The sequence below is a fragment of the Helianthus annuus genome, chromosome 15 (assembly GCF_002127325.2).
Source record: "Helianthus annuus cultivar XRQ/B chromosome 15, HanXRQr2.0-SUNRISE, whole genome shotgun sequence".
Classification (NCBI taxonomy): domain Eukaryota; kingdom Viridiplantae; phylum Streptophyta; class Magnoliopsida; order Asterales; family Asteraceae; genus Helianthus; species Helianthus annuus.
Genome location: NC_035447.2, coordinates 50,720,717 through 50,792,805, shown reverse-complemented (window position 1 = coordinate 50,792,805; position 72,089 = coordinate 50,720,717). Strand labels below are relative to the sequence as shown.

Genomic DNA, 72,089 nt, shown 5'->3' with positions numbered 1-72,089 from the left:
TGTTCAAAGAGTAAACCCCACTTAAATTGCTCAGCCTGTTCAGCTGCTGACCCTGCTACAGCACCAGCAATCCCAGCTACTCGGATAAAACGCACCATATAAGCAGTAATAGTCTCATTAGGTTTCTGGCGTATATTAAGATACTCTCGGCGATATGCATCCCTTTCAGCCACAGGAAAATACTGGTCGTAAAACACATCTAGAAAGTCACGCCAAGCAAGATTTTCCACATACCCGTCTCCTTGAGCTTTCTTAAAAGCCTTCCACCAGCGTTGAGCATCACCTTCCAACTTATAAGTTGCCAAACGCACCTTCTGGTTATCGGTACTTTCAAGAACATCGAATATTTTTTCCAAATGAGCGATCCAATTTTCAGCATCTATAGGTGTCGGAGCATCACGAAAAGACTCTGGCTTCTGTTTCTGAAACCTCTCAAGTATGACATGAGCAGGTGTAGCTTCATTGTTGTTATTTCCTTGTTGATTGTTATTTTGTTGCTGATTGTTATTCTGATTATTATTATTATTATTTTGTTGCTGATTGTCTTGGAGAGCAATTGCAACAGCTTGCGGAACAGTTTGAGCGACGGCATTTGCAACGGCCTGATTAACTGCTGCTAGTAGAGCTGGATCGAGGTTTCCCAAGTTATCATTATTGTTTACCTGGTTATTACGTCTACCACGTGCCATCTATATTAAGGACATTAAACAACACGTATACGGAGATATCAGAATCAAAGAAAAGAAAAAAAAACGGTAGAGTACAAAATGCGGAATAAGAATCCTATCCCATGTTCTACCCAAACTCACAGGTCGAGTCTAAGACTTACTACAAAACCGAGCCTAAGCTCTGATACCATCCTCTGTAACACCCCCGTCCCAAACGTGGAACAAAAGGTTACATCAGAAGTTAACAGAAAACCTTAAGTCCAAAATAAAAACTTAAATTCTGGAGTCCGACATAGAAAACAACTATCCAAACAGTCCAACTTATAAGTTCTAAAACAACCTGAAGAAAAAGATACTAATTCAGAAGTCTAAAAGTTCATGAAATAAAAAAAATATCTTCAATCCATAGATTCAAATCCTAGTCGCTCTCTGCGCACAGCCCCGATCAACCCTGATTACCTGCCGCGAAAAGACAAAAATTGCGGCTGAGCTCATTGCCCAGTACTCGGATGCAGAACACAATAGACAAACATAATAATTCGAATAATAAGGATAGTAAAAAAAAATTATTTTTTTTATAAAGTTCCTCCGACTAATAGCTGCACCACGCCAGAATAAGACAAGAAATAAAGGCTGAATCAACAAGGGTTAGGAATATTTTATACCGAGTACCCTACAAATCAAAATATCCAAAACGCACCAAATTATATCTTATCTCACATTTAATCACGTATCAAAATGACACACTAGATTGGCCACTCTAGTGTATCCCAAATTCGGAAGGTGTGTATGGCACTACACTACTCAACCGCCCAAATAATCACATTATGTCAAATCGAATCCTAGGATGCATCCATACGCCTCCCAAATATTCCAAAGGCTCTCCCGCGAGCATAAGTAATCCACAAACATATAATCTCATAATAAGATGGAGACGCCGTGAACTGATCACACCGTCACGGAAAGTGTCATGCTATTGGCGCCACAACAACATGCCTATGGTACCTCCATAGGTAGTTGACTCGGTATCCCTATCTCCTGTCTACAAGTCTAGGGTTCTAAGGTCGCTCCAGTGAACACATAATCCAACCTCACACCCAAAGTATGTGCACTAAGCATAAAGAGCCTATGACAGATATAATCAAAGCGATAGCACGCAAACGAATTTAATAAGTTTTCAGAAGCACACAACAATTTAGCTCAAAAGCAAGGAAGCGGATCATACAAATGAGTCGTAGATCAGCGGGACGGATTTTATATAAAGAGATTAGCATGTATTTCGCACATAAATAGAATATCGCAGAACATCCGTACCTGAAACGAGTGTCAAGAACTTCTAAAGTCTCAAGTCAAAGGTCCACCGACGTGCTCAACAAAATCTACACGAGTAATTATACACCTAAATTAGGAGTATTAAATAACGATTCTGCTATTCTTTCTCAAAATTCCCCAACCTCGCTAATAGTTATTATTTATATATATTGCTGGTAAAGATATTACTACCTTTATTATTATTTTAATTTAATTTATTGTTATTGTGGTTAGTTCTATTACTTTAGGAAAACAATTTAGAGAACTTATGAACTCAGTATAGCTGACATACTTTGCTATAACTATATAAGTTACTAAACCAACCAAGGACCATATCAAAACCATTAAGGAGCTTTACAACTGAACTGTACTTGATACTTCCAAAAAGGGAACTTCATACTCATATCTTGAGTGACTTGGAAGAATTGGACCAGTAGACTAAACAAAGTGGACCCACCAGAGATTATAAATTAGTAAACGAAAAATGCGGACTCGGAATGGACTTGACTCGACCCAGTAGAGAAAAAGTGCAACAGGGCCGCCTGACCCGTTTATTCATTTATTGAAATCTTTTGACCCGTTCGCTTATTTAGTAAAATCTTTTGACCCATTAAATCGATCTGGTGTGAGCATCACCAGATAGTAATTTAGGAGATAAATAATAGTTCGACCTAGTTTCATCCTGTATAAACTTCAATTAGTGATTTATTGTTTCCCAGTTCCCTCGACCAATTACCATCGTCTAAGTTTCAACATCAACATCATGGGTGGGCTAATAATGGAAAAGTTCAGTAGTTTACCTTAAGATGAGATGAAAAAGCGAACAACAGCAGGGACGTGAATGTGATCGAGTAGAAGTAGTTGTGATGAAATTGAAGTCGGTTCTATTCTCATAAGACATAATTAACACAGGATAACAAGTTCCTCCGATTTTGTTTGCGAGGATTCCGGTAACAACCAGATGAGGGCTACGTGGAGTTAAGGGGAGGGGAATTGGGTTTGACTCTGTACACATGGTTATTATTTAAAAAGTATGTATTAATTAATTAATTTATATATCATTTTCTATTTTGTATAAAACTATTTGTTCAACTGATAGTTTGACTTGAAAGTTAACCTAAAGAGTTATTATTATTATTATTTTGTTATTTAGTACGGATATTTCATGTCCCCTTCCAAATGTTGGCAAAATTGTAAATTCCGTTATCCATCTAAGCTTTCTATACAATCATGAAATTAAAAACTTTGTTTAAATGTGCAAAGAGAATTTTTGTAAATATCATAGACATCACAACTTCACAACATTATATAAAACGAGATAAATAAAATACATTCAACCCTATGATGATTCAATCACATTGAGACACTTTATAGTACATAAATATGAGTTAAAACACCAACTAACATATTTGTTAAAAGAATAAGTATAAAATTCATTCAAATATTTCATATATGTTATTTTTTATTATTCTGATCTTTTCTTTTGTTTAAGTTGTTAGTCTTTATATCAGGTTGCAACTAATTGAGGGGCCTATTTGCAACTTTGGCTGATTTGTGGTTTTGGAGTTAGTTCCAGGGGCTTAGTGTAACATGGGATATTTCTAGTATAAAAGAGAAGTATAGCTGCTAGGGTTCATTTGATTATTCTCCCCAAAAGACACTCTCACAGTTTATATCAAGTGCACAGGCAATTTTCTCTCAAGTACATCGACGATTAGGGTTTCAAGACCCTTCTTTAATCATCGCAGCTCTCAGGCTCTCAGTATAATCTGTCTGTGGAGATCCGCTGTGATTTGCTATTCATACTGTTGATATTTATCGGTTCAGCTTGTTGTTAGTCTCACCTGTGAGATCTTGATCCTGTATAGGTCAGGTTGTATTCGTTCTTGTTATCTTTCTATCTTTGTATTCATAGATCAACTGATTTATTAAATCAGTCGATCTAAACTTGTGTTCATCAGATCTTAGTTCATGTAAGATCGAGGGTTTGGGGGGTGTTTTTGGTTTGGGTTAAATAATAAAGTTTTACGTCACGATTTGTCGCTTCTCGTGTGTTTTATGTTGTTCTTTGTGTTTTATATCGATCGATCATACTATTTTGACATGGTATCAGAGCAATAGGCTCTGATCGATTATCATCAATTAATAGATTATTGTTCTTCCGCTGCTTTGGTACGTTTTTCTACTTGGTTTTTTTGTTTTGAAAGCCAGAGATTTGGGCGTGTTTGGTTCATCACATATCTGGCATGATTTAAGGTGTTAGGGTTTTGATTAAAACCCTAACTGTCTTTGTTCTTGAACGGCAGTCTTTCTGCATACATGTTTGTAGAAGTCTTTACATCAGGAATAGGATTTGTAACCATGGATTGGTATTCTTGCGTCTATAAAGGCTGTAAGTCTTTCTGTCTTAATTTTGTATTTTTTATTACGCGATTATTGGTTCTGTTAGGCTTTCTATGACCAGGTTAGGAGTATTGGTGATTTATACTCTGCACTTTGTTTTGTTCTTGCGCTTGCTTTGTTCACCGTAGATAATGTCTTGATTAATTGCTTCTGTTTTAGGAGTCTATTATCATGTTGTTGGAAAACACATATAGTTTCATAAATATAAAAAAAAAAAAAAAAAACACAACCTATGTCTAGATGTTCAGTTAAGGTTTTCCCAGAGAACATCATTTGAATGGTTAACTAGCATATTCTTGTTTTGATTGTTCTGTATGTTTAGTGGGTTGCTTAGTGTGGTAGTTCAGTGCTATCATGGTTAACTAACATGATCTCGATGTTGTTATTGATGGAGGATTGGTGTGTCAAGAAGATACCCTAGTTTTGTTCATTTTTATTGTCACACATAAATCGTTGTTTAGGCATTATTTTGTACTGAGTTAGATGGATCAGTGTGTATTGCTTTGTTGTGTGATAATTTGCTTGTTGTATATCGCATTAGTATGATGTTTTGAGTATTTCTTCATTCTGTCACATGATTGTTCGATCTCATATGATTGGGTATTGTGTTCTTGAATCTGTAATGTGCTATGTGATATTATTGATTTAACTGTATAAGTTTTGTATGGTTATCAACTTATCATTTGGCTTGCAAGATTGTTGGTTATTGTCATCATTGTGGTATAGTGTTCTGGTCATTGTCTTTGCATTGTTTCCCTTGATAAATTACCTGTTGCTTGTGTTAATGATTACCACATAGCTATGTTACAATTCCTGATAGAACGACTAGTGGAATTTTTTAGACAATTTATGCCAACTATGGTTTGTTTGATTGTCTTTGCCAATATGTTATTTTAACTAGGTTCTTTGGTCTTTGCATATTTTTTGTTACTTTGTTAGTGTCTGTACTGCTTTGATCTTTTGTTGAAGAGCATACAGGTCAGATCTTGTGAAATCTGTTTAATTCTGATGTGGCACAAACCTAAAGTAGAGCTTGATGGAATTTGGTGGGAGATTGCTGACTTCTTTTTTGAAGACCTGTGTTAGTCTCTGTAACCCCAGAAGGTTCAGGGTAAACTAACCGGGTGTGCTTGATTGTGACGTGGCCAGATTGTGTAGTTCTTGAAAACTACAAATTTGGTCTCTCTAAGAGTTTTATGCACTCTCTGTAAGGTCTTTCTATTTTGTATCGTTTTATTTTTGTTGATTATATTAGTTGAAGTCTGGGTAGTGAGGACCAGAATCTCCTTGGTTGGTCATTTGTTCTATGTTCGTGTCTGTCTGTCATCTGTATTATTTCTGTGGTTTTTTGGTTGTGTTCGCAGTTGTTGTATTGGTTCTGTGTCTTAGATTGTGGCTCCTGAGTAAAGGCATGTCCAGGCACCTTAGAGTGATGAACCTGGAATCTTGTCCCTGACTCAGCTTCGCCTTAGGGTTGTTTTCTGTTTGTATTAGGGTTGTTTATCTGCTTCTTTTGTTGGTCTAATCTGTGATATTTCCGTCTGTTCTAGTACTTTCTTGAGTGTGATTGTATGGTATTAGACTAGTATAATAAAATCTTGTTATTCTTACGAAGTTTGAAATGTTTGTGTACTAATGGGCTTGTTTCTTGTAGATTATGTATTGATTATCGTGTGGTAATCTATAGGGTTGTCTTGTGGGTGTTTCATGTTGTATTTTGATTAGATATTTGTTGTATTTGAGTATCGGTTCTTGTTTCTTGAAGTTTAAAGTGGGTTGTTGTTGTTTGATACACATGATTACAAGTCTTGTCTTGTCTTAGAAGTCGTATGATGCTATGTTTATCAGATGTGTGGTCTAATAATGTTATGTTTTCATATGCTTTTATGATAATAAGTATTTGATCATTGAATCTTGTGATTCTGTATTTTGGTTGAGTTGTTCAAAAGTTGTATTCTGGTATGTGTATCGACTTGTTATCTAACTAGCGTCTTTGTCTAGAAGATTGCTTTTGTTTTTTATCTTCTTTGTAAAAGACTGTCTGTGTAGTATGTATGTTCATTGTTTGATTCACATGTAATATTCTAATTTTGTGGATATATAGTCTTGTGCTTTCGTTAAGTTTAGACCTGAAAAATGTTGTTGATTTGTGTAGTGTGAATCTTTGTCTTGGGTCATGTGATTCAACTCTGTTTTTGGACTGTAGAAGTGTCTTCTGGTTGTAGTCCGTATGTCTTAATGTCTTTTGCTGTATGATTAGTCAAACTGTGTGGTTTGAGTGTTCTCTAATCAATTGTTTCGCCAAGGTTGTCCTTGATGTCTATGTCTGTTTGTCTATAGTCTTATTTGTATGGTTAGCTGAACTGTGTGGTTCATGTTTAACCGATGTTTTTTTGTGAAGACTATTTTGTATATGTGTGACAGCTTAGTATATTGTCTCGTGTGAGATATATTGTTCTGGTTACAAATTGTGTAATTTTGTGGTTAATCAGGATTTGTTTGGCTGCATCTTATTGTCTTGCGTATGTCTCTTTATTCTTAGCCTTGTGTGTGGACATTAAATCATATGATTTTGTGTTTTTTTTGTTGAGGCTAGAATTGTTGTCTGTTATAGGAGTGTATACTTCTCATATATCAGTGTTGTATGAATCGTGTGATTCTTGCCTGTTGTGATGTTAGTCATGTATGTTTTTTCTCTTATGTAAGAGATGTGTTTTGATTGTATATTTAGCCAGAGTCTGTATTGGCTATCATTGTTGTCTGATATTTTTTATCGTAACATTTTGTCTGTGTTGTATAAATATTTGGCGTTACTACTGTTTATCTTGTTAAAGCTTGTAAAAATGCCATATGATCAGTTTGTATGAATCCTGGAAAAATGGCAGACTTGGTTACAAAAAAAAGGTTGAGTTATGTTCAGCATGGTCTGGTTTGTTTTGAGTTAGATCTAGTTGACATGTTTGCTGTTTAAATCAAGGGGGGATGTTAAAAATAATAGTGATCAAAACACAAACATGTCAAGTGGACTTGTTATTCAACATGGCTGAACTTATTACTGGGACTTTATAATAAACTGTGATACATATACATATATTGTGATTGGGCTCTTGAATGGGTTGGACTTGTTTGTTCAGTCAGTAGTAACTGGATTGAGACAAATATGTTCAGCTGTTATATTTGTAAGGGTTGGAATTGTAACTTCTCAGGGGGTGCGATCATAAGTGCTATTTCTTGTGGGTTTGAAGTGTAACTTAGACTTTTGCAGGATATAAGAGTATTTTTTGTAAGGGTTCTAGAACCTTCAGATGTATTGTTTCGCACTCTTTCATCTTCTTCGTTCCAGTTGTAAATCAGCCTGTTTCAATCAGCCTGTTTCAATCCTCGTTCAAGTTCTGATCTGATGTAGATCAGTTCTGAGACGTCTTCAGCTGATGTTGAAGATCGAAGACTGTTCGTTTTCAGCTGTGTTCCAGATCTTGCAGATCGTCTTTGTTCAGGTTGTGTCGTTTCATTCTAGTTGTTGTTATTTCGATTAGTCAACTGTTCGTTATCAGTTGATTAAGTACTCTGTATTGGTTGATTTTTGATCTTACAGTTAGTAAGATCTTGGGCGGTTTGGGAGATTTCTGAGTTGGTTTTAAGTTGTTACAGTTGTTAACAAACAGGTTGTTTAAGTGGGATTTGTTAAGCTGGTTTCATATTTGAATGAAGGGGGAATGTTAAAAGAATAAGTATAAAATTCATTCAAATATTTCATATATGTTATTTTTTATTATTCTGATCTTTTCTTTTGTTTAAGTTGTTAGTCTTTATATCAGGTTGCAACTAATTGAGGGGCCTATTTGCAACTTTGGCTGATTTGTGGTTTTGGAGTTAGTTCCAGGGGCTTAGTGTAACATGGGATATTTCTAGTATAAAAGAGAAGTATAGCTGCTAGGGTTCATTTGATTATTCTCCCCAAAAGACACTCTCACAGTTTATATCAAGTGCACAGGCAATTTTCTCTCAAGTACATCGACGATTAGGGTTTCAAGACCCTTCTTTAATCATCGCAGCTCTCAGGCTCTCAGTATAATCTGTCTGTGGAGATCCGCTGTGATTTGCTATTCATACTGTTGATATTTATTGGTTCAGCTTGTTGTTAGTCTCACCTGTGAGATCTTGATCCTGTATAGGTCAGGTTGTATTCGTTCTTGTTATCTTTCTATCTTTGTATTCATAGATCAACTGATTTATTAAATCAGTGATCTAAACTTGTGTTCATCAGATCTTAGTTCATGTAAGATCGAGGGTTTGGGGGGTGTTTTTGGTTTGGGTTAAATAATAAAGTTTTACGTCACGATTTGTCGCTTCTCGTGTGTTTTATGTTGTTCTTTGTGTTTTATATCGATCGATCATACTATTTTGACAATATTTAATCTAATACTCATGTTATGATCAAGACCAAAAGAATAAAACTTTGATTTACCAAAAAAGAAAATTATTTAGTGACTTTGAATAGTTAGGAACTACCAACATGATAATTTTTTTAACGGCGGATTAGCTGGTATCCAACTTACTCCAAAGGGTGAAAACAAACTCTTAAACCTTCTTCCCAAGCAGGGGCGGACCTACCCACAGTCGTGGATAGGCGGGCGCACCCAATTGAAAAAGAAATTAATGTATATTTTGGGAAAAAAACCCGACCTCACCCTTTGAAAATATGATTAAACTCCTCATCCACACATCTAATAAATAATTCCTAGGTCCGCCACTGTTCCCAAGTTCGAATCCTTTGTGTTCGCCCATATTTACCGAATTTACACTTAGTAGGAATCGAACTTAGAATCTCCCTAAAAAGAAACCACTTATTGAAAAATCAGGCTATACCATATTGACAATGAGATAATATGTGATGAAGAAAACTTCTTGAGTTAATTACTGTTTCCGTCCCTGTGGTTTATCAAAAATCACTATTTCAGTCCATTAGTTTAAAAATTGCGATTTCAGTCCCTATGGTTTCACTTTCGTAACCATTTCAGTCCCTGTGGTTTCACTTCGTAACCATTTCAATCCATTTATTCTGTTAGTACAGGGACTGAAATGGTTACGAGGTGGACTGAAATGGTTACGAAAGTAAAACCACAGGGACTGAAATCACAATTTTTAAACTAATGGACTGAAATAGTGATTTTTGACAAACCACATGGACGAAAACAGTAATTAACTCTAACTTCTTTTATGTGGAAGAACCAATATGTATCTCTCCAGACTACTACGTGCTTATGAAGATAACATAAAAATAAATGGTTAGGGTATATAAATACAAATCGAGAGGGTGTATTCGAGAAATATAGAAAGTAATGTTTCTTTCTTCTCCCTAATAAAAGTCGCATCGGATATCTATTAAAATCGTGACAGCCATTGTCATGATCGTGACACGAGTAACCAAAAAGAGACCTTTAGTGATGGGCAGTTCATGGGCATGACGTCCCTTAACACACTTTGTGAAAGCTCAAGTCTTTGCCTTCATTCAATATTATAGTATTTTGAAATTCACAATACATATTAGATTAAAAATAATTGAACTGTTGATCGGTTCTTTTTTTATAAACATGATGGAAAACATGTAAATAATACATGTTATAGCAGATAGTCCAGTCACTGACGCAGTCATGGAGTTCGACATGATAGTCAGTTCAATCTGGTTTTCGTTTAGGATGTATGTTCTTGATGGTATTACTGAATCTAGAGTTAAGAATTCGACAATTCGTGAATGTGGAGAGAGAGGGAAGGTCAATATGTGTTTCATGTTATGAGAGTCCAGCCCTAAACATTTCTAGTTATCTCCTTAAATACATTAAGAGGAAACCTAATTAATTGATAAGGTTAAATCGGTCCATCAACAATTACCAACTAATTATATTATAGGTATGATGTTTTTTGATCTATATTATATAAATATAATAATGATGACTACTAGATTAAATATATATAAATACATATTTAATTTTATATGAAGTATATTTGATGTATAACTCTCGCCTACTTATGCTTTGTGTGAGACCATAAATGTTATTTATGCTAATGTGTCATATGACATGGGTATTAACTAACCTCCCTCAGCTACACATGACATAACAACGTCAAAATGAAACATAACATGCTTAGCATCTAACGACTAACAATACAACATCGCCAAACCCACATGAATGTGTCTTCACCCATTAATTATCAAGCCTCTCATAGCTTCACGTTAATGCCATTTGCGAAGTGGTTAGCTGAACATACACGGATATATGTCAATAGTATTTGTGCTCAACTATTATGTTTCCCATAGAGATTCAACAAGATGTACAAAATGATTGAAAACATCAATTTTGTTTCAACCTTGGAAGCGACCATTTATAGCTTCATTTTTAACATTGGTATATGCTTATTTTCCATAATACAAATGAGTTAATTATAACTTATAAGCATTAAACTCCACATTAGAAGCATAAAACTTTGTAAAATTACAACCATATAATTTGCCAAGGGTCAATCACTTAAATTAGAACTAGATACTCAATTACAATCAAGATAGAATACATTAGAAGCCTAAAACCCGATCAATTAAAGTTATGAGTTTACAGTTTACCCTACACGAGTAGTTACAAGTGTAAAAATAAATATATTTATATGTATTAATTTATGGCCATCATTATCATTTATTTTATATATCTGATCAAAATATTATTATTATTATTTATTAGATTAGTTAAAAAGATTAGTCGGTAATTACTTGATGGAGATGATTAGTGATTACCCTTATTACCTAATCAAGGGTAATTAGAGAGTCTAAATGTTAGACAATTACTTAATATTATCAACATCAAACCCCCCACCCACTCTTTTTTTCAAAACCGGGTTCATTAATAACACCTACAACCATAAGAATTGCACATCCTAAACGGAAACTCGACCAAGATAATGAAAGATGTCATCCATTTCTTTCTTTGTTGTGCTTGTTGGGTTATCATGGACATCATTATATTTGTCTACCATTTCATGTTTACATAATTGGGGTAAAGTTCTTGTACAAATAATCTTAACATACTAAACATACAAATTGAAGGAAAACTCAAAAAGACAAGGTGGCATTTTTGTAATTATCAATAACTATCAAAGTTACTCTACAAATACCTCTAAAAAAACCTAACCACTCCCCCCACCCCCAAAAAAAAACCTAAACCCCCCACCCCCCAAAAACCTAAAAAAAAACCTAACCCCCCCCCTCAACCCCCAAAAACCTAAAAAAAACCTAACCCCCCCCCCACCCACCCACTCTTTTTCTCAAAACCGGGTTCATTAATAACACCTACAACCATAAGAATTGCACATCCTAAACGGAAACTCGACCAAGATAATGAAAGATGTCATCCATTTCTTTCTTTGTTGTGCTTGTTGGGTTATCATGGACATCATTATATTTGTCTACCATTTCATGTTTACATAATTGGGGTAAAGTTCTTGTACAAATAATCTTAACATACTAAACATACAAATTGAAGGAAAACTCAAAAAGACAAGGTGGCATTTTTGTAATTATCAATAACTATCAAAGTTACTCTACAAATACCTCTAAAAAAACCTAACCACTCCCCCCACCCCCAAAAAAAAACCTAAACCCCCCACCCCCCCCCCAAAAAAAACCTAAAAAAAAACCTAACCCCCCCCCCTCAACCCCCAAAAACCTAAAAAAAACCTAACCCCCCCACCCCCCCCCCCCACCCAAGCTAAAATGCTAAAAACTAAACCCCCCAAAAAACCTAAACCCCCCCTCCCCCCCCACCCCCCAAAAACCTAAAAAAACCTAACCCCCCCCCCCCACCCCCACCCAAGCTAAAATGCTAAAAACTAAACCCCCAAAAAACCTAAAAAATCTAAAAAAATAAAAAAACACACACAAATTATTTTATTTTTTTAACATTTTTTATTAAAAAAATCGCTACTTTTAGTAGCAGCAAAAAAAAAAAAAAAAAAAAAAAAAATTGCTAACGAAATGTAGCGATTTTTTAATAAAAAATGTTAAAAAAATTGTGTTTTTTTATGTATTTTTGGTTGTAACTTTGATAGTTGGTGGTAATTACAAAAATGCCACCTTGTCTTTTTGGGTTTTCCTTCAATTTGTATGTTTAGTATGTTAAGATTATTTGTATTTGATCTTTTGCCTACATAATTGATCAATAAAAAGGTCACACGTTTTAAATTTTAGACACGTGAAATTAAAGGGATGAAATTAGTTAAGAACCCTACAACTCAAATCTCAAGTGTGTAAAGACTTGAGCTTACAAAATGAAAGTATGTGACGCTAGTTATTGCGTCTCGTAAGGTTGTGGGCCGTTCATTAAGTCTATTTTAATTATGAGGTTGAGTAATTGGCTAACTAGACTACTTTTATTTGGTTAAAAATAAATAACTATAAATTAAAAAATTAAAAAACTTAAGTTGAAAAAGAATAGTAAATTGTAGCTCCCACGTTAATGAAATTAAGTACAAGCTCGTGCTACCTCATACTCTATACTAGTTTCACCCTCATCTGTGCAAACTATGTTTAGTTTAACCTTATTAACTCTGCCTCACCCATATTTTTTAATTATTTTAATATTAAATACAAAATTCTTTATATATTAAAATTAAAATTCAAACACAATGAATAGTAACATCATCAATGGTATAAGTAAATGGTATCGGTTACCGGTATCTTTATCAAACCTGGTATATTTTTGGTACCGATTCGGTACCAACTTTTGACATTTTCGGTATCGGTTCGGCACCGGCTTTTACCCTCATCAACGGTATAAGCAAATGGTATCGGGTACCGGTACCGGTATCAAATTTATCAAACTGGGTATATTTTCGGTACCGAATCGGTACCAACTTTTGACATTTTCGGTATCGGTTCGGCACCAGTATTCACCGGTTTTTACCCTCAAATACCGGTACCGACCGGTACCCAACCGTATCATACCAGGTATATTCGGGACCGGTACCCACTTTTGGGGATTTTCGGCAATGGTATTTTCGGTACCGGTTGGTACCAAGCTCATCAAATCCTATAGCAACGTAGCAACGCAAGTAATTGCACCGTTTAGATTGTGTGAGTAAACTGTATTTCGTTTGAATGAGGTTTTATATACATAACAACTTATTTTGTTTTCTTTTTTATCTTTTTCTATAATAAATGAATTGTAGCATGTAAAATTAACTTGGATATTTAGATTATTGATGAGCAAATCATATCAAATCCTGTAATCAAACCGGTATCGTATCGGTACCAAATTTACTATACCAATAATTTTCGGTACCAATTTGGTACCCACCTTTTGGCGTTTTCAGAACCGTTACTTTCGGTTCGACACTGGTCTAGCACCATACATGTATTTACTGATTTTTACCTTCAAATACCATAACATACCGTATCGTACCGAGCATTTTCGGTGCCGGTGCCTAATTTCGATGATTTTCCGGATCGGTACTTTCGGTGCCGTTACCGGTACCGAGCTCATCCATATTTTAACGTGTTAGCACCGTAATAACTAAATTGAAAACAACCGAATTTCCAACGTGTAGGACATGTGGTCTTATTATTATATATTAGATTATTTAAAATCGTTTTTTTAGGACGGAGTGACTATCGTTATCACGTCATTTTTATTTATGTTTTGATATTCGGTATCTGTTTGCCGTTGCCAACACGCGTTTTCCAGACATTAGATCACCACCGCAACGCGTAGACGGAAAATCAACTAGTTAATAATAATAATAATAATAATAATAATAATAATAATAATACATTTTTATTAACTTCTTAACTAAAATAAACATTGATAATAAATAACACTAACTTTTTTTATCTTGAAGTAAACTTAGTTAAAAGTGAAAAAAGGGTTAAAACTTATCTTATGTGTATTCACAAACTTGCAACCTCCTATCGTCTCATCTAAAACTGAATTTTACAATTTATTGTATAGCTTTTGAAAACACATTTCAATGTCTCATACATTAAATATATATAAAAAACTAGGCTAGAACCTCGTGTAATACACAGGTTGAATAAATATAATTTTATATACTAAATAATAAAAAATATATATCTTTAAAAACCTCGTTTATTACACGGGTTGAATAAATACCAAATAATAAACAATATATCTTTAAAAATCTCATTTATTACATGGGTTGAATAAATGTAATTTTATATATTAAATAATAAAAAAAATTTATATCTTTAAGAACCCCGTGTATTGTATGGGTTAAGTAAATTTAATTTTATATATTAAATAATGAAAATAGTTACATTTTTAAGAACCTCGTGTATTGTATGAGTTGAGCACATGTAATTTTATATACCAATCAATAAAAAGTTATATCTTGTTATATCTTTATAAACTCTGTGTATTATAAACCTTTGTAATAAACAGACAAAATGACCCAAACCACAGGGACTAAAATGACATTTAACTCTTTACATTATATTAATTTATATTTAGTGTATGTCTTTTGTTAATTTCAAGATAAATAATTTTGAAATCTAATAAATATTTCAAAAGACTATATTATCTCCTATACGAATTGTTTAAATTTATATTAAATTTTATTTTTTAATTATCTTTTAATTATAATTAAGTAGGAGATAGAGATAAGAAAACTAAAAAATAGATGACTCCAATGAATGACACGTGTCCTTCCATTGGTTTCTTTTATTATATAGTACTAGTAGTAAGACTCGTGTGCAAACACGGGTGGTTTTAGAAAATCATGAATACCACATATAAATGGTGAATGTGGTTGTAGTTATAAATAGACAAGTCGGTCAGCAAATACTTAAAGGTTAGAGTACAAAAAATATGGAAATATACGATTTATTAATCTTTGTGAACGAAATAACATTTGCATTCAAGCAACTGTTAACAATTACAAATCAAATCTTTAGACTGTAAAACACAGTAGACACAACTTCATGGTAGAAATCAAATAAATCCTATATCAGTAGCGTTCCAAAGAAACAAATTGTATTCACTTCAGAAGTGATGGACTCTAAATTTCCATTCTCCTTCAACCGGATCATACGACATAAACTCAACACCTTGCGCCATCACCTTCTTCTTTAGCATCTCTGTGTATTTATTGATCTTTGACCCATCCATGTGCTGCATTCTAATCTTTTCAACAAAAACATTAATATGTTATTTTTAAAGATTCCAAAATGTTGTTTAAAATTATTACAAGGATTGTTCAAAAATGACAAAAAAAAACCCTCTGTTTAAAAGACTAAACCACTCTTTTAGTGGTTCAAAAGTCTGTTTGACCAAAGTCAAACCACCGTTTTAACCCAACAATGGTTTTAAACATGTTCTTTCTCCACAAAACACTGTTTTAACTCAACAGTGGTTTTAAACCACCGTTTTAACCCAACAGTGGTTTCAACCACTGTTTTCTCCACAAAACTCTGTTTTAATCCAGCAGTGATTTGAAACATCTGTTTTCATCCATCAAGTCAACAGATGTATCAACCACTGTTTTATTTTCAAACATTTGTTCACAACAAAACAGAGGTTTCAAAACATAAACATACCTTTGCCACTGTTATAAGCTTTTAAACTCTCAACATAAACAGACCTTTGCCACTGTTATAAGCTTTTACTGTAGTAGCTGAGATAGCTAAAAAGATTTAGTTAATCTTTTTAATATACAAAACCTTTTAAGCACTTATGTCAACCAATATAAAGAGATTTAAAGAAAGAAAAAAACAATAATAAATAAGTGTAAAGTAAAACCATAAAGTTAACTTCAGCTGATTCATCCCAAAACAATTGTTTATGGTCCATGTTGCCAATTTAGTTTGTCTGAAAATAATCGTCCATATTTAAAAACAATTGTCATGGTTATTCGTTTTCCCATTCTACCTTTAGAAAAAAAATTGTTCAGTTTCTTTTATCAATCACTATTTTTTTTCAATTTTGAGATTAAATTTGAAGTTGAAACTTTTAGAATCTTAATATTTTTCAGATTAAATTTGAATTCATAAGTCTATTGTTCGTAAACAGATCTGATCTATAGTGCAAATCTAAATATCTAACGGATTCTTCATAAAATCGGAATTAAATCATCAAAACTCAACAAAAAGAGTGAGAGGAAGAGATAGCATGCATCATAAGCTTCGTTGATTTGATGAAACAGAACTCCATAGTTACTTCCTCTACACACATCCGGATGATACTGAAATCCAATCGGAAACAAAAACTGTTAATAACCGAACAAATCAAACTAAATTGAATCGGTATACTACCTTCAGGTAACTTCCTGTACATCCTTCTGCCATATTCGCAACCTCTTTTAAGTTCAACCCTTCATCGATCTGTACTTTCGCCAAAAAAAAAAAGCAGCAAAGAAACAAATTATACAAAACTGATAACTAAAATTCAAATCAAAAATAAAATATAGTAAATTCAGCCATCTTTTTAGTTCTTTCCTTTGTTATTAATTCAAGCTCTGCCATAAGTGCTTCTTCATCATCCTCGTCATCATCATCTTCATAACTATACCACAAAAAAAAATATCTTAAATATTAATATTACTGTAGTAGCTGAGATAACTAAAAAGATTTAGTTAATCTTTCTAATATACAAAACCTTTTAAGCACTTATGCCAACCAATATAAATAGATTAAAAGAAAGGAAAAAAACAATAACAAATAAGTGTAAAGTAAAACCATAAAGTTAACTTCAGCTTATTCATCCCAAAACAATTGTTTATGGTCCACGTTGCCAATTTAGTTTGTCTCAAAATAATCGTCCACATTTAAAAACAATTGTCATAATTATTTGTTTTCCCATTCTACCTTTAGAAAAAAAAAAATGTTCAGTTTCTTTTATCAATCGCTATTTTTTCAATTTTGAGATTAAATTTGAAGTTGAAACTTTTAGAATATTAATATTTTTCAGATTAAATTTGAATTCATAAGTCTATTGTTCATAAACAGATCTGATCTATAGTGCAAATCTAAACATCTAACGAATTCTTCATCAAATCAGAATTAAATCATCAAAACTCAACAAAAAGAGTGAGAGTAAGAGATAGCATACATCGTAAGCTTTGTTGATTTGATGAAACTGAACTCCACAGTTACTTCCTCTACACACATCCGGATGATACTGAAATCCAATCGGAAACAAAAATTGTTAATAACCAAACAAATCAAACTAAATTGAATCGGTATACTACCTTCAGGTCACTTCCTGTATATCCTTCTGCCATATTCGCAACCTCTTTTAAGTTCAACCCTTCATCGATTTGTACGTTCGCCAAAAAAATAGCAGAGAAACAAATTATTCAAAACTGATAACTAAAATTCAAATAAAAAATAAAATATAGTAAATTCAGCCATATTTTATGTTTAACGAAAGAGGCAGAGATTCAAGGTGTACAACCTTATACAATAAACAATAGTTCTTCATCACAACTCGATAAAATTCCAATTTAAAAGCCTAATTATCATCATAATCGTAAATTAAAAATTCTCAAAATAAAAAAAATCCGTCGCTGAGATAACGCTTATGCGTGTGAAGATTCGTAAACCTCATCTTCAGGATCTCTACTCGGCTCTTTCCTTTCTTGTTAATTCAAGCTCTGCCATTACTGCGTCTTCATCATCCTCGTCGTCATCATCTTCATCACTATACCACAAAAAAATATAATAACAAAGTGTTGGAAGTAATAACAGTTCATATCATGAAATGCATAACATACTACTAATATTTAATAATAGTTCATCACCACTTATGCAAGACTTGTGCTACTTCAAACATGTTGCTATATCGAGGAAGTTTACTATCTATTAATATTTAATAATAGTTCATCACCACTTACATCACATGCTCTTATCGAAAAAATCATTTGCAAAAAAAAATTTTGAACATTATATACAAAGAAAATAAATCGATTGGATCATAAGTTACTGTTCTTATACTTTTCATCTTCAACTTTCATCTTTTCTTACAATACTTTTCACTTGGACATTTAATCGAACACTTGGCGTGCAAACATTTCAACATTTAAACCTATAATGAAAGAGATTACCATTTATTTCTAATATAATCACATAAATCAAAAATTGTTTACGGGAGATAAAATAATGAAAGAGATTACCATTTTGGAATTCTAGGGCATAGATGTGTGTCTTCGGTTTCTAGAATCTCAAAACGTCATTCATACGATTCGCTTTTGTAGGATGAGATTGTTACTTCAATCTCGAACTATAATTCCGTATGCCATGATCAAAGGTGAGGGTTTAGAGAGGCGTGGAAGAATCTGGATTTGAGAGAGAGAGGATTAAAAATCACCGCAGAGAAGAGAGAGAAGAGGAAATGTGGAGTAATGGATTGAAGAAATGTACGTTATATATGTATATTGTTTGAATTTTGAATATAGAGCTAAAATTTTGAATTTTGAATGTGAGCAGAGGTTTTTTGAATTTTGAATGAACATCAGAGGTTTCAATTACGAATAAGGGCAGCGCTTTGAAATTTGAGGGAGGGCCAGAGCTTTCAATTATGAATGAGGGCAGAGCTTTGCCCATTTGTATGTGGGCAGACCTTTGAAAAGCTGATTGTGGGCTAGAGCTTTAAATTTTAAAGTGTTTTAATATTAAGCTTTATGATGCAATAATGACATAAGAAAAGCATTCTTAGACAGCCTCTCTGGCTATCATATCAGTTTTTCTTATGTCACTGAGTTTTCTCCTTTTATAGAAAGTATAGATAGATGCACCGACAAAATATATTTTCAAAAAATATAATTATTTACAAAAATACTCTGATAAATCTATCTATTTTCACTTTTTACCAACCCGCTTTAACATCCTAAAAATGGCTTTGTTCGTGTTCACTCATTAAGGAAATAAATGTGTTCATGAACGGTTCATGAACACTTACCGAACGAGATTTTTTGTTCATGTTCGTTCATTAAGGAAATGAAGGTGTTTAGGAACAGTTCACAAACACAAATAAAATCGGTGAAAGTGATGGAAGCTAGAGGTGAATGGCGGAGGGAGCAATGCTGGAACTTGAAGCCATAATCGTGTAAAGGAGGTCGATGTGACTATCGAGGAAGAAAAGGGGAATGATGCATAAACTGATTGGGAATGGGGTTTCCATGTATTAATTCTTAGGATAATAAAATAAATAAAAATTAAAAAGTAGAAAAAGTTTAGATAAAATAAAAGTACAAAAATCTTTCATGGACAACATAAACAAGCAAACATGAACGAATGTTTACGAACACTGACGAGGTGTGACCCGAATTGGTCAACCCGACCCGGTTACAACCTATTATTTTAATATAAATATAAATGATTATTCTAGAACTTTCCATATCCGCATGGAAGTTACACAACCAAATCTCCAACTTTTCGGGAAGATCATGTAAATCCCTAACTTACCGGAATATATCCTAGGTTAGAGGAAACCCTAATGGAAAACCTATAAATAAAGGTAAACGTATAAGGTATGATCATCTTGCTCTCATATAACTTTCTCTTCCCAATTTCCTTTTACTTCCACAAACCGAGACTTATTCTCACGCCGGAGGGTGGTTACAGGAATAACCCCATTCCTGTAACGAGTCCTAACGGTGTTTCTGTTTTGCAGCCAAGCGTTCGGGTCACTAATCATTGAAGTCCTAGCCCATAATCACTACATAGGTCAGTGTTTCTTCATTGGCGCCATCCGTGGGACCTATTCAGTGACAGAACCTCATGGCAAGTGATCAGAACGTAGCAGATCAAACGATGACAAACAATAACCTGACGTTGGGGGCGAGCCTCGGTGCCACCACACAGTCTTCCCCAGCCGTTACGAGGTCGCTGGACCCAGAGTTCGAGGCAGAAGGACCACCGCCAGGTTTTGACAACATCACCACCGTCTCTTCCCAGACTATGGTGACGAGTCCGTTTCTTTACATGCCCTCACAACTACAATCAAGTGAGTTGGGGGGAGCTAGCGGTAATATGTTCACCCCAGCGACAACTACTAATGCACAGGCTTCACGCCTCTCCTCCGTCCCTGTCATCGCATCGGCGAGCCCCAGCACCATCGTATCACAAACTAGCATGCCTCAATACTATCAACCTCTGATTTCCAACTCGATGCCACCGCTATACTCAGCGGCGCTCACGGCGGCATTATCAACACCGCCTCACCAGCCGGTCGTCATGCCGGCCGGAATTATGAACGCCCCCGTCACACCAGGAAACCAAGTATACTTCCCTGGGTATTGTTATGCACCCCCTTATGGGTATTTACCCTCGTACGGGGGTTCGGCGTATCCGCTCCAGGGAACCGCGCAGGGTAGCACTCAATCGCCATACGCGGCTTACATGCCGCCTTGGTGGAATGTCCCAACGCCACAACCGGTTTATACCCAGACTCCGCCTACGGCTGAGCCTGTGTATGACAGGGGAAACACGGTCAGGCCCCGGTGTCCCCAATAGGAAACTCCAACCCTATAGTGGGAACTGCCCCAGGTATGGACGCCCCACCAGCACAGCCTATAAATGTGGAAGAAGATGAACTTACCAGACCGTACAAGCCGATAGACGCGACGTTCCGGTCTAAATTCACTCGAAGGATCGCCGAGGCTCCTATCAAGGAAAAACCCAAGATGCCCCAAACGGTTGGCAAGTATGATGGTCTCGCCGACCCGGATGATCATCTCAACTTATTCAAGAGCGCCGGCGAAGTGGCCTGTTGGTCCATGCCCTTATGGTGCAAAATGTTTGTACAAACGCTAGTGGGCGCGGCCCGAGTTTGGTGGGATAGCCTGCCCACAGGTGAAATAGACAGCTTTGAAGATTTAGAATCAAAGTTTATCTTACAATTTAGCCAGCAGCGCAGACACACGAAAGATAGAAACGAGCTCCTCCACATCCGTCGGCGAGATAATGAGACGGTAGAAAACTTTATCATCAGATTTAACAAGGAAAGCCTGGCGATCCCGGGCGTGACGAATGATCTGGCATGTGGAGCTTTCCTCCAGGGGGTCAATGATGACGAGTTACTAAGAACGCTACATGGAAGGGATGGCGTACCCCCAACAATCGATGAAATACTTCGAATAGCCAAAGTATACGTCATACAAGAGAAGGCGGTAGCAGCTAGCCATGCAGACAATAGGAAGAAAGAAGCCCTAAAGAACCAGGAGGAAAAAGATCACCGGGGATCTAAAAGCAAAAGTAGGGGAGAACGATACCAGAGAAACGACAAAGACGCGTGGTATGACAGACACCGAAACTCCTATTCAAGGAATGAGCCGTCGAAACCTCGATCCGAATACCCCAACTTAAGCAAGACACCGGCTGAAATTTTAGCCTCAGAAAACCTCAGGCTTAACCCACCAAAACCATTGAAAGATAACCCTAACATGGATACGAGTAAATATTGCGAGTACCACAAAGGGAGCGGGCATGACACCAACGATTGTTTTCAGCTTAAGAAACAGATCGAATATTTTGTAAAGTCGGGCAAATTGGCACACCTAGTACGAGACATCAAGCAAGGCCCGCCTGTCGTCAAGGAAGAAAGTGACAAGGCGGCAGGCAAGAGGCCGCGTGAATTGAACATCGTACACGCGGATATGGGAAGGGGGGCAAAACGGAGTTTCTCCACGCTCGAACCTTGGATGTTGGCAACAATGACCATAGAACCTCGAATGGAGGACTTGCACCTCACTACAGATGCCCTGATCATATCCGCGGCAGTAGGAGACTACCGCATGAGGCGAATCCTGGTCGACACCGGGAGCTCGGAAGACATTATCTATGAACATTGCTTCAACAGAATGCAACCAGAAGATAGAAAGTTGCTTGAATCAGTACACGCCCCCATCAAAGGGTTCACAGGGGAAAAGGTTGACCCTATCGGTCAAATCACTTTCCCGGTAACTTTCGGGCAGTCACCTAAAGAAAGAACCATACTCCTGACCTTCCTTGTGGTTCGCGCTGAGTCGTACCACAACGTGATAATCGGAAGATTCACCCTGGGAAAATTGGATGCCATAGTCTCCACGGCAAGAGGTTTCATGAAGTTTCCTACACCGCGAGGTATCGCTACTGTGTTTCGTGACAAGATTGGAGAAGTACTGAGTACCAAAAGATGCCGCCAAGGGCCCACCGGAGCCACGGGCCCAGAGAGATGGGTACTAAGCACACGCCATCCGGACCAGATGGTCACAATCGGGGACACTTTGTCTCCAGAAGTTAGAAACGACCTGAAGCAACTGTTAAAAAGAAACGTGGACATCTTCGTTTTTGAGCATTCTGACATGACAGGAGTCCCCCATAATAAAGCAGAACACAAGCTTGCCACGCTCCCAGGCGTTAAGCCGGTTGCTCAGGGTAAACGTAGCATGGCCCCGGACCGACGGGCAGCGGTTGTCAAAGAAGTACGAAAATTAGTGGAAGCTGGAATCCTCAGGGAAACGCAATACCATACATGGATATCCAACCCGGTTATGGTAAAAAAGCCAGATGGCACGTGGCGAATGTGTATTGACTTCAAAGATCTAAATAAGGCGTGCCCCAAGGACGCATACCCACTACCCGAGATTGATTTAAAGGTCGATTCCTTGGTACCCTACCGATTCAAATGTTTCCTGGATGCTTACAAAGGGTACCACCAGATCAAGATGTCCAAAGAAGACGAAGAAAAAACAGCGTTTCATACCGATGTGGGCATTTTTTGTTACACAAAAATGCCTTTTGGTCTACGGAACGCCGGAGCTACCTATCAGAGACTCATGGACAAGGTGTTCGAGACACAAATCGGACGAAATTTGGAGGTCTATGTCGATGACCTTGTAATCAAAAGCAGGGAAGAAAAGCACATGTTAGCAGACATCGAAGAAACTTTCAGCGGCTTAGAGAATATAACATTAAATTAAACCCAAAGAAATGCTCTTTCGGGGTGGAAGAAGAGAAGTTCCTGGGGGTAGTAGTCACCCGAGATGGCTTTAAAGCCAACCCAGAAAAGGTGGCCGCCATAACGCGGATGCCTTCCCCACGAACATTGAAGGAAGCTCAAGCCCTGAATGGGCGGCTGGTGGCAATCAACAGGTTCTTGGCAAGACATGCCGAGAAGTCCCTGCCTTTCATAAAAACGTTGAAAGATTGCCTTAACAAGAAAAACTTCAAGTGGACCAACGAAGCAGAACAAGCTTTGCAAGACATGAAATGCTTCATAGAGGGATTACCCATGCTGACAGCACCAAGGCCTAACGAAGTATTAAAGATGTATTTAGCGGCTGCTCATACGGCGGTAAGCGCTGTGCTCATGGTTGAACGAGATGGAAGGCAAACACCGATATATTACATAAGCCGGGTATTAGCAGGGCCCGAAACACGATATCCCACGTTAGAAAAGCTGGTCTTGGCACTAGTACACGCCACGCGGCGACTGAGAAGATACTTTCAGGCGCACCGCGTGCAAGTCCTAACCAATTACCCGTTGCAACAAGTCCTACACAAGCCGGAGATTTCTGGCAGACTGGCCAAGTGGGCAATCGAACTCGGCGCTTTGGATATCGAATATAAAAAACGAACAGCAGTTAAGGGGCAAGTAATTGCTGATTTTCTAGCCGAAATACCTGAAGGGGAAGCTATTTTAGACCTAGTCGTCCAGGACATCCCGGAGTTTAGTACCGCCCGGCAGACTTGGAAACTATACATTGATGGGTCATCTAGTGGAAACGGATCTAGGGCCGGTTTAATGTTGATAAGCCCAGATGAGATCAGGCTGATGTACGCCTTACGCTTCGATTTCGAATGTTCTAACAATGAAGCGGAGTATGAGGCATTGCTAGCAGGTCTGAGAATGGCGAAATCTATGGGAGCGGCAAGGGTGGACGCGTATGTTGATTCGCTGCTGGTCAACAATCAAGTAAACGAAACGTACGAAGCCAAAGATGAATCAATGGCAAAATACTTGGCGAAAACAAAGGAACTCATGGATTCTTTTGACAACGTCACGCTCAATCATGTACATAGAGGCAAGAATCAGATAGCAGATGCTCTAAGTAAACTCGCCACCTCAGGTATGGAAAAGGAAGTCAAAGTCGAAAAACTGCAGACACGCTCAATTGAACCGCGGAATGTTTCCGCCGTTACAGCGGAAGAGCCTTGCTGGTACACTCCGGTTCTACGTTTCCTTGAAACAGGGGAGCTACCTCCCGCCAAGGGCGAAGCACAGAAGATACAAACGAAAGCATTGCAATATGAGATCAATAATGGTATCCTATATAGAAAATCTTACCTGGGCCCACTGCTGCGATGTGTCTCCCCAACAGAGGCAAAGTATCTCATCAGCGAAATCCATGCAGGTCTATGCGGCATACACGCTGGACCCCGGGCGGTGGTAGCCAAAATCAATAGCGCGGGATATTATTGGCCTGGGATGCACGAAGACGCCGTAATGGAACTACGGAAATGCCGCAGCTGCCAGAAATTCGCTCCTCAAACAATAAGGCCCAAGAACAGCCTAGTGCCGGTGACAGCAGCATGGCCTTTCCAGAAATGGGCCGTGGATATCGTAGGACCTTTCCCGCCGGCCCCCGGGAAGTTAAAGTACCTAATTGTGGCGGTTGATTACTTCACCAAATGGGTGGAAGCTAAGCCTTTGGCCAAAATAACGGCGGAGAACGCCAAAAAATTCCTCTGGGAACACATAGTGTGCAGGTTCGGATTACCGCTCTACCTGGTGAGCGATAATGGAACACAGTTTACAGACAGAATTTTCCAGGAATGGTGCACTAATCTCCACATCCAACAAATCTTCACGTCAGTAGCACACCCCCAAGGAAATGGCCAGGTAGAGCGGACAAACAGAAGTTTGCTGGATGGCATCAAGAAACGACTAGGCCACGAGGGAAGCTTCTGGGTGGAAGAATTGCCAAATGTCCTCTGGGCACATAGAACAATGCCCAAAACCAGCAACAACGAAACCCCGTTTAGCCTAACCTATGGAGCGGAAGCAATGATACCCGCTGAAGCGGGATTACCGTCACTACGCCGCCTCAACACAGGCGATGACAATGACAGATCTCTAAGGGAAGGTCTGGACTCATTGGAGGAAAGGCGCGAGGTGGCCGCCATCAGCGAAGCAAAATACAAGAAAGCATTAGAAAAATATTATAACAAGCGAGTGGCCAAACAGAACTTCAAAACAGGAGATTACGTTATGCGTGACAACGAAGCAAGCAGGATGGAACCTTCAGGCAAGCTGGGCCCAAACTGGGAAGGCCCTTATGTCGTCCAAGAAGATCTGGGCAAAGGGGCCTATCGCCTATCTCGACTAGATGGCACACCAGTACCACGTAGTTGGAACATCGCCCAGTTAAGGAAATGCTACCTGTAAAACCTTGCTCCTAACAGCAAGAGTTAACTATTTTTCTCAGTTCACAATTGTAACTCACCCTCAGCGGTGTCTTTTCGTTTTTACTTCAGTCCAAGTTTAATAAAAAAACATTTACTTTTGTTATCACCATGAGTTACCATCGCACAACGATTGCATCAAACGGTAAAAATACAAACAACACCCTTAAACACGAAATATTTTCATTTACACAAGTCATAGGGTTAAGAAATACAGCGCTTACGGCGGGTATCTTGGTAATAGATACATAAACCGCCACAAAACAGATAGGCATTTTTACATACACGTAACCTATCTTACACAAACCAAGTACTTGTCCTTGTCGTTAAAAGCCAACACATGGGAACCAAAAAAACAGAACATGTTCAAAACATCTACTGATGGAAGTCGGGTGCCATCACCACTGCAGGGGTATGCAGCACCACATCACCATCAACAAATGTAGCTGGATCAACGGCCAAGTTGCCAGATGATTCACCATCCACCACCGGAACCACCATTCCCGACCCGTCCATCTGTTGCTTCTTGAGGTGACCACCAGAGCGACGTTGGTACGTAATACGGCAACGCCGGTCATGATCCACCGGGATAAGACCTGTCAGAACGTCAGCTGACAAAGATGGCATTCCAGGATCCATTGGCTGGGGGTCCTCGACAACAACGCTCTGGCATGCCCGGTTTGCCCGGGCCGGTGCAACATTGGGAAGTGGCCTTCTTCTTCGAAGCATCGACCTTGTCACCGGATTCTGCAACTGGAGTAAGCCATCTGCAGCATCCAGCACTCGGAAGATTTCGGAAAGACGTTGCCTATACCTTTTCCTCTCCATCCTGTCTAAGTACCAAATAAGGAAAAGGAAGGCAAATTTATAGAGAGGTTAAAAAGACGTGACAGTGATGACGTTAGAAGCATTAACAGAAAATAATCATTAGACGTCACAGAGCTATATTTTCAAAATACGGCGGTGTCAGAAATAATGGCATTAGCATTAAAATGGCTGTCAAATCAAAACAGACATGGGCACCAAACCCGAGTCAAATAGTGTCATTAGCAAAGCCACACAGTACATAACAAGCGAAACAAAACAAATCTATCATTCTTCTTCAGATTCCTCCGTGGGGTCTAGCATCAAACGCAGCGACTCTATACCATCTTCATTCACTTTATCCATCAAATCGCCATAACATGGCAGCGGCTCGGTGTATGCCGCTTCAAGGCATTTGACATGTCACTTTGGAGTTTGCTTTTGACAGCGTGGAAGTCTGGAGGTATCTTGTCCAACTGGTGGCACTCCATATAGCCTTTATACACACCATCATGATGTCCGGATTGATAAGCGGCGGCGGACAGACGATCAATCAGATTGGTAAAGGGGGACGACTCGCGTAAGTACTCAAACGCCCCCACCAGCCCATTAGTTATCAACCAGTTCCTGTCACCGCGAACAGCCGCCAACTGGCTAGTCAAATCGTCCACCTCGGCGTTAGATTGTGCCAACGCATTTTTAACCTCCTTCAACTGGGAAGCGGAAGATGTAGCCAGCTTGTTATTCTGGGTAACAAGGACATCACAATGGTCCTGGAGTTCCTTAACCTTTCCCTCTCGCTCCTCTAGCTCCGCCTGAAGTAGCCGGATTTTGGTATGGGAGGCTTCTACTTCGGCGGTCAGGCCTTGGTATCGTTCCTGAACCTGAGACACAAAATCAGTGTCAACACGGAACTTTTCCAACTGTGTCGATAATTCAAGTCTCACCTTTTGGGCCTCCGCTATGGCCTTGTGCTCCAACTCTTCCTGTATGTTCTTGGCTTGAGCCAGAACTCGGTCTTTTTCCGCCACATCGCGGGCCCACATTATCTTTTCTTCAGCAAGATGGGCAGTAACCCACTTCAAATCCTCCTCAGCCTTGTTTTTCTCTGACAAAAACCTCGCTTCCTTCAACCCAGCAGTTTGAAGTTGACCCTCCAAGCGATGCTTATCATCCGTCAATTCTTGAATAGTAGCCCGCGCTTGGTGGAGTTGGGTGTTATCATGCATCCATCTACGACGAATTTCCATTAGCCTTCGCGGTAGGCTCACAGAATCAGATATCGAAGAATTCATCAGATCTTCATTGTTCAACCCCTCCACGTATGCCGCCTCGGCCGGGGGATACGCCCGCTCAACCCAGTGTTGACTAACAGGGGGGAAAATCAGCCTTGAAGATTCAGCGATTTTCCATTGCGGCTGATAGCGTTTGTCTTGAGCATTGGGATCCCATCGAACGGTCGGTAAGAATAGGTCATCAATCAGACGGACACCATCATCAGCAATGCCGCTGCTTGACCCCCCAGCCTCACTAGCAGCAGCACCACCAAGGCTAGTCACCTCCTGGGCCATGGATACGGCGGTAACTTCTTTCTCAGCAACAGAAAAAATTACTTATGGGCGAATCGAACAAGGATGTACCAACGCCGCATGTCCGAGGTGCAACAATTGGGTCGACGGTCACAGCTACAGATAAGGTAGGAGTAGGAAGCGGCATGGCACAGCTAATAGCAGCGGTAGCGGAAGCCTGGGTTTTGGGCTCCGCGGATACGCCAATACTGGCATCAGGCACCGACAATGCCACAGTTGCCACAGGAGTTGATGTAGCAACCCCAGTTGTTACTCCCGCAGAGGTACCTGCACAATCAAAAGAAACAATTTAGAAACACGAAGCTTTTAGACCACATCAGCAAGCCAGGTCAGTAGGTACATACTTATCGGGAAAGCATGAGCAGCTTGTATCGCCTCGAAGGCACTTAGGGTGGGAACAACGAACGTTTTCCTCTTTTTCAGGGCATGTCCAGGGCTCGTCATGCCGGCGGACAACGAAATACCCCGCCCAAGGGAGGCAGCTTCCTCAATAGAAGCAACAGCAACATTAGTCGCCGTATGTTTCTTTCCGGTAAGCTTTATCCGAGCGGTTTTCTTCTCAAACGCAGGAACACTGGTAGTTGAAGTGGCTGATAGGGGGGAAATATATGAAGCCGGGTCCGCTGGTGCAGCGGGTAAAATAAACTGTTCAAGGTGCATCCCTAGCACGTCCAGCTCCCTTTCATCCAGCACGCGGTCAGCAGGCTTTAACGCTAGGTGCCGCGGAGGATCAACAAAATCAAACATACTCCATTCCCCTGCGGAATGTATATACATCATTTTCGAAATTAAAGATAAATATGACAAAAGATAGTCAAACATACCTGCATCATCCCTTTGAAACGAGGGGTATCGCCGGATATCACGCCATAACAAACTCATACCGGCCATCACCAGAGCACCTTCAGGGATAACTGTGCACTCGAAGGGACGACCACACATTTTCGTGTACAGAGTGTTCGATACATACGCGTCCTCTGAAGGACCCTCATCTTTGACCTTATCTTTTGGCCCCTTTTCCCTCCAATGCATTTCACCAGGGATAACAGAGGCATCAATATAGAAAAACTTTTTCTTCCAATCTTTATCTCTAGAACTGGTAGGAATGTCCCTAAGGCAGGACACATCAGTATCTCTCCGATCGAAGGTAAAAAAAGGGGATTTCCACACAAGCACGAAGAAAGCCCTAAACACAACCAGTTCCGGAATATGACCTAGGGCAATACAGGCAAATTCGAACTGGCGAAGTTTCACCAGGCCAAGAGGATGTAATTGAGAAATATGAATACGGTAAAAATCAAGCACTAATTTGAGAAACTTGGTAACGGGCAACCGGAAATTACAGAACTTGAAGAAATCACTAAACAACGTGATTTTACCCGCTTTCAAGGGAAATGCAGTATCCGTTTTGGATGGCAGTATAGGGTTCCATTCGGACCGGATACCGTAGTCTTGGACAAGGTTGTTGTACGACGTTACGCCCCATTTGCAGAACAGCACGTCGGTAGTGGCGGCAGCAGAAGAAGACGATTCACTGGGTTTTGAGGCCATTTTTCGGAAAGAATGATAAACGAACGATTTGGGGGAAAGAGATTTGAACCCTCATATATAGAGGTGTTATTTATACGCAAAAGTAACCTTTCAAATTCAAAAAGACGTACGGACGGAAATACGTGTCCAAACAGGGTAAAAACAGTTGTCATCCCAATGATGACCCAACTGTCACATCCTATCTTTTTGCCGTCATTTCCCCGAAACATAACGGCACTAAGCCCAACGTATTTGGCAATAAGCATAGTATAATAACTTTTCCTTTTTCTTTCTTAGTCCGAGCTAATGGATTTCTTTCCATGAACTCGGACTGGGGGGACATGACGAGGTGTGACCCGAATCGGTCAACCCGACCCGGTTACAACCTATTATTTTAATATAAATATAAATGATTATTCTAGAACTTTCCATATCCGCATGGAAGTTACACAACCAAATCTCCAACTTTTCGGGAAGATCATGTAAATCCCTAACTTACCGGAATATATCCTAGGTTAGAGGAAACCCTAATGGAAAACCTATAAATAAAGGTAAATGTATAAGGTATGATCATCTTGCTCTCATATAATTTTCTCTTCCCAATTTCCTTTTACTTCCACAAACCGAGACTTATTCTCACGCCGGAGGGTGGTTACAGGAATAACCCCATTCCTGTAACGAGTCTTAACGGTGTTTCTGTTTTGCAGCCAAGCGTTCGGGTCACTAATCATTGAAGTCCTAGCCCATAATCACTACATAGGTCAGTGTTTCTTCAAACACGTTATCGAACGTTCTCGAACACAATCGAACGAACGAGACCTCTGTTCATGTTCGTTCATATAAATATTCGAACGAAAATTCTTGTTTATGTTCGTTCATTTATTAAACGAACGAACGTAAACGAACTTACTGACGAATGGTTCACGAACTGTTTGCTGAACGTTCGGTTCGTTTATAGCCCTAAACATCCGTGTGGAGTTATTTTCATGTCAAGTCAGTTTTTTCATAATGTTATTTATTCTAAGATTGTTATGATCTACGATATCTGACATGCATAATATAAATAGGCTTCCACTATTCTTACAACCTCTAAATCTTATTTTTACATCCTTTTCTTTCTATCTCTTTCTCTTTCTATATATATCTATATATGTATAGAGAGATATAGAGAAGTATGTGGATATTAATCCCCTGTAAATAAAAGGGTCATTGGATTTTATCACCTCCAACTATTGACCTTTGGCCGTTGCAACCCTCAGCTAACACTTTGACACCCGACACCTCAAACTTAACATTCAGTTTGTGTTGGCACCACTCTGTTAACAGATTACTAACTCTGTTAGTTTTTGATCCTACATGTCACCATCTTTGCTTACTTGGACATCATTATGTGGCGATTACGTGGCACCTTACTTATATAAGACAACCTTTAATTTATCCGACACATCATGAAACTCCGGTTCCTCTTCCGGAACCAAACACAACCCCCCGTCACTTCCACCATTAACCCTCAACGGCGATTCAACCGCATCTGTCACACCCCGACCACGTAGAACATACAAAACGTGGCGGAAACGTCGGGGAGTGTTGTAACAAAATCAATTGTTTCAAATCCATGGCAATTGAAGTTTCGTTTTATTAATCAAACATGAAAGTTTACATTGTTTTATACAAGAACCAAAGAGTACATAACATAATTTAACTAGTTCTTGTTTCGTTTAAAGTCACTAAGGCACAGGTCCGCCTAAGTATGTCTTGATAAGTCCTATGCATCATCTCCTGAAAACACATGTGAAAATAGGTACGCCGGCATAAAAATGCCTGTGAGATACATAGGTTTTGTGAAAACAGAATTCATGACTTATGTTTGAGAAAATGTTTAGTCATGAACCTTGTAATTTGCTTTGTCTTGTAAATCATTTGAAGAACTGTAAGACCAGATGATATGTATAAATAAGAGAATAATGCATGGTTAACTGAATAACCATGTAAAATGAGTTCGTATAAGATAAGTTGTTTGTAAATCGAGGTCTTGTGAAAAGTGTGTTATTTGTATAAAATGTCATATGTCTCAAAATGAAACGATTCAAATAACGCTACAATATGTAATACCACACAAACACTTATATATAGGAAGTACCAGCGGCGTATCCACCATGCTTGTGTCATATTACACACGCCTCGTTACTTAAATCACTTACTCAAACCAAACCATCAAGATGAAGTGTTTAACAATTGTAGAAATGTTCATGTATAGTCAAATGTCTATTGTCATAATGTAAATCATGTCAACTGATACAACTGGTTCACACGGTCCAATGGTTACGAACGGTTCATATAATCAAAGGGTTAAGACGGTTCACATAGTCAAATGGTTACAACGGTTCAAAATGTAGTATAATGTGTTCATATGCTGGATGAGCATATGCAACAGAAATGTAATGTAAAACAATGTACCAAGTATGCACACAATGGGCATACATAGCATGAAATGTAATGTAAAACAATGTACTAAGTACGCACACAATGGGCATACATAGCATGAAATGTAATGTAAATAATGTACTAAGTACGCACACAATGGGCATACATAGCATGAAACGTAATGTAAAGCAATGTACTAAGTACGCACACAAAGGGGCATACATAGCATGAAATGTATTGTAAAATGATGTACTAAGTATGCACACAACGGGCATACGTAGCATGAGATGTATTGTAAAGAGATGTACTAAGTATGCACACAATGGGCATACATAGCATAGACACAATGAAATCTTGTACTATATATGTACTATCGAACATAGCAAGTATATGATGTGAAAACCGGAAAGCACGAAAGTAACAAGTAGGCACATGCGTTTCACCCCAAAACAGTTTGGAAAACAGTAAAAGAGGGGTTCAATGTACTCACCTGAGATTGCTTTGTAGTTCTTGTGTAGTAACCAAATAATGCTAGAGATCACGGAATATCAAACGGCACCTAATAGGTAGCTATGTTAATATACCGGACCAAAATCGGAAGGATCGGATAGTATGCGGGTTCGTAAACCAAACGAGTATGGAGACTCGTGTAATATGGTCTAACAAAGCCTACATACTAAAATGAAACCTAACCTAAGTGCTTGCGACCCATTACGACCCGTTTAGGTAGCTTATGCTATCTTAACGCGTCGTTCGCGTAGAACGCGTTTGGAAGGCCTAACATCGTGACCACAAGGTATAACCTCGGAAGGTTATAGCTATGGTCACCTAATGTGTTTGGTCGGATCCTAATGATCGACCAAATGGGTCGGGTTCGAAAGTATAAGCGATGGTTTAGATCGCTTACCTTACGACCCTATATAAGCACTATACTAAAAGTGACGAGCTAAGCATGTTAGAACATGCTTAACTAAGTTTAGAAAACAGGTTTGGCATCAAAACAAACGGCTTTGATGCTCACGAGTAGTTTGGTTACAAAATACGCAAGAATGCGCATTTTGGCCGAAACTACGACTCGTCACTGAGCCTAGATAACGTGGTAATCAGTAGGTATAGTCGCCATGGACTATAACCATCGTGATCACGCTCACGTTATGAAGTTCCAATGAACTTCGTGTTGACCATAGGCTGGTCACACAGAAATTCAAACAAAACTTTGACTTTCGGACTCGAAAAGCGAATAAAAGAACGAAAGAACACTTACGAAGGGTCCCCGAATGCTAATCTAGATCAAAATGGCTCAGGTATGAAACAAAGGTTCCAACTTAGAGCTTTAGATCAGATTTTTGTGGGTTTTAACCAAAAAGGGGGGTATTTATAGGAAAAGTAAAGCCGTTAGGATCGTTTCTTGAATATCGTGCCACGATCCAAGCCGTACACTTGTCAAGATGTTGTGGTGGCTTAATGTGACCCTTAACTCCTGAGATGGTGAAAGGGCATTGCCCTTTGGAGTGTTTGAAAGGCCAATCTTAGCAAGAAAACAAAGTTTCTGTTACTGAAGGGGCCATGCGGCCCGCATCAGGATCAGACAAAACTCAGGCGGGCCGCCTGGCTATGTCTGATCTGCACAAAGTTTCAGAAATGGCAGTTTTGGTCCCTGTTGCATGTTTACGCCATTTCCGACACTTCTAAGGCCCGTAAAGCCAACTTTAAGGCCCTAAAATGATGCCTAAACATTGTGGACATGAAACATGCTCAGAAATATGTCGGATGTTGGTTCGTTTGGCCATACGATCACGATGTTCGGTTAATTACGACGGAATGCGCATAAGCGCGAAAAACGATCCAAATGACGCGACGAATGGATTTTTCTCATGCCAAATACTAAGGCATAATATTAGGATGCTTACATAAATTTTTGGATGTCCGGATGTATTCAGAACGTAAGTTATGCGCGAAAGTGCAAACTTGTGCACTTTTTGACACTTTTAGCCCCTGAATGATCCAAAAGTTTGTTTTAGCATACCAAACCCCTCAAAGCCTATTTCTAAGATATGTAAAGGATATTTATAGTATGTTTAACTTACGGGCATGTTCCGGAATGTTCGTTACAGTTCAAATTGGCATACTTTCGCAGTTTGTCAAGTTTAGTCCCTGTAAGCGAATTAACTTGTTTTTTTTTTGCCATACCAAAGCCTTCAAAACTTATTTCTAAGTTATGTAAAGGTTATTTAAGGTATGTTAGGTATATGTTGATGTTCCGGAGTATTTGTCGCATTTAAACTGAGTACGTTTACGCACCAGTTTGCGTATAATTCTCCAGAAAGGGATATAAAGTTTGAAATTGAACAAGAATTGATATGTGCAAAAGATACACATATTTATACAAGATCCCAAGTATGAAATACAATATTTCATCGGCTTGGTATTTGTTTGATGGTCGCGGTGACACAGGTGTCACAGTCTCCCCTACTTTAGGAAATTTCGTCCCGAAATTTATTCGTAGGAGTCTATTAGTGACTTTGCCAAATACCCACCAGCGATATGCAAGGCAATATCCTGTCATTTCCTTGACGGTCGTTCTTCAGAAACGAAAATGAACAGACGGAGTCATTTTCCTCAACGAGTATTCTTCAGAAATGGAAATGACGGAATAAGCAAACGGATGTTCATTTCCTTAACGGACAAATCTTCAGAAACGAAAAATGAACAGACGGAGTCATTTTCAGTGGTTGCTTTATCATAAATGGAAATGAAAGATTACACAACGGATATTCATTTCCCCCAACGGATAAATCGTCAGAAACGAAAATGAACTAACGGAGTCATTTTCAACGGTTGCTTCATAAGAGTTGGAAATGAAGGATTACACAACGGATATTCATTTCCCCAACGGATAAATCTTCAGAAACGAAAATGCACTAACGGGGTCACTTTCAATGGTTGCTTCATCAGAAATGGAAATGAAGGATTACACAACAGATATTGATTTCCCTAACGGATAAATCGTCAGAAACGAAAATGAACTAACGGAGTCATTTTCAACGGTTGCTTCATCAGAGTTGGAAATGAAAGATTACACAACGGATATTCATTTCCCCCAACGGATAAATCGCCAGAAACGAAAATGAACTAACGGAGTCATTTTCAACGGTTGCTCCATCAGAGTTGGAAATGAAGGATTACACAACGGATATTCATTTCCCCAACGGATAAATCGTCAGAAACGAAAATGAACCAACAGAGTCATTTTCAACGGTTGCTTCGTCAGAGTTGGAAATGAAGGATTACACAACGGATATTCATTTCCCCAACGGATAAATCGTCAGAAACGAAAATGAGCTAACGGAGTCATTTTCAACGGTTGCTTCATCAGAGTTGGAAATGAAGGATTACACAACGGATATTCATTCCCTCAACGGATAAATCTTCAGAAACGAAAATGAACTAACGGAGTCATTTTCAACGGTTGCTTCATCAGAGTTGGAAATGAATGGGGTTAACTCTAGACACATGACAGAACTTGCTGTGATTTCTGTGCACTAAATTCCATAATTATGTATGCATCCATAATTACGTAATCCCTTGCACAGTCCGCACAGTTTGTTTTGTAATGTTTTGAGGAAGGATATCAAACTTGTGATGAGGGTGACTAGACTTCCATCGGGTCCTTTTAATTAGATCGACAGGGGATCTTCTTAGTTAGGCCACAAAGGAGTCCTTTCAGCTATATCGTCACATGATATCCCTAACCAGATTTTTGGATGAATCTGTTTAACTAGACCACTCAAGGGGTCTAATTATGAAGTAGTACTTTATAATCCAAGGGACTTAACTGTAACGTAGAAGTCCATTAGGATTTTAAGTAATACCTTTGGGTATCCTACGATGAATCTCTTGTACAAGGATGTAGGATTCTACGAGGATTTGGATAACATAATTTGGATCACACAACAACACATAAGGGAACACATAAGCACAAAGTCACATAATTGTTTAACTTGATTATAATTTATTATTAACTTGTTATCGATTGAATACGGATATGGAAACCAGTCGATGGGCTACAATGTCCACTGGGATCTATCTGAGAAGATAGGAAGATCTCCCAAAATTCGATTTTTGATTACAAGGAATCACCACATTCGAATTAAGGCATACAACTATTAAGGACTTACGGAAAATCCTTAGGTACCCTATTAAGGATTTATAGTGGTACTTTGGGTATTCGTCACGTGTTGTAACTTGCGCCGTGTATTTCGTTTTCCTTAGAAGAAACGGGTACTTAGGAATTTCGTGGAAGACGCAAGAGATCATAGAATGGGAGAATTTTGGGGGTAGTTTGTTCTTCAAGGAATACGGTTCTTTGATTGTCGGTATTGTAAGGGATATGTCGTTTATACATGCAACCACAGAAATACATTGTAATGTAAATAAAAGATTTATTTATGAACAACGATAACAACTGTTTCTTGGATCTTGACAACAAAAGAAAATAATACATAAGACGTGATTATTTCTAAACGATGTTGTCTTCTAGTCAGTCAGATGCTCATCCCTGTGCTGGATTTGCATTAGCAAGCGTTGGGCAATTTCTTCGGAAATGACCCATCTCGCCACAATTGAAACAAGAGCCTGGTAGAAAACGACCTTGAGCAGGATTGTTGCCAGCTTGGTTTGGCGCAGCTGCAGCTGGGCAGACTCTTGTTGTGTGGCCTATAAGCCCACAAGTTTGGCATTTGCGGCACTGTACATTGGCGTGATGATGGAGGCTACATTGGTTGCACAAGGGTGCAGTTCCATTGTATGGTTTTCTAGCAGGGGGTTGAGCTGGTTGGTTGGGGACGGCTTGACCATTGTGAGTGACCACGGCGAAGTTCTGAGAAGCCTTTCGCTTCTTTGACTTCCTAGGGGATTCAGTCTGTTCATCCATGGTCTTTGATTCCTCGATTGGGTTCGATTCCCCGACCGGTTTCTTGTCACCTTTTCGGAAAAGTTTACCTTTCCTGATCTTTGATTCAGTCAAGGTTGCAGATAGCTCAATGTCCTGTCTAACTGTAGTAGGGTTGCTACCAGTCACAATGTCTTGTATTGAGTCAGGGAGGCCATCAATGTACTTTTCGATTGCCTTATCCAAAGGTGTAACCATATCCGGGCATAACAAACTTAACTCCTCATAACGATCCGTGTAGGCTCGATGCTCACCGCTAACTTGCTTAAGATCGTCGAACTCCGTTTCCAAGGCCCTGATCTCGTGACGAGGACAGAATTCCTTCATCATCAGAGCTCGAAGCTCGTGCCATGTTTGAGCCAGTGCCACATCGGCACCCCTATCTATCATCACACCATTCCACCATGTCAAAGCTCGTTTCTCAAAGACGCTAGATGCGAATTCTACCTTTCGCTCGCTTGGACATTGAACATGTCTGAAGGTGTTCTCTAAACTCTCGAACCATTGCAGAAGTGCAGTCGCTCCTTGAGACCCAGAAAACTTTGATGGCTTAGCCGAGTTGAACGTCTTGAAGTTGCAGGGGGGCATGATGGTTGTTGTTGGCTTGGTTCCATTGAGCAAAGAGGTTTGGGAATTGAGCAGCCATTTGCTGCGCAATGATCTCTGCCAGTTCGGCAGTTGCCATCTGGTTTTCGCGTCGAGGAGGCATTCTAAAAGAGAAACAAGAAAGAAAACAAATGAAATGGCATTGGGTAAGAATAGGATGTTACAATTACCGGCCATAATCATGGTTGATGGTCATTTGTTTGAACCACGAAGCAAACAAACAACACCTAAGGCTGAATCAAAGCAAATAGATCCTCATAGTGTATCGCGAAGACATGCTCGCCTATAAGTGGACACTCACCCCAAGAGTTCCCAGGTAAGAGTGACTGGTCCGATTATGTGGATTTGTACGAACACTATTGCCTTAGATAGAAAACCCAGAGTACAGGCATTCACTCTTCCAGTTTGCACGTGTTCACACTATTTAGGACCCAAGACTTTGACGAGAGTTTTGAAAACTCAAAGGGGTTCAAAACCTTATAACAGAGGGTTCAAAACCTAGTAATCAATCATCCTAGAACAGATGATTAGTTTTCAAAGCGGTTTTGAAATTTATGTTCTTGTTGTGGTCGTCGCCTAAGGATAGGTGACGGTATTGTTTTATGACTAAACGCAAGTAAACTCGCGTTAGGGTCCTAGGAAGGTTATAGACTAGGTCAAAGTATTACTAATAACCTAATTCCCTATAACCATGGGCTCTGATACCAACTTTTCTGTCACACCCCGACCACGTAGAACATACAAAACGTGGCGGAAACGTCAGGGAGTGTTGTAACAGAATCAATTGTTTCAAATCCATGGCAATTGAAGTTTCGTTTTATTAATCAAACATGAAAGTTTACATTGTTTTATACAGGAACCAAAGAGTACATAACATAATTTAACTAGTTCTTGTCTCGTTTTAAGTCACTAAGGCACAGGTCCGCCTAAGTATGTCTTGATAAGTCCTATGCATCATCTCCTGAAAACACATGTGAAAATAGGTACGTCAGCATAAAAATGCCTGTGAGATACATAGGTTTTGTGAAAACAGAATTCATGACTTATGTTTGAGAAAATGTTTAGTCATGAACCTTGTAATTTGCTTTGTCTTGTAAATCATTTGAAGAACGGTAAGACCAGATGATATGTATAAATAAGAGAATAATGCATGGTTAACTGAATAACCATGTAAAATGAGTTCGTATAAGATAAGTTGTTTGTAAATCGAGGTCTTGTGAAAAGTGTGTTATTTGTATAAAATGTCATATGTCTCAAAATGAAACGATTCAAATAACGCTACAATATGTAATACCACACAAACACTTATATATAGGAAGTACCAGCGGCGTATCCACCATGCTTGTGTCATATTACACACGCCTCGTTACTTAAATCACTTACTCAAACCAAACCATCAAGATGAAGTGTTTAACAATTGTAGAAATGTTCATGTATAGTCAAATGTCTATTGTCAAAATGTAAATCATGTCAACTGATACAACTGGTTCACACGGTTCAATGGTTACGAACGGTTCATATAATCAAAGGGTTAAGACGGTTCACATAGTCAAATGGTTACAACGGTTCAAAATGTAGTATAATGTGTTCATATGCTGGATGAGCATATGCAACAGAAATGTAATGTAAAACAATGTACCAAGTATGCACACAATGGGCATACATAGCATGAAATGTAATGTAAAACAATGTACTAAGTACGCACACAATGGGCATACATAGCATGAAATGTAATGTGAAATAATGTACTAAGTACGCACACAATGGGCATACATAGCATGAAACGTAATGTAAAGCAATGTACTAAGTACGCACACAAAGGGGCATACATAGCATGAAATGTATTGTAAAGTGATGTACTAAGTATGCACACAACGGGCATACGTAGCATGAGATGTATTGTAAAGAGATGTACTAAGTATGCACACAATGGACATACATAGCATAGACACAATGAAATCATGTACTATATATGTACTATCGAACATAGCAAGTATATGATGTGAAAACCGGAAAGCACGAAAGTAACAAATAGGCACATGCGTTTCACCCCAAAACAGTTTGGAAAACAGTAAAAGAGGGGTTCAATGTACTCACCTGAGATTGCTTTGTAGTTCTTGTGTAGTAACCAAATAATGCTAGAGATCACGGAATATCAAACGGCACCTAATAGGTAGCTATGTTAATATACCGGACCATAATCAGAAGGTTCGGATAGTATGCGGGTTCGTAAACCAAACGAGTATGGAGACTCGTGTAATATGGTCTAACAAAGCCTACATACTAAAATGAAACCTAACCTAAGTGCTTGCGACCCATTACGATCCGTTTAGGTAGCTTATGCTATCTTAACGCGTCGTTCGCGTAGAACGCGTTTGGAACGCCTAACATCGTGACCACAAGGTATAACCTCGGAAGGTTATAGCTATGGTCACCTAATGTGTTTGGTCGGATCCTAATGATCGACCAAATGGGTCGGGTTCGAAAGTATAAGCGATGGTTTAGATCGCTTACCTTACGACCCTATATAAGCACTATACTAAAAGTGACGAGCTAAGCATGTTAGAACATGCTTAACTAAGTTTAGAAAACAAGTTTGGCATCAAAACAAACGGCTTTGATGCTCACGAGTAGTTTGGTTACAAAATACGCAAGAATGCGCATTTTGGCCGAAACTACGACTCGTCACTGAGCCTAGATAACGTGGTAATCAGTAGGTATAGTCGCCATGGACTATAACCATCGTGATCACGCTCACGTTATGAAGTTCCAATGAACTTCGTGTTGACCATAGGCTGGTCACACAGAAAGTCAAACAAAACTTTGACTTTCGGACTCGAAAAGCGAATAAAAGAACGAAAGAACACTTACGAAGGGTCCCCGAATGCTAATCTAGATCAAAATGGCTCAGGTATGAAACAAAGGTTCCAACTTAGAGCTTTAGATCAGATTTTTGTGGGTTTTAACCAAAAAGGGGGGGGGGTATTTATAGGAAAAGTAAATCCGTTAGGATCGTTTCTTGAATATCGTGCCACGATCCAAGCCGTACACTTGTCAAGATGTTGTGGTGGCTTAATGTGACCCTTAACTCCTGAGATGGTGAAAGGGCATTGCCCTTTGGAGTGTTTGAAAGGCCAATCTTAGCAAGAAAACAAAGTTTCTGTTACTGAAGGGGCCATGCGGCCCGCATCAGGATCAAACAAAACTCAGGCGGGCCGCCTGGCTATGTCTGATCTGCACAAAGTTTCAGAAATGGCAGTTTTGGTCCCTATTGCATGTTTAAGCCATTTCTGACACTTCAAAGGCCCGTAAAGCCAACATTAAGGCCCTAAAATGATGCCTAAAGATTGTGGACATGAAACATGCTCAGAAATATGTCGGATGTTGGTTCGTTTGGCCATACGATCGCGATGTTCGGTTAATTACGACGGAATGCGCATAAGCGCGAAAAATGATCCAAATGACGCGACGAATGGATTTTTCTCATGCCAAACACTAAGGCATAATATTAGGATGCTTACATAAATTTTTGGATATCCGGATGTATTCAGAACGTAAGTTATGCGCGAAAGTGCAAACTTGTGCACTTTTTGACACTTTTAGTCCCTGAATGATCCAAAAGTTTGTTTTAGCATACCAAACCCCTCAAAGCCTATTTCTAAGCTATGTAAAGGATATTTATGGTATGTTTAACTTATGGGCATGTTCCGAATGTTCGTTACAGTTCAAATTGGCATACTTTCGTAGTTTGTCAAGTTTAGTCCCTGTAAGCGAATTAACTTGTTTTTTTTTGCCATACCAAAGCCTTCAAAACTTATTTCTAAGTTATGTAAAGGTTATTTAAGGTATGTTAGGTATATGTTGATGTTCCGGAGTATTTGTCGCATTTAAACTGAGTACGTTTACGCACCAGTTTGCGTATAATTCTCCAGAAAGGGATATAAAGTTTGAAATTGAACAAGAATTGATATGTGCAAAAGATACACATATTATACAAGATCCCAAGTATGAAATACAATATTTCATCGGCTTGGTATTTGTTTGATGGTCGCGGTGACACAGGTGTCACAGCAGCATCTGGAAACCTTACAACCACAACCGGACACACACAATGATTCACACAATAATCACTCACACTCCCAAGGATCCTCCCTTTCACACTCCTCCTAGAAGCCCCAAACAAAACCAAAATCGTCTTCGAGCTTTTGTTGTGAATGTTCGTCGGTTAGGGTTCCGGTGGCCGGTGGTTCGACGGTGCCCAAATCGATGCCGTAGAGGATGGAGGTAGGGCGGACGTGGAGGAGGATGACGGAGTCTCCTGGCCGGAGGTAGTTTTGTACCGCCGTAGGCGCTCTCGTCGCTTAGATCGACGTCAATAACGATTTTCCGGTGAGTTCCGGCGGTTAATGGGGTGGATTTTGGAAGCGAGGTGAGGCGGGTTGGACGGTGATTGCTGGTGGTGGAGTTTCGGATGACGTCATTGAAGATGAGGTTGTGTGGTGATTTGTGGAGAGTGTTGAAGATTATAGAGTTGCAGGAGGTCTGTAATGGAGGTTTTTTGTTTAAAGTCCAGAAGGTTGAAGAAGAAAGTGGAGAGATCAGAGATGATTCGGTGGTGGTGGTGATGGTGCTAGATAAAAGCAAGGTGCCACGTAATGATGTCCAAGTAAGCAAAGATGGTGACACGTAGGATCAAAAACTAACAGAGTTAGTAATCTGTTAATAGAGTGGTGCCAGCACAAACTGAATGTCAAGTTGGAGGTGCCGGACGTCAAAGTGTTAGTTGGGGGTGGTAACGGCCAAAGGTCGATAGTTGGGGGTGATAAAATCCAATAACCCTAAATAAAAATGGATACAGTAACTGAATATGACAACATAGGTAACTGTTGTACTTTAACTAGGATTTATTTCCTAAAATATCATCATCTCAATGATAGAAATACTTAAAGCCACAATATTTACAAGATATACACATTTATAGTTATTGTAAAATCCAATATCAATTAGTGACTCATCACTCATGCTCTCACCCTAAAAAGACTAGTCATAATTACTTTATAAATATCATCAATTGATTGAATTATTAAGAGGGTCCAAACACCAACTAACTTGAATGGCCCATGATGCCATTTCCCCTCAATTGTATTTGTCTTGGTCTCTTCACCAAATTGGTGACAAAGGTAGTGTACAATTGAAGCATGCCATGTGAGAGTGGGTAATGATACCAATTTACACAAACTTACACCAAAATGTAACATCTTGTGTGTTGAGTAATGTCTAAAAATATTTCAGAAATACTATAAAGCCTAGAGTTTGATCTTTATATAAAGTTTCCAAAAAGTATATATGAAAAAAGATAGTAAAATATTAATGAACAAAAGTCATACAAAAACTATTACTGAATATTCGATTTTCATCATTCGATACTTTTTTTTGTGTGTTAAATAGAAAATAAACTTGTGACCATAGAATTTTCTAAATATTAAATAACGCATGTTTCAGTTCACCTAAATGACAAATCTCTCAATATAGCATCCACCGGACAGTTTTATTATACCTTAACATTCTAATATTGTGGTGTAACCGACAACGATGTGCTGGTAACAATGCACATGTAAAATTATTTAAACAATTGAAATTTGTAAGCACTTAATGCTATAACATTATTTGTTTTGATTTTCTGAAGTGTAAAAACATTTTTTTTTTTTCGAACCATAAATTTCTTTTAATTCATGTCGTCTATGGACTTGAACCCAATACATTCCCCTCCAAGACTCAGGTATTTAAAGATTTTGTATTTGCCAATGGACCACTAAAGAACCACACATATCAAGTTATGAGATTTAGTGAAATGATTTAACTAAAAAATGCAAAAAAATATTGTTATGTTACTGCTAGGTAGGCATTATATTTTTAACTAAAAGACCATTTAATAAGCGTGTAATAGTTTAACTAAAATTTAAGTAAAAAAATAAAATAAAAAATGATAATAAAATGTGTGATTGGTGGGTCTTCAATAGACCCACCTCTTTTCTCTTTCATGCATGCCAATGGCTTGTCGGAGGAGCCTATGACGCCTCATAGTTAACATGGGTTTATTGGTTTAAGAGTGAGGTGGCTAGGGCGCCACACCACCACGCATAGTTATTTATGGACATCAACTAAATAGGCCCATCGAATCTGAATGTTGGATTCACCACTATATGCAATTCAACAATAATAATAATAACAAAAAAGACGTCATTTCATATAAATCTAACAAAAAAAATAACATTTGTTAGTGTTAATATCTCAGCTTGTTACAAAATTAAAAGTTAATACCTTAGATTGTTATTTTAAACTATTGATACCTTAAATTGTTAGTTTGCATGAACTACAAAGACTAACAATGTAATTAATTAACTCTTATTAAAACCCTTCCAACTATTGTTTTCCACTATAAAACATGTGTTTATTAAAACTTAAAATTTCAAATTAACCTTATTATCTTAAAGCCCAAATTAAAACATGATTTATCTTAGGTAGCGTTCGTTTCATGGAATGGAATGGAATGGAATTAGGAAGTTTTTCTTTGTAAAATTGATCTTGGTTGGGGGAGGGAGGAATTTGAAATCCTTCACTCTAATGAAATTTGTGACTATTTCAACATTCCTTAGAAATCCTTCACTCTAATGAAGGAATGGAATGGAATGTTGAAATAGTCACAAATTTCATTGATTAAAGAAATTCATTGGATTTCAAATTTCTCCCTCCCCAAACCAAGATCAATTTTACAAAGAAAAGCTTCCCAATTCCATCCCATTCCATTCCATGAAACGAACGCTACCTTAGAGTTAAATGTTATTTTAGTCTATGTGGTTTATGCCATTTTGTTTGTTTAGTCCAAAAATTTTATTTTTCACCTTTGTGTTAAAAAAGGTTTCATAGATGCCATTTAAGTCCATTGGATTAACTTCATCCATTATTTCTGTTAACGAGAAAGGCAATTCGGTCATTTTATATGGCCGAATTGCCCTTCTAGTTGACAGAATTACATATAAAATGATCGAATTGCCCTTCTTGTTAACAGAAAAAATGGATGAAGTTAACCTAGTAGAATAAAATGGCAACGGCGAAACCTTTTGAGACACACAAGTGAAAAATGAAACCTTTAGACTATACTGACAAAATGACACAAACAATAAGGACTAAAATGGCATAAAGAAGTCAAGTTTGCAATTAGATTTTAAAATTAAAGTAGCAACATTAACACAATCCGTTGTAGTCTAGTTGGTTAGGATACTCGGCTCTCACCCGAGAGACCCGGGTTCAAGTCCCGGCAACGGAATTTCTTTTTTAAAACCCAAACCCCAAATCAGCTTTTTTTTTTTTCTTTTCCCCAATTCATTTCTTTCATATTCTTAACCAAAACTCCTATATTTCCAGATCATTTCCAAACCCTAAATCAGCTTCTTCTCTTTATCCTGTGCAAATAATTTTGACGATTACTCTCCAATTCAGTTGTTTAATTCATTTACTGCTCCCAGTTGTCATCGTGTTTGATCCAGTTTTCTCACGAGGCCGACGGTAACATCTTATTTTTCGCTTTTAGTTTTACTTATGTATGTATGCGACTGTGTTTGATTCTTTTTTATGGTACTTTGGTTCTTAATTCACAAATTATAAATTTATAATCGAGTAATTATGAAACGTCTGAAGCTATTACTTGTATTGTGTGATCGGATGATATATTTTTCGTAATGAAATTAGACTGGCTGTAATTTTAGTTTTTTAATATTGTGTGGAGATATACTAAGCATATGTGACAAGATTTTGTACCGATATCTATTAGAGACCCGGGGTGGGGGGGGGGTGGGGGGTGGGGTGGGGGTGGGGGGGTGGGGTGGGGGGTGGGGTGGGGGTGGGGGGGTGGGGTGGGGGTGGGGGGTGGGGTGGGGGTGGTTGGTTTCACGGCTGAAGGAGTCTGCGTTAGAGACGGTCACATGTTTAATGCTGGGGGGATGCTTTTCTTCACATGGAAAGGCTTCGGTGTTCAAGATAGTGCCGCTCGTGATGAGGAGATAGGGAGCCGGTCAGCTGATGTGGAGGACAGTCAGAAAGCCTGTCATTCCCCCACTGCGTTTTGGGGGGGGGGGGGTCACTTCGGAAGGCGGCTGCATCCGAGATAGTGCTGCCAGTGAAGAGGAGAGAAGGAGCTGGTCAAGTCATTGTGGAGGGTGGTCAGAGCGCAGGTTGTTCCCTCCTATGCGTTGGAGATGGTCTTAGAGAACATACGCGTTATAAGTAGCAAAACATCGCTAACTTTTAGGTTGTCCTGTTTCTGTTAACCATTTGTAAGAATTAAGAAAAGGGAAGTGGTACTTTTATTTTCTTTTTAGTTTTGTTATTTGAATTATAGGTTAACTAGTTGTCAAGTTTAAAGTTTTTTGCAAGTTTTCCTGGCCAGTATTAGAATCCATCAGATTTTGAATCACAAGTCATGACTTACTGAGTTAGGTCAGTTGGTGCCTGCTGAAGCATTTGGTCATAGGGCCAGAATCATTGGCCTGAAAGCTTAAAAGTTAGACAAGAGGGCCACATACCATCTTGTAAGGAAAATATCTATCCTGTTGTAGTTAACATGTTGTTCATTTGTTTGGAACACGCGGGTTATAAATTTTGAGAATGGTGATAATGTTTAAGATATCCGATGAGTGATCATGAGAATGATAACATGCTTATATGTTCACACATCTTTGTCTGCTATTTAACTATAAGGAGCCTTGAAAGACCTTTGACTTTTACCTAGTTGGGTACTAATCGATGCAGGGGTCAACTAAACTGTTCTGACTAATTGAGTGCTGAGGAGTGAGGACCCTTTAACGCATGGAGGGCTGCTTAAGCAGCTGTCTGTAGTGGTTTTTGGAAAACTACTTGTTATTTTGGATTAGGATTTGAATGTATATATCGGTTTTTCTTCTAATAGCTAGTTAGAAGAAGTTGAGTAAGAACACGAAGACAATTATTGTCCCATGTTTGATTTGTTCTTGATTCAGTTACATTCTAAAAATAGCTATAATAATATAAAATAATGAACACATCGCATGTGCGTGTATTTAGGATTCATTTGTTTTCAGACCTCATTGCCTAAGTGTCCCGTTAAATGGTTCCACTAACATCCTTAAATTTGACACTCCATATATTTGAAGTCTTCTTTAAAAGTCTAAAAGGAACGAGGGATATGTTTAACGATGGGGGGGGGGGGGGACGCTTTTCTTCACGTGGAAAGGCCTTGTTGTTCAAGATAGTGCCGCCCATGATGAGGAGATAGGGAGCCGCCGGTCAGCTGATGTGGAGGACAGTCAGAAAGCCTGTCATTCCCCCACTGCGTTTGGGGGGGGGGGGTCACTTCGGAAGGCGGCTGCATCCGAGATAGTGCTGCCAGTGAAGAGGAGAGAAGGAGCTGGTAATTTCGTTGTGGAGGGTGTTATTTTGATCCTTTTTTACATGATTAAATACCATTAAATTTAAATGACTAATTATATTTTGTCTTCGTCCAAGAATTATAATGGAAGGATAAGTTAGGAACATCGATAATTATAGTATTTTATTTAACTTGTCATGGTTATCGGTTTATTAGATAGGTCTATGTAGTTGGTTTTAATTATTTGTTTTAATGAGTTTTGAGTCCTAATATGTTAAGGATTGTGTTTGGTATAATTAGGGATAATTGATACCGAAATTATTTGCATTATTTTCTATTTTTGGTTAAAAATCCATCTATTTGGAGGCTTGTTGCATTGTTTTACATCAGTTTCAATTCCAGACAGTAGTTTTTGTGACTTTGAAAGTCAAACATAGGTTGTCTGTTCTTGACTTCTTTCTGGAATGATGAGAGTTAAACTTTCAGCAATAAGCGGTGGTAAAACGTTTGAAAGGTCGGAAACAATATTGCGATAGACTGTTTAACAAGACTTGTTGTGTCTATTGGCAGGTCACAGACAATCTTATCATCACCGTGAAACTAGCTTTAACTCGTGGGTATGGATAATAACAACCTAAATTCTCTTTATACCACACTCTCTGCTGAAGATTTAGCCTGGGCCGATTCCTGTTTAATCGAAGATCCCGACATCTCCGAAACTAATATGGATTCTCTAAAAGAAGCTTTACTCCAAATTCTCGATCAACATTCTGAAACCCATAGCACTTCTGCAAACGAACATGGTAATAACTCAAATGACAAAATTGACCCTGAGAATTCACATTTAGTCTTAGAGGAAGAAGTAACTTCACATGCTGCCGGAAAAAGTGTTGACCAAGATGTAGAACAAGAAAGCTATGATGCTGTATCCATCTTAAAGAAACAACCGTTTCTTCCAAATTTTCATGACGAGATGATGAACATGCGATATTCTGATGATGATGAGGGTTTTTTGGTGTCTGAATTTGTGACGGAACCGCTTCCTGATGAGGATATATTCAAGGTGTGGGATTTAGATATCCCGGTTGAAGAAGATGAACTTGTTAAAGAACTGACGGAGGCACTTTCTTCGGATGCAGATAAAGCGAAAGGTTTGAAAACGGAGTCGGTTGATAGGCTGGTTGAAAGCATTGCAGATCTTTCTATTAAGTAGAGTGTTGGTTCGTTAGTTTTAGAACAATGGATGCTAGTTAAACCATCTTATTTTCATCTTTATGCAAACTCTTTATGTCTTCTTTTGTCACATCTATTTATTAATATATAAAAAAGGTGGTGAATTAGTGATTCATAAGTTTCAATAACTACAACTTACACCTGAGCTTCTCCTGTTGAAATAACAAGCTGGGATGTAAGTTTTGAACACAAATACTAACTGAGAATATGTAATCACAACTAACAAACTTCAAGAAGAATCTTGTGATTGAATGAGTGATTCTAGGGAACGTCAATATGTAGTCAAAGGCGAGTGGTTGGTGTGGCTAGGCGAGGTGAGGCGATGCCTAAGCGCTCCAATTGGATGCAAGATGATGTTCAGGCGCATGTGAGGCGAGGTACGCAAGGCAAGGTAAGTGCCTCAGTCAAGTCAGCAACTCAATGCTAAAACGTGTCTGAACCAAACAAAAAATGGCCTTACCTGACTAAAGCGGGCCATGACTCTATTTAGTTATTGATTTTTTTTTATATAGTCAATAACTTGTTACATTTGTTAACGACTAATTGGCTTCTAGTCTAGTGGTATTAAAGTGGGTAAAATCGTGTCCCTTCCTGTGACTGCGAGGTTGAGGGTTCGAGTAATAGTGGACATTGATGTAGATTAGAAGTAGAATTAGAGGGTACGTGTTTGCCATTTAAAAAAAAAAACATATGCAAGTGTGACCTTTTCTTTTACTTTTTTCGTGAGTTTTATCGAGAAGGAATCTCAATATTTTGTTAAAGCATATCCTTTATATTATTTTACCTTCTATTTTACTACTTTAGTAATATACTTCAAATTTATTTTTATTTGACTATTTATTATATTTGATTATCTAATTTTTCGGTCCCGTTTGTGATATACGCATATAATGTATATATGTGTGGGCGCTCGGAGGGCAAAAGTGAAAGTGCACTAAAGCTAACGTTATTTTACTAATTTTGTAAAATAGGGTTAAAGAGGCGGATGGTTAATCATGCATCATGTGGTGGCGTTGATGGCCGAAAGACAAGGGGGTACATGCACTAATCGGCATTTGTCTCGATTGTTGAGTGTTATGTGCCTTATGTCTAAGGCTTGATGCAAAACTACAATCGAGCCGGGGGTCTCACTGGAAGCAACCTCTCTATTCCTACGGGGTAGAGGTAAGGTTGTCTACATCTTACCCTCCTCAGTCTCTACCTTAGCTTTGCTATTGGTGTGATTTACTGAGTATGATGATGATGATTATCAGGGCCGGCTCTTGGGCCGGCCAACCCGTGCGGTCGCTCGAGGCACAAATTTTTAAAGGGCCCGAAGGGTTTTTATAAGCTTTTATATGTATAGTAAATTATATATTTAATGTATGCATTCATTTATTATACTTATAAGTGTTGGTGGTGAAGTGAGAAAAACCATCTCAAGATAACATGAAGGTCTCAAATTTAAGGCTTGGCTCCACCACGAAGGTCTTACTTTTTTTGTAAATTCATTTCCCCTTAGCATAATTTTGGGCCTAATTTTTATTTCGCTCGAGGCCTAAATTATTTTTAGAGTTCTCGAAGACGGCTCTGATGATTATCTAATTGTTTTATTTGTTTTTTCATAGATTGATAAAAAAAAAATAAAAGATTGTATTTTCAATACATACAAACACAAGTTTGGTCTGTCGACGAGAATAGTTGTCTTTCTTGGCTGGCCAAAAGTGGCGGCCAAGTTTGTTTTTTTTCATAAAATAGTTATTTATAGGTCCTGCCAAATTACGATTTTATCCCCTGTTTAAAATAACGATCTTGCCCCTTGCCAAATTACGATTTTATCCCCTGTTTAAAATTACGATCTTGCCCCCAGTTAGAAATTAAATTTATGCTTTGCCCCCAGCTTAAATTTACGATTTTGCCTTGGTTAAAAAAAAATTATACTTTTGCCCCCCGCTACAATTCTGCCAAATTACAATTTTGCTCCCAGTTTAAAATTACAATTTCGCCACCAGTTCAAAATAATTTTTTTTGCCCCCAGCTGAAAATTACGATTTTGCCCTCAGTAAAAATATTACGATTTTGCCCCCAATTCAAAATAAAAAAATGGTTTTGCCCTCAGTAAATATTATTTTACCTCCATTTTAAAATTACGATTTTACCCAAGCTAAAAATTTCAATGTTGCTATAGTTTTTTTGGGCAAAACTATGGTAGTGTTTTATTTTACTTTGTTTACTCAATTTAGTTTTTATTCGTGCCAAACAACTGCCTAGCACTCGCTAATTGATCCTGACAAATTATTGTTTTGCCCTCAACTCTAAATTACACGCTTGCCATCGTTTTAGTTATTTCTTTATCATAACTATGATAGTGTTTTTCTTTATTTGGTTAACTCGATGCATCTTTTTTTATATCATGTTATAAGTAGCATGTATAACTAACCCAAATAAATGTGTCACGCCCCGCAACACGGGCGGCGCATAACTCTAGTTAATTTCTAAAATGTTTCTATGGTTATCATGATGCGTTAAACGACACACGAGCCCTTTACGTATTAGTTCGCCTTCCATATTTGACTATCTAGCATCAACCCTTTGTTGATGTTCAAAGCTTTTTGTAGCCAAACCGATGACCAAATGCGAGTGGGTTAAACCAGAAAATGTTAGGTGTAAAGAGTATGCACAATTCGAGCTAGCCTTAGACTGAGTTCATATTTGGGCAACTAATTCAACATTAGTTTATGATATTTTATTTAGCGACACCTAAAATCTCGGTTAGAACTCATTAAAACTTATAAACGATAACCTTTTTTTTCAATTAACAACTTTGTTTCATCACCATAAAATGATAGAAAAATAATGGTTTTAGGAAGCGCTCCTGTTAATGTTATATGCCTAACTAATGGGTGTTTGGCTATTAGTGGTACAAAGTAACCAATTAAACATTTAAACCGTTTAAAACGAACACGTTGATTGATTTATTAGGTTGTCCTTCACGAATGTATCAAACAAATAAATGTTGTTTTACCGAACAAACCATACATACCGGATGAATACATGGCCTACCCGTCTTTGTATAAAAGTAAGCAACCCCTAATTTAGAGGGCCCCTTTTTATAGAATAAAGTTAATTTTTTCATGTTTTTTCACGTTTAGTTCACACATTTTAGAAATAGCAGGTATGTTTCCTATGGTTTATCATTTTGTTACTCAGATAGTCCCCTAAGATTTACTCAGGGGACTATCCGAGTAACAAAATAACAAACCATAGGGAGCATACCTGCTAATTCCAAACTAACTGACATCTACTCAGGGGACTATCCGAGTAACAAAATAACAAATCATAGGAAGCATACCTGCTATTTTTAAAAGGTGGGGACTAATGTGAAAAAATGTAAAACCACAGAGACCATCCGGGCAATTAACTTTGTATAGACCTTTGCCCATATACTATAGAACACCCGGGTTCCGATATGTGAGTCGACACATTTTTAGATTTTGTATGTTTTTGAGAAAGTGTCCGGGTAGTCCCTGTGCTTTGCTATTTTTTCACCTTTAGTCCCTAACTTTCTAAAATGGGAAATTGGCCTGTAATAATCCCACCTAGACCTTATTGGCCATTAATAATCCCACCTAAGAATATCCCCCCACCAGTCCCACCTTTCACATATTTTTCCTACAATGGTCCCCCGTTAAAAAAACTTAACGGAGTTAAGCATTTTTCCAAATTACAAACAGATTTTTTTGGGCTTTTGATTAGAACGACGATACGAGTCCATTGATGTAAAACTTGCCTCGAAACGGTGCTCCAAACGATTAAAACGATGCTTATATTCGGGTGTTTAAATTTCCAATTAACCAAAATCAAGTCACTTGGAGCACCATTTCGAAGTAAGTTTTACATCAATAGACTCGTATCACCGTTCTGATCAAAAGCCCTAAAAAATTTGTTTGTAATTTGGAAAAAAGATTAACTTCGTTAAGTTTTTTTAACGGGGGACCATTGTAGGAAAAATATGTGAAAGGTGGGACTGGTGTGGGGAATATTCTGAGGTGGGATTATTAATGGCCAATAAGGTCTAGGTTGGATTATTACAGGCCAATTCCCCTTCTAAAATTACAGCTATAGTCCCCAACTTTTGCAATTTAGTTCTCGGATGGTCCCTTGCGTGGATGGAGGTTAGTTTTCTCAGTTAAGTTAGTGTGAAATGACTATAATGTCCTTACTGTTAAATTAGTAACTAAATAGTTTCAAAAAAAAATATAATTAATATTTAGATTTTATGTGGGACCCACCACCCACTCCATCCGCCTCCCACCACCACCGCCGCCGCCACCACCACCACCATATGTTTCATCTTCCCCACCCAATCCTCATCTAAACTGAATTAATAATATCATTAACAAGATAAACCCCATAGTTGACTAATATAAATTCATCAAAATCTTTTGATTTCTACAAATAAGTTCAAAACCCCTAGTATTAACATACGAAATTCAAACAGTAGCATATGTTATCATTCAACCAAATAATTCAAAACCACAGGGACATAATCTTCAACAACAGTTCCTCTTCTTCTCATTCCAATCTCCCCAGAACAACCTTAATCTTACCTTTTTCATATCAATGGCCCTTAAATCCATCAAAATCCTTCGATTTCTGCAACTAATTTAAGGTTTCACTTTCCTATTTTCGAATGATGGCGAGTGGTGATGGCGGCGGTAATGGCGGCGGGGGTGTTTGTGGCGGGGTGGTTGTGGCACTGGTGATGATAGCGGCGGTGCTGGTTTTGGCAGTGATGGTGGTGGTGGCTGAGAGGTGATGTTGGCTGTAGAGGTGGAGGTGATGATGGTTGTGGTGGGGGTGGTTATTTTAAAGGAGAGAGAGGGTAGAGAGAGAGAGGGAGAGTAGAGAGAGATATGTTGGTGGATTGATGAGAGGTGAAGAAGAAAGGGGGTAGAGGGTGGGGGGTGTGAGTTAGGATTTTATATTTAAATAAATAATAAGGGTATTTAGGTAATCTCACACACACTTAACTAAGAAAAGTAACCTTCATTTACGCTAGGGACCATCCGAGAACAAAATTGCAAAAGTTGGGAACTATAACTGTAATTTTAGAAAGTTAGGGACTAAAGGTGAAAAAGGGCAAACCACAAGGACTATCCGGACACTTTTCTCTATCTTTTTTAAACAAAATCTAGCAGATCCAAGTTCCAACTGCTAAGGAGGGGGAACCGGCCCAAAAAAATCCAGTTATTTTAGTGGTCCAATGACCCAACTTTGGTTGTGATTTATCGAATATAAAAAGTCTATTTTTATTTTTAATGAAAAGAAAGTGTAAATCTAAATCTTTTTTTGGATGAGATCCTCAAAAATTGTGTTCGTCTTAAACTCTAAGCCTGTAACACCCCGTGTTTTCGAATGTCAAAGTCAAAGTCAAAGTCCAAGTCAACTTTGACTTTCTTTGACTGTAGATAGTCTATTTTATGTTTTAGTTGTATTATGTGGAGTAAGTGTTGTAATCAGCAAGAATCGAGGTAATCGAATGTTTTAACGCGAACCGATCTACGACTGTGAATGATAGGAAGTAACAATGCGATAAAGTTAACTAATCAGTAATCAAGCCGATCTATCAATCATCGAACTCGAGACTCGAATTATGCGAATTGTGGTATTGTTATACGTGTGTGTGTGCCTTATGTGTTACTTGTGCGTGTTTACTTTATGTTTGGTGTGATATTCAAGCAAATCAATCGAAAATCGAATCGAAACTCGAAAAGCAATCGAACTCAATCGAAACCGACATCGAAACGTGAAATGTAGATGCTTCTATGTAGATATAGTAGTTGGGACTGAAAGTAATTTGACTAGGAATCCTATCGTATTCGTATCATCGTTCATCGAAATCGAAACGTCGAAAATCGTCGCAAAATACTCAAAGTGTGTCGCGGATCGAACAGGAGGCATCCTGAGCGAACAGGCCAGCCGATCGGCTAGCATCTTGCCAGCCGATCGAGCAGCCCATTCGATCGGAGCTCCTGGCCGATCGGTTGCCACTTTACCTTTTTGGAAGCCTATAAATAGGGCTGTCATTGTCTTCATTTACACTTTTGGAAAGTTCTGACCGGCCAGCTCCTATTCTTCACCTTTTCTCAGATTTCTCTCAACTCCGGTAAGTTTTCACTCTAAATCTTGTACGTTTTTTATTATTACTTGATTCTACACCTTTCTATCTTTCAAAACTTGGATTCTAACCGTTAAATCACCAAGATCTAAGTGTTCTTGGGTGATGTCATCATGATGTTCTTGAAGAACATCAAACTTTGGCCTCACTCAACCATGAATAGCTTAGATCTAACCGATTTCCACATAAACAAGTTAAGATCTATCATAGATCTAAACATTTTCATGGTGTGAAGGATTGAAAGAAGGATTTCCAACTTTCTTTCCAACTCTTTTACACTCAATGCCTTCAAATCGTTAGAAACGGAGCTTGAACCGACTAACTAATCATTCTAACAGTTAAAAGGTTCAAGATTCGGGTTCTACCTACGAGGATTCACCGACAATGGGTTAAACTCTAAGCCGACGTTCCGAACCGCTCAACGGACGGATTTGGGTGATTCCTGTCCGAGCCGGAGAGACAAGTAAGAACGAAGGTATCATAGTTCAACTTGTTATCAAACTACCTCGATATAACGACAAGTAACCAAACAACCAAGTGTTAGACGAAAGGCCGACCAGGTCAGAGATGCTGGCCGAACGGCTAGGCTGTTCGAACAGCCCAGCCGATCGGACATACCTGTCACACCCCAACCAATGGCGGAAACATCGGGATGAGACGAAGTGTGAAGATTGCTCGAGACATCATAACGCTATTTGTGACAATAATTTAATAATCCAAATTTCATTTCCAAAATAAATTGTCAAAACATTACAAGAAAAGCAAATAACAACATTGTTCAACATAACATAAACAAAATTGATACAACACTTTAAACCTAAACGTCTAAGTGAGTATCTAGGCATCTTTGCTATCCGTTTTCATTTCATCATCATCAACCTGTAACATGTTTAAAAATACAATTCAATGCAAAAGCAAAGGCGAGTATACAAGTTTGGTACGTACATAGCATAAGATAAAAAGTGTGAACAATTCCTCATGGCAAGCATATGATTCAAGATAACATTAAATATGGCATGTGTCTAACATATCAAACCAAGAAAACGCAATATGCTCAAGACATAACCTCAAGTTTACGGGCGGGTCGTTAATCCTATAGCGCTACATATGTCAAGGTTTGGCTCGTACGAAGTTAATGATAAGTTCAACACATAAGAATAACCCAAGTTTAAAGTATCAAGCCATCACGTATACAAGCATGTTATAGGAACGTTCATGTGTTTAACAAAGTGTTCATGTGTAAGTTTTCAATAGGTAAACATGTTACACCCCAAAAGTGGTAAAAGTAAAAAGGGGAAATACGAGTATACTCACAAAGTTTGCATACGTTTTCCGATTATCCAATTGTTGACGAGTAGAGATTTAGAGTCCGAATGTATAAGGGTTAAAGTTCAAGTATGTTTAGAGTCGAGATTCGGTGTTTAAAACAACATAAAAATAAGATATGAGAATAACATGGAAAATAATCATTTAGTACATATGATGCTTGTTCTTGACACTAGGAAACTCGAAGGAGTTTAGATGTTTTCATGGAACAAGGTTCCATTAGAATCGTGACAAGTTATCATAGTCTAGGATGATGTAATCTAGTACCCCGACATATGAACACTAGTTCATCATCAAAGATTCGATTATTCGAATAATATATTTAGGTTATATAATATATGTCCAATAGTTCAAGCATGAGGTAGAAGATTAAAATCTTCATTTTGGTACCTCTAAATGTCATAGAAGTCATGTAGGAGGTAGGAAGATCAAGTCTTCCATTTAGGCACCTCTATGTGTTCACCACTACACTTGATGTAAAAAAAAAACAACCAAGGAGGGTCATGAACATACAATAAAGAATAAGAAATATACACACTAACTAAGAGAAATCATCAAATCATGTGAGGATTGTATGTTTGGACAACCCAAGTTGTTCCATAATCACTCATGTATCAAAGACAAAGTTTGACATGACTTGTGGGTTAAAAACCCTAAACAAAACACCAAGTTTATGAGGTTTAATCCTCTGATTTTAAATGTCTCAACCTTGTTTTTAAGCTTAACCAACCATGGGATAAGTTGTAAGCATTAGGACATAGGTATGAGATGTGTTGGACACAAGTTGCATAGGTTTAAACAAGTCTTTGATGAACATAAAAACAAACAGAAAGTTTATGGACTATTTCGGGGCATTTCCAGGTCTGATTTCTCCAAGGAGAAGTCTAGGAATCGAACCCCATGATTATACAAGCAAGTAGGAAAAAGAATCGAGTGAATCGGATAAGAATTGAGTGAGTTATGCTCATTTTCGTGAAGGGGTGTCAATCTACTCGAACCCTTGCTTTCAGCTACGGTTTGGTGGATGTTTTGTGAGTTTTTAGGGTTGCAAAAGTGGTAGGGAGGCTGGTTATAAGTGGTATTTATAGGGGGAAGGATTAGGGTTTCAATGGGTTGGGCTTTAGAAGTGTTTAGAAGGGGTTACACCTTGAAACTAGCCCACAAAACCCAACTATATGGGCTGAATTTTGCTGAATTGGGGCTGCCATATTTCTTTATTTTTTTTATTTTTTTAAAACATTATAATGAGTAATTTTGTTAGTTAAGTTGTGTAATAATGTGCAACAATGTTTCCCCTAACTTGTAACAAGGTGAAATATGAAATAAAACATGATTTAACTAGGTAAAAAGTGTAATGTACAAGTTTTATTTACGAAGCAAGTTCCGTATTTTACAACGATTACAATGAAAGAATGGTTATAAGAACACAAGATTTCCAAATTTAGAATTTCACGTAAGGTTTCTAAATGTAGGAAGTTTGAAAACGCAGGGCGTTACAGTCTCCCCTCCTTTAGGAAATTTCGTCCCGAAATTTATTTAAGAGGAAGGCTTGAAAGAGTTTTTGGCATAAAGGTGATCATTAAGAATTGAAACTTGGGAAGTTTGAAAGTTTTGAAAAGTACCAAATTTTGGAGAACATCAAGGTAGATTTGCAAGGGGAAGTTTTTAAGGATAGTATAAAAAATCATACTTTCGTAAAACCTGTTTATTGAGAGGAACGAAAAGGTTTGTTACTTTAAATAAAGCAATAGAGAGATACTAAGTATAGTTACACAAGAATCAAGAATAGGGAGGCTATTTTATAGGTAATGAGGTAAGTTAGGACTCAAATGTTTAAACAAGCTGGATTGCGAACGAGTTTTGTATAAAATAATACGAGTATAGAATGAACGAATGGCTCTTAAAGAGTACAAGTATGTGAATAGCATAAGTGTTGGATAGATGAACGTAGTGTGTTAAGGATGAAGTCTCGTCATGAATAATCGGATATAATGCGTTTGTGAGTTGCGTGAAGTTGTATTAGGTCCAAAAGGTCTGCAACACACTGAATTTCTCATGGCACGTTTTACGAAAGTTTGGTAACGTGGTGAAAACCCTTATATATAGGAAGTACCAGCGGCATATCCACCATGTTTTGACCACGTTACGTCCGTTTTGTCTTCGGTGTCATGTTACGTTTCGTGTATTACCATACGCAGTAGCACACTCTATGGTTCTCATACGCCTATCACTATAATCCCGTGTGCACCCGTGATTATTTTGATCGTCGCATGGTCCGCATAGCTTGTACTAGTTGTGTATGAATCAGGGTATACATAAAAAGTTTAGAATGTGTACGTACAAGAATATAGTATATAAGCAAGTCCATGTTTAAGTATGTGTGGGACCCACACAAGCGAATCCCTCAGGTTACGCTCGCGTATAGGTACGAATGTATGAACCATGAGTAAGGATGAAAGTATGAGCATAAGTTTAAGTATGAATACGCATGTATGTATGAGCATAAACATAAAACGTGTAAGTAGTATGTGTATAAGCAGAAGCGTAAAACGTATAAGTAGTATGCGTATAAGTACAAGCATAAAACGTATGAACATAGGTGTAGTTATAAAAAAAATAATTATTGCGTATATAGTGTACGTTGAGGCATTGCGGATTAGAAAGGCTAAGTATGTAGATACGAACGATATAAATGGTGTTATCGCGAGATATCGACTAAAACGTGTATGACGATGTGCATGTATAGTTGTTCCAACAAAACGTTGAGTTTATCGAATCAAAATTAGATTGAGCCTGGTTTGAAAGGTAGAATATAGTTTGTATATGTAAAGGAACATAAAGTACTCGTTGGTTATGCAAAACGTATGTTGTAACAAATAGAAATGCTAATTTTGTTTAAAAGGGTTTACGTAATCCGAAAAAAAATGGTCGGTCCCTATGAAGTCTTCTTGCGCACGTGTTTTGTAAATTGGTGTAGGAAAAAGGTTTTCGTTAAAAAGTAAGTTCGTTTCATCAAAGAAGAAATTATGAATTTAGGAGGTTCTTGTGAAAACTAGGATCCTTAGAAGAGAAATTTAGCAAAAGGACTTAGTGATTAAAAAAATTAACAAATGATTTGTTGATGTTGAAAAGGGTATTTGGTAAAACAACCATATAACTTCTATAAGATCTTATAAGTATTTGAGAAAGGTTGGTTGGATTTTGATTAAAAGTAGAAGGTGAGCATGTTTTAGTGATTAAGTCGAATATGAAGTTCATGGGCAAGAGTTTCATTGAGCCGATTAAATTGATAGGTAGCATTTCGTAAGGTTTTGAAGTTCGAGCAATAAAACGTTTTAAGACATGATTATGAATTTCGCGTATATGAGTTGAGTGAAAATAGATTGTAGAATAAGAAGTACGTTTGATAAAACAATGCATTTTGAAATCGGTATGAGTGGGTATTTTGAATAATCATAAACAATTTGGGTATAAAATATGATCGAGTTTGCATAATAAGATATTTTTGAAGAGATGTTTTGGTAACGATCACCTAGGTAAGGGAATCACCCCTAACTCGTTGGTGAGGTCGTTTTAAGGGAAGAGGGCTGGAGTCAATCGTCAAGGTAAGGAAGTCACTCCAATCTCGATGATACCTCTCCACTAGTTGTTACAAGGAATATGAATTTAAATTATATGAAAATCATGCATATATAAATGTATCGAAAAGGTTCGATATGTTGTGCGTGTGAAAAGAGAAATCAAAGGTAAACTCGAGGTTGAAAGATTGCATCGTATAAAATGAACGATAGAAACACATGTTTGACCAAAGTTTGGAGTGTTCCAAATGGAACTTTGACTAACCAAAGTGGTCGAAAAGTCTTTTGAATTTGAGAAGCATGCTTTGGCCTAATAGGTAAAATACTCTCGCCGACAAGTCGGTTAACGGTATTTACCCTTCCGGTTACTACATGTCCCAAATCAATCGAAGTTTCGAGACTTGGCGGGATTTATAAAAAAAAATACCAAGGAGTGGAACTAGTCGACAAGGTGCGGGTTTCACCCCTAACTTGACGATTTCGTATCCTAAGTGTGGTTGGTACTCGTCGGGTCAAAATTTAATTTCGACATGTTGACGAGGGTCCACTAGAATTTGAAATTTGAGTTTTACCATTAAGATGTGGATTTCACTCCTAGCTTAATGGCGATATCTCGTGTAAAAAAAGAATATGTAGATTGAGAGTCGTTCACCAAATTGTGGGTTTCACGCCTATTTTGGTGAATTCGTCTCGAGTGTTTACGGATTTAGAATAGTCGAGTAAAATGCATGAGGGAAAGAGTATGTTAAAGGAATAAACAACAAATATAAACTCACAATGAAGCATATTAAGAATAGCACATAATGAGTGGGACAATAAAACATGTATTAGCACATAATAAAGCAAGTATAGCATGTCAAGTGTTAACACATAAGCGACATATATGCTTAAAAGATCAAAAGAGAATAAATAAAAGCAAATAAGGTAGCATGCAAGTAGTTTCAAGTAAAACATAAGAATAAGGCTCTAAAACTATAGACTAGGCTAAAGCATTCCTACTTTTCCTAATTCCCTATAGTTATGGCTCTGATACCAATCTGTCACACCCCAACCAATGGCGGAAACATCGGGATGAGACGAAGTGTGAAGATTGCTCGAGACATCATAACGCTATTTGTGACAATAATTTAATAATCCAAATTTCATTTCCAAAATAAATTGTCAAAACATTACAAGAAAAGCAAATAACAACATTGTTCAACATAACATAAACAAAATTGATACAACACTTTAAACCTAAACGTCTAAGTGAGTATCTAGGCATCTTTGCTATCCGTTTTCATTTCATCATCATCAACCTGTAACATGTTTAAAAATACAATTCAATGCAAAAGCAAAGGCGAGTATACAAGTTTGGTACGTACATAGCATAAGATAAAAAGTGTGAACAATTCCTCATGGCAAGCATATGATTCAAGATAACATTAAATATGGCATGTGTCTAACATATCAAACCAAGAAAACGCAATATGCTCAAGACATAACCTCAAGTTTACGGGCGGGTCGTTAATCCTATAGCGCTACATATGTCAAGGTTTGGCTCGTACGAAGTTAATGATAAGTTCAACACATAAGAATAACCCAAGTTTAAAGTATCAAGCCATCACGTATACAAGCATGTTATAGGAACGTTCATGTGTTTAACAAAGTGTTCATGTGTAAGTTTTCAATAGGTAAACATGTTACACCCCAAAAGTGGTAAAAGTAAAAAGGGGAAATACGAGTATACTCACAAAGTTTGCATACGTTTTCCGATTATCCAATTGTTGACGAGTAGAGATTTAGAGTCCGAATGTATAAGGGTTAAAGTTCAAGTATGTTTAGAGTCGAGATTCGGTGTTTAAAACAACATAAAAATAAGATATGAGAATAACATGGAAAATAATCATTTAGTACATATGATGCTTGTTCTTGACACTAGGAAACTCGAAGGAGTTTAGATGTTTTCATGGAACAAGGTTCCATTAGAATCGTGACAAGTTATCATAGTCTAGGATGATGTAATCTAGTACCCCGACATATGAACACTAGTTCATCATCAAAGATTCGATTATTCGAATAATATATTTAGGTTATATAATATATGTCCAATAGTTCAAGCATGAGGTAGAAGATTAAAATCTTCATTTTGGTACCTCTAAATGTCATAGAAGTCATGTAGGAGGTAGGAAGATCAAGTCTTCCATTTAGGCACCTCTATGTGTTCACCACTACACTTGATGTAAAAAAAAACAACCAAGGAGGGTCATGAACATACAATAAAGAATAAGAAATATACACACTAACTAAGAGAAATCATCAAATCATGTGAGGATTGTATGTTTGGACAACCCAAGTTGTTCCATAATCACTCATGTATCAAAGACAAAGTTTGACATGACTTGTGGGTTAAAAACCCTAAACAAAACACCAAGTTTATGAGGTTTAATCCTCTGATTTTAAATGTCTCAACCTTGTTTTTAAGCTTAACCAACCATGGGATAAGTTGTAAGCATTAGGACATAGGTATGAGATGTGTTGGACACAAGTTGCATAGGTTTAAACAAGTCTTTGATGAACATAAAAACAAACAGAAAGTTTATGGACTATTTCGGGGCATTTCCAGGTCTGATTTCTCCAAGGAGAAGTCTAGGAATCGAACCCCATGATTATACAAGCAAGTAGGAAAAAGAATCGAGTGAATCGGATAAGAATTGAGTGAGTTATGCTCATTTTCGTGAAGGGGTGTCAATCTACTCGAACCCTTGCTTTCAGCTACGGTTTGGTGGATGTTTTGTGAGTTTTTAGGGTTGCAAAAGTGGTAGGGAGGCTGGTTATAAGTGGTATTTATAGGGGGAAGGATTAGGGTTTCAATGGGTTGGGCTTTAGAAGTGTTTAGAAGGGGTTACACCTTGAAACTAGCCCACAAAACCCAACTATATGGGCTGAATTTTGCTGAATTGGGGCTGCCATATTTCTTTATTTTTTTTATTTTTTTAAAACATTATAATGAGTAATTTTGTTAGTTAAGTTGTGTAATAATGTGCAACAATGTTTCCCCTAACTTGTAACAAGGTGAAATATGAAATAAAACATGATTTAACTAGGTAAAAAGTGTAATGTACAAGTTTTATTTACGAAGCAAGTTCCGTATTTTACAACGATTACAATGAAAGAATGGTTATAAGAACACAAGATTTCCAAATTTAGAATTTCACGTAAGGTTTCTAAATGTAGGAAGTTTGAAAACGCAGGGCGTTACAATACCAGCCGATCGACCGGGCCAGCCGATCGGCTAGCACATGGTCTCACACTTTAAAATTTCATGAAGCATAGTATCAAGGAAGGGATGTTCGATCGAACTGCGTTTGGGGAACATGACTCTTCGGATCATGAGATACTACTCTTCAACACTTAATCGTTTTTCACAACTCGTTCGTAGTAGGGAATGCCAGCCGATCGAACAGACTGTTCGATCGAGTGACATTCAGTTGAGGACTAATTCTGAAGTTCCTAGCCGATCGAGTGAGCTAGCCGATCGAGTGAGCTAGCCGATCGAGTGAGCTAGCCGATCGAGCGAACCGCTCGATCGATCGACTTGAAAGGTAGGAACACGTCAGTGTTCTCAAATGCTGCAACGAAAACTTCAAAAGTTCAAATCCTCAAACACAAACACACCAGAGGAAGAAACAATCCACTCGAATGGCCCAGCCGATCGAGCCAACCAGCCGATCGAACAGGACTGTCCAATCGGATATACCAGCCGATCGAACAGACCGTTCGATCGAACCTGCCGTTCTATTGACCAGCCTATTCGATCCATTCACACCTGTTTGCATTTCCACGTTACTCATTGTTGTGCTATCGAACTATTCAGGCTAACCCTACTCTTAGCGCTCCCTTCAATCCATAATCAATCACTGTGAGTATACTCGAACCCTTTTTGCTATAGCACTTTTGGGTGTTACATACGTTACTTATCAAAATCACAATCGAACACACTATTCAAACTATTTGAACGCTAACCATTTGCATGTGCTACTTGACTGAATGAATGTTGTTTATTATGTTTACACGTGGAGTGCTATCTACCTGCCTTAGCAACATAGTACTATAGTTTGGACTCAGCACCCGTTCACACGGGGGTTGTTAAGGACAATCTACTTGCATGATTTACGGTGGTGATCATGTATTGCGAACTGTCTCGGACAGTCAACCCGCAGTCATTGGTATTGATAGGTCCATGTCGATAATTTACATGCATCATTGCCCTCTGTGTACGTGCCTGGTTATGCGTAAACTATTCGAACTCTATATGCTATTATCAAACTTGTATGCTCACTTTTACATTATATGTATTGACTTTATTTTAACGTATGTGACAGGTGCTTAAGTTGCTAGGATGCTTAGGCGCGTGGTGATGAAATCGAGGCTAGGGAGTCTAGAAATAATAAACAATTGTCTGTAATAATAACTGAATCTGAGTTGTCGGAACGGAATTATTTGCCTAGTTGCTTTCTATGATAACTTGTTTATTTATTTGGGACACGGTATGGGACGTGTCATTTAAACTGAATTTATATTATAGTTGTTGTGGAAATTTCTGGACAATCTGTTTCGCTCAGTGCCACGCCCCGATGATTCCGCCATCGGTTGGGGTGTGACAAAGCCGCCCCTATTTATATAAGGTGCTGTTTGTTTTTTCAGATGTAAAATGTCTGTAGTCTGCGAACCACATCTGCAGGCATCTGCAAGAGAAGATGTGGTCCAAATGTCTGCAGTCTGCAAGGAGAAGAGGGTTTGTTTTTTTCCTTCAAAAACAACTTCACACACACAACACACACAAGCTCTCTCTCTCTCTCTCTGCTCTCTCTCTACAAACTCTCTCTCTCTCTACAACCACCACCACCACCACCACCACCGCACCACCTCTGCCACCACCACCGCACCACCTCCGCCATCACACCACCGCCTCTCTCTCTCTCTACGGTCTCTCTCTCCCACAGAACTCTCTCTCTCTCTACAACCACCACCACCACCGCACCACCTCCGCCACCACCACCGCACCACCTCCGCCATCACACAGGTCTCTCACATGTCTCTCTCTCTCACACACAGGTCTCTCTCTCTCACAGGTGGCGTGACGACGAAACGGCCGACCACCCCCTTCCTTCGATCTGTGTAATCGGCCGACCACCCCCTTCCTTCGATCTGTGTAATCGGATGAGTCGACGGGAGAGAGAGAAGCCGGAGAGGTTGAAGGTGACGGTGGAGGTGGGTTGAAGGTGGAAGTGGAGGTGGTGCTGGGTTTTAAAGATCTGATTGTGTAGAGAAATGAGAGAGAGGAGGAAGATGTTTTGAAGATCTGATTGTGTGTGAAGAAGTAAGACATATGCTTTTTTTTAAGCTAATTAAAGCACTTTTCAGATCTTCTTTTATAAAAAAAACAAACAGTCTTCAATGTCTTTTGTCTGCCCGCCTGAAGACATTGGCCCCTTGCAGATGTTTTAGGAAAAACAAACACCCCTAACTTTAGATATTCATGCTTATTTTTATCGAGTCATGAAAATATAATGAAACTATCTGATATAAAATCCTTTTTGAGGACTTTTAGCATCATACATTTTTCTATAATATAATGAAACCATCCGACGTAAAATCTTTTTTAGGACTTTTAGCATCATACATTTTTCTATAATTTTGTTTCCAAAGTATTTATATAAACTTGATGCAAAAAGCTCACACCCGTTTAATAAAATACACACAACACTCGCTTTTTATAGTTGGTCATGAACTGTCGACCTCTAGTAGAGATGAAACTATTTAACCCGTCAAAATGCTATTGGGCTGAATGCGGTTTTACATTGTCACACTCGGTTTGTTTATGTTTATTTTTTTAGCTGGACACAAACGTCGACCTCTAACGAAGAATGAACTATTTAACCCACCATAATACCATTTGGCTAAATCCAGCTTCACACTATCACACATGGTTTGTTTTTGTTTTTATTTTTATTTTCAACGGGATTTGAACCCTTAACCCTTAATTGAGAGTAAGTTAATTAATATACCAAGATAGTATTAGGTGAGATTTTAGAGTGAATACTAGTGTATTTGTGAATTGAATGAATAAATCCTGTCCATTAATTTATATCAAATCGTAAAACACATTAGTGTATTTTCATCATCAAATCCTGACTATTGATTTATACTTGTGTATTGATAATTAAAAGCTACTATTAGTTTAATAGTGTTCACAATTAAAAGAGTAGATACCTAACCCTAGGGGTGTGCATGGGTCGGTTTGGGTCGGTTTTTACTATTAACCATAACCATAACCGCTAGTTCGGTTATGGAGTTTTGGTAACCATAACCATAACCAAACTTTGGTTATGGTTAATCGGTTATGAAGTCGGTTATGGTTCGGTTTTGGTTAATTTCGGTTAAGTAACCAAGCAAGGTTTGAAATAAATATGGTTGTGCACGATTTGAACTTAGCTTGAGCCTATTTTATAAGATAACGAAGTCTAAACTTTTTGGTTAAACTACTGATTTAGAGTTCTTTTTAATAAGGTAATTCTCAAACAAAAACAATTATGGCCATAACACCTTAGTTCTTTATCAAAATAAATGACATCTACATCAAGATCATTTTGTTACTAACATACTTTTATCTTAGTAAAGACCCTCTATATGGTTTTGTAAAACACAAATCTATTATATAAAGTTAACATCACAAGTTCGGTTCGGTTTCGGTTATATTCGGTTAACCAAAGCTTCATAACCATAACCATAACCGATTGAGCGGTTATACAAAGTTTCATAACCATAACCATTGGTTATATTGGTTATCGGTTATTAGTAGTTCGGTTATATCGGTTATGGTGGTTAATTTGCTCACCCCTACCTAACCCTATATTAGTTTAAGAGTTAATAGCCAAAATGGTCCCTGAGGTTTGCTTACTTTTGCCACTTTAGTCCAAAATCCAAATTTTTTAAATCTGGGTCCCTGAGGTTTGCATTTTGTTGCCTTTTTAGTCCAAATTTCAAAAACCCCCTTTTTTGACTGTTGCAACTAGCCTATTTTGTCCTTTTGCGCAGGGGTATTCTGGGTTCTTGATCTGAGTTTGTTATAATAACTCATAAAAATGACCAAAATACCCCTGCACAAAAGGACAAAATAGGTTGGTTGCAACAGTCAAAAAAGGGAGTTTTTGAAATTTGGACTAAAATGGCAACAAAATGCAAACCTCAGGGACCCAGATTTAAAAATTTTGGAATTTGGACTAAAGTGGCAAAAGTGAGCAAACCTCAGGGACCATTTTGGCTATTAACTCTTAGTTTAAATACGGTTTTACATTTACGCACTTTTGTTACATGACCTAGAGTTCTTCGACTTGTGTATCATCTAAACGGCGTCGTATCATCTCGCAGTCTTCACCAAACGTCGTTAAAACACACAGTGGAACCACAAATCGTGCGTGTGTGAGAGAGAAACAACCAGCGATGAGCGGAGCAGCCTCGTATCTGGCTCGGAGAGCCGCACAGAAGGAGAGAGTGAGAATCCTCTACAGACGTGCTCTCAAAGACACTCTCAATTGGGCCGTTCATCGTCATCTCTTCTACCCCGATGTATTTCTTTTCATTTCATTTCCCCCTTTTTCTAGGGTTTTCTTTTCGATCTATCATCATCTATATCCTCGATTGATCGATTTAGGTTTAATTGTTGTGATTTGATTTGTTTCAGGCTGATGCACTTCGTGAGAGATTTGATGCGAATAAGAATGTGGTTAGTTTCTCTTGCATTTTGTAAAACCCTAACAAGTTACTTTTGCATTCATATATTGCTGATTTGTAGATATATGTTACTTTTAAGGTAGAGTGAGTGGATGTTAGTATGTTATTCGAATTAGTCTGAACTAGTTTCTATTAACTGTGAATTTATCAGTGCTTCACATGTATGTGTGTTTTCAAATGGTTCATTTAACATTAGGAACATTATTTACATTATGTGATTTAGAGTTTTGTTTCGTACTTTCGTATGAAGCACTAATTTTCCAGTGGTAAGTTGGTTTAAAAAAAGTGAGACTAGGCGTGCCTCAGGCGCAAGGCGCACAAAAAAGCGTATGGCTTAATAGATTGTGCATCAGGATGTTTGTTCATAACTTCATATAGTTTTTTGGTTGTGCATAGTTGTTGTTTGTATATTAAAATTATATATATAAACTTCTTTATAACTTATTTTGGGTAGATGATGTTAAAAACTTATGAGAAAATAAGAAAAAAACTGTATAAATAAAGTGTGCCTCAGCTCGGGACTTTATCGCCTAGGTGTGCCTGGTGCTTTTTAAAACCAAGTTGTCTACATTGAAAAGCATTCTCTTAAAGACAGTTCTTAAAAAGTTTATGGTAGTTTTCAAATTTTACAAAGTTGAAATGCGTATCAACTTTGAAGTTAGAAGTATTTCTGGATTTCCCAAGCATTGAAAGGTGCTTAGCTTTTATTGGTTGTAGTAGCACATTGCCACATTGCATGTTATACATCTTATTGTTAGCTTAATCCTGAATGCGTTCCATTTTATGGCTACTAATGTTCAATCCAGAAGTCTGGTCATTGCATATATAGTTATATGCATGATGGTCCATTACTTTCGCAGTTCAGCTTTCAGAGTTTCTTTCTGTTTAGATGGGAAGCATGTCATGGTTGATAAGTACATTTAATTAAATTAATAAGGACATACATTACCTCTTTTCACCATTTAGAAACTCTTCTTGAACTGTAACTCATGGGTGAATCACAATGTTAAGATCTGGCTGATTTGTGCATCTTATGCGTTATGTTTTATATGTCCAGGAAGATATAGAGACTATTGATAGAATGATTGCTGATGGTGAGTCACAGTACAACAAGTGGCGCCATCCTGATCCTTACATTGGTAAGTGCCAGTAGAATTTAAGGTTGCGTTTGGTATAATGGACTCATGGAAGGAATGAAATATTGCACTATTACCCAGTTGTATTGCTTATTATTCAATTATGTGATCTGATTAAAAGTCTTAAGGCTGAAATAATTTTTTTTTTTGTTTGCTCCTATTTAACAGTTCCATGGGCTCCTGGTGGCAGCAAGTTTACTCGCAACCCTGAACCACCTGCTGGGGTAATCTTCTACTCCTCTCATTAGTACGCTTTTTAATATTGTATACAAATGTCATATTTCCATCCTCATAGTAAGCACTACTCATTTTTGGTAGTTAGCCTGAAAGATAAATAGTTACATGTTATAAGCAGGTTAGAAGTTTCATTACTATCCCTTTAGTCTAATAAAAAGGAGGAATAAAGCTGCCTTTTTTTTCTATTTAGGCCTGTAAACGAACCGAACGTTCATGACCTGTTCATTAACTTGTTCGGCGGGAAGCTCATTTATGTTCGATTATTTATTTAATAAACGAACGAACATGAACACAATTTTTTGTTCATTTAATTAAACAAGCGATCGTGAACACAAATGTTTGTTCATTTAATTAAACAAACGAGTATTAACACATTTTTTTGTACATTTAGTTAAACAAACGAACATGAACACACGTTTTGTTTGTTCATTCATGTTCGTGAACGTCCGTTTATGTTCGTGAACGTCCGTTTATGTTCGTTCATTAGTGTTCATTTATGTTCTTTTATTTACATTTGTTTATGTTAGTTTGTTTACATTCGTTTCAATTTAAATACATAAGTAGTTATATTTGTATAAATATTAAACATAAAAGGAACTTTCTATCTACTTATATAAATATAACTAATTGGCAATTGAGCTTTCTAGTAATAAAAATGAATTTCCATTGGAATTTATCTTAATTAATCACTAACTTATATAAAAAAGTGCTTTATGTTTAGTAAATTATGTTTATTTGTGTTCATTGATGTTTCTTATGTTATTTTCATTTGGTTTGTTTATTGTTTGTTAAATTATGTTCGTTTGAGTTTGTTTATGTTCGTTTACGTGTTCTTTTAGGTTTTAAACGAACACGAACATGCCCATTTTCTTAATAAACGACCATGAACAAAAAAATGTGTTCGATTATATGTTCGTGTTCGTGTTCGTGTTTGTGTTCAGTTAAAGTTAAATGAAGGAACACGAACATGCCTTTGTTCATGTTCGTTCGGTTCATTTACAGGCCTATTTGTATTTTCAGTCCAGTTTCTTCTGCAATTTTAATTGGCATGCAGAAGATCTCGTTTTTTGTGTTTTAAACCCTTGCAACTTGCTTCATAGGTCTCAAGTTCGAAATATGAAACCATCCAGACTAACAAGAATTTTATGATCTTTCTCATGTGCTCTAGAGAACATAGTATAGTACAATAAAGGACAAAATTGGTATTTGAATGGTTCATCATTGGCACGTTCACGTTTGTTTCTAGATTGTTATCATATATCTTGTGAATTTTTAGCAACATTTATAAGAAATACATCTAGCACATATGGATATGCTAGGAAAACGTGACATCCTACATCTACATGCATTTAATAATCAGGCTCCATGATCAGTATTTATGTGCTCTTTGTGCTAAAGCTCTTAAATTTGTGGTTACTGCAGATTGAGATAGTTTATAATTATGGTCGAGAGGATCATTAGCTGAAAGCAATATGGGCTCCATGGCAATAAATCAAGGTTAGAACCAAATTGGTTATGCCATTCAGTAATTGTTCTCTATATAATAAGAATTAAACTCCAGGCATCTATCTGATCTCCCTAACAGATGGACTTTTGATTCCATAAAACTTCTGTTTTTTTACGTTTGTCTTCTACTTGCTCATTCTGGCTCATAATAACTGTGTATTTTTTTTATTATTATTTTTTTTGTAATTGTAATTTTCGATGTTAAGCACAAAGTTTTCCCCCCTGCAAATTCTGAAGCTTAATCACATGCTTGTCAATGATCATTATAAGCTTAATAGAGTGGCCAAACTAGAAATGGAAAAAAGTTGGTCGAAACAGGTCCTTTCTAAGGGGTCAAAGTGGTCCGGTTTGGTTTGGCTGAACACAAACCTTTTAACGGGCAAAATTATTATATAAGGTGAGTTAGAAGGCTTTATGCATGTGAATGCACTTGGAATGACTAAGGACTTCTACACCTTTTTTTGCTAGTTAAAATTTTTAAAAATTATCTTCCAAAAAAAATGACTTCGGACTTCCACACACACACAAACACGTTCTTTTGGTATATGCTCAAGCAGTCACTTAAGTTAAAGAGAAGTGCATAACATCACTTTGGTTTATGCTATTAACGGGACATTCAATCTCGTGTTTTTGCTTACTTTTGCAATTTGTTATATGTTGGCAGGTTACTCAAGAAGCAAGTGCCTCGTATTACTTTTTGTCCGTAATGACGATTTGTCGTCGGTATGAAATGTTTTCTTGAATGTGTTTTGATTAGCACCTAGTGTTGATAACTTTCCCAATTTGATGCCCATGACTTTCTTTATCACTGACTTGCAATATTTCTTCCCATTTTGGCAACTTCTATGCAAAACTTACATGCTTGTATGCTATCAATAAGCTGATGGATCTTAAACTTACTTTATTTATCTTGTGTTTTAGATAATAAATTGTCTAAACAATGTTCTTATTCTTAAATTGAATCTGTAGATTTTTTATTGAACATGTGACCTAAAGGTGCACATACAGGTTAACTGGTTTTTTTTTCATATTGGTTATTAACCGAACTGGTTATTGATTGACTTGGTCAAAACCGGTTAGGTCAATAACCATTCTTTTTTTTTTTTTTTTTTGAAATCATCATCATCATCATATTCACTAAATCCCACCAATAGCAAAGCTAAGGTAGGGTCCGAGGATGGTAGATGTAGACAGCCTTATCTCTACTCTGTAGGAATAGAGAGACTGCTTCCAGTGAGACCCCCGGCTCTAGTTAACCAACTGTTAACAGAAGTTACACCAGGAAACTTACACCAAATTGCACAACAGCATCAACCAAAACATTTTTAAATCCTATACAATCTAAATTGAACCCACAACAATCCTTCCATGTGAGCCTTTTTCCGATACGTTATCCATAAAAACTCGAACACTCTGATCTCCTCCTTGATCCGAGCCCCATTAATCAGCTTATTATCGAGTACCGCGTCATTCCGGTGTTTCCATATGCGCCATAATGCTGATTCTATGACCAAATAGACTGCCTTTTGCCATCTTCTCGACCCCCTATTCCTCTTATGAATGTTAGCGACATCTTTGAGATCCAACTAGGGCTGTAAACGAACCGAACGTTCAGCGAACAGTTCGTGAACCGTTCGGCGGGAAGTTCGTTTATGTTCGTTCGATTAGCTTAATAAACGAACACGAACAAAAGATTTCGTTCAGTTAGCTTAGCGAACGAACACGAACAAAGGTCTTGTTCGTTCAACTGCGTTCGTGAACGTTCGGTAATATGTCCGATTACGTTTTTATGTACGCTCGTTCGTGTTCTTTTGATTATATTAAAAAAATAACGAATAACAAACCTTTTATCTAACCATATTGAAAACTTGAAACCTTTTTTTTCTAAGTTACCTAAAATTTAGACATTCAAGACATTTTTTTAATACGGTTATGTATAAGTTGGTAAATAATTCTGGATAATAATGTCTAAGTTAGTTAAACTTGATTTATCATTTGGTGGC

At 37.8% G+C, this 72,089-nt stretch overlaps 2 protein-coding genes and 1 non-coding gene across 3 annotated transcripts; all 3 read left to right on the top strand.

The window, feature by feature from the left end:
* Window positions 1–44,985: 44,985 nt before the first annotated feature.
* Window positions 44,986–45,058, top strand: TRNAE-CUC. The gene has a single exon. It is a non-coding gene; the product is annotated as a tRNA-Glu (tRNA).
* LOC110911540 lies at window positions 44,992–48,480 on the top strand. Its single transcript, XM_022156168.2, has 2 exons — window positions 44,992–45,297; window positions 47,705–48,480. The coding sequence occupies exon 2, from the start codon at window positions 47,754–47,756 to the stop codon at window positions 48,345–48,347; it is 594 nt and encodes a 197-aa protein (XP_022011860.1). The 5' UTR covers window positions 44,992–45,297; window positions 47,705–47,753; the 3' UTR covers window positions 48,348–48,480.
* Window positions 48,481–66,786: 18,306 nt separating this feature from the next.
* LOC110911541 (NADH dehydrogenase [ubiquinone] 1 beta subcomplex subunit 9) lies at window positions 66,787–71,011 on the top strand. The gene is made up of 6 exons (XM_022156169.2): window positions 66,787–67,042; window positions 67,158–67,199; window positions 68,265–68,346; window positions 68,512–68,567; window positions 70,003–70,077; window positions 70,751–71,011. Exons 1-5 carry the CDS (start codon window positions 66,917–66,919, stop codon window positions 70,039–70,041), a joined length of 345 nt encoding a protein of 114 aa, XP_022011861.1. The 5' UTR covers window positions 66,787–66,916; the 3' UTR covers window positions 70,042–70,077; window positions 70,751–71,011.
* The last annotated feature ends 1,078 nt before the right edge of the window (window positions 71,012–72,089 follow it).

Excerpts from the sequence above, each read along its gene's own strand:
- LOC110911540 (XM_022156168.2), top strand. The coding sequence starts at position 47,754 with ATGGATAATAACAACCTAAATTCTCTTTATACCACACTCTCTGCTGAA.
- LOC110911541 (XM_022156169.2), top strand. The coding sequence starts at position 66,917 with ATGAGCGGAGCAGCCTCGTATCTGGCTCGGAGAGCCGCACAGAAGGAG. Across the intron at positions 68,347-68,511 it reads CCATCCTGATCCTTACATTG|TTCCATGGGCTCCTGGTGGC; the intron begins GTAAGTGCCAGT and ends CCTATTTAACAG. Across the intron at positions 68,568-70,002 it reads ACCCTGAACCACCTGCTGGG|ATTGAGATAGTTTATAATTA; the intron begins GTAATCTTCTAC and ends TGGTTACTGCAG.